At 40.4% G+C, this 72089-nt stretch overlaps 1 protein-coding gene and 1 long non-coding RNA gene across 3 annotated transcripts; one reads left to right on the forward strand and one right to left on the reverse strand.

Annotated features, from left to right (window-relative positions):
- Window positions 1-16329: 16329 nt before the first annotated feature.
- Window positions 16330-45711, reverse strand: LOC118143601 (uncharacterized). Of its 2 annotated transcripts, none has more exons than XR_004727786.3 (3): window positions 45577-45711; window positions 31255-31352; window positions 16330-17795 (listed from the first exon to the last, which is right to left on the reverse strand). It is a non-coding gene; the product is annotated as an uncharacterized LOC118143601 (long non-coding RNA). The 2 variants fall into 2 exon arrangements; XR_013523825.1 differs by lacking the exon at window positions 16330-17795 and adding an exon at window positions 24902-27887.
- Window positions 40143-42787, forward strand: GPR141 (G protein-coupled receptor 141). The gene has a single exon (XM_035253189.3). The coding sequence runs from the start codon at window positions 40174-40176 to the stop codon at window positions 41212-41214; it is 1041 nt and encodes a 346-aa protein (XP_035109080.2). The 5' UTR covers window positions 40143-40173; the 3' UTR covers window positions 41215-42787.
- Window positions 45712-72089: the final 26378 nt, after the last annotated feature.

A 72089-nucleotide genomic window follows, 5' to 3' on the forward strand; every position in this document is an offset into this window, starting at 1 on the left:
TGGCATTTGGATAAACAAGAAGGAAGTTGGCACTCAGGCACATTGAGGCAGTGATTCTCAAAGGGGATTTGCGTCAGAATCACCCGAACCACGTATCAGCACCAGTTAAATGTCTCTCCACAAATTCTAATCCAGGGGTCTGAGATGAAGCTCTGGGAAGCAGGGATTGGATCAGTCTCTTTAGTGATTATGAGGGCTAGTAGTTAGGAGTCTGGTTCTCTCTCATCTCGTACCCTAATCTTGTGCAGTAAGTGCCAGTACCAAGGGCATAACTAACAGCTGCCCTGAGGGCTTAAGTTTAAGAGAAGGAAGAATAGATAAGTTTCGAAGATATTCAGAGACAACCTGTGTATCCTGGCCCCAGTGCCCAGCAGCATGGGATACATACAGTGGGCATATGTCACAGGGCAAAATACAGGCTGGTAATTGTGTTCCTTATTGCCTAGACTTTCTTTATAAAAACAGTGATGAGTCTCTCTGCTATTCAGTACTTTAAAGAAAGAAGCACATCTGCCATATTCCAGATGCATGGCCTTGGTCTGCTTCATCAAGCCTCAGCTTCTCGTGTAAGTAAAAGGAAGAGAGTGATACCTAACCGAAATGAAAATTGTGAGGATCAAAAGTAACAACGTGTGAAAAGTGCCTAGGACAGAGGATTATTCAAAATTACTACCTTTCTTCCCTTCTACCACCATTGTGCAGTTTTTAGTTTTTATAACATCTATAAATGAAAACAAACTATCCTGTCTCACTATTCCATCAGCCAATGACACTCAGCCCAAGGTCGCTGAAACGTGTGTAGGGCTTATGACTCACTGTAGGGAGGGAAAACACATGCCACGGGGAATCGTGGGGCCACTCACTAAGAGGGTGTTAGGGTGTTAGAAACAATCTGTGGAAGGATTTGGGTTTGGTTGGGTGACCAGGAAATATGGGGGTCTGCTATGTACTAGATGCTGTCAGAAAGCAGGGACAACTTTATGATTAGGTAAATAAATGTCAGTCACTAAGTTTAATCAGGAAAGGGGGTATCTGGTGTTTTATGGGTGGCCCAATGACCTTGTTTTTGTCTGTGCTTAGACAAAATTGTGCAATATACTTGTTTTGTACCACTTTATCATGGCCTTAGAGAGGCCTGACTTGAGCTGCTCTCTTTTTTTTTCTTTCTCATGTCTGAAATAAAACAAAATGAAGGAGCAAAGCTGATATATATTTGAATTTTGAAAGGTGGAGAAGTGTGGAGACACTGAACATTTGTTGAGCACTTTCTGTGTCCTAGGTCAAGATAAACTTTGATCCTTCTGAGGATCTCACAAGTACATTACCTACATAAGGTGGGATTTGAAGCCAGATCTGGCTGACTTTTAATCATGAAAACTCCCAGTCTAGTGTGTTGTCACCTTATTGAGCCGTGCTTTGGGCACCACTGGGGCATGAGAATGAATTCCTGCCCATCTGTTGAAATGGACTGCCTTTGACTTTACTCACAGTAGAAAATAGACTTGGATTTAGAATCAGGTATTGGCAATTTTTTTTTCTATGAAGAATCAAATAGTAAATGTTTTTGGTTCTGTGGGCCATAAAGTTTCTGCTAGGACTACCCAACTGGCAATGTAGTGACAGAGTGGCCATAGATCATATGTAAACAAATGGGTGTAATTATGGTTCAATAAAACTTTATTTATAAAATCAGGTGGCCTGTGGAATTGAGCCCTTTGGCTACAGTTTGCAAACTTTTTATCTAGATAAGTAAGCAAAGATTCCAAATGAGCTTGGATTTTTAAAAATGTATTGAACACATTTAAAATTGCTTTCAATCAGCAAATATGTGTAAAGAGTAAATGTCTGCAATAAATGTAAAATAAACATGAGCAATATAAATGTGAGGTTTTGTTTTTTTCAGGTGTTTATTAATTTATTTATTTTTAAAAACCACTTATTTCCAAACATGGCAGAGAATCAGTATGGTGCCTCACACCATTTGCTTTTTCTATCTATATAATGACAACTGGATTGGATCTCGTGAGGCCAAAGTGCTTATTTAATAGTTTTTCTGTGCTTCAGTCTATCAGGCACCAGGCTTGGCCCTTCCTTTCATTATTCCTTAAAGGACAACTCTTGTTTGCTAAAGTGAAGCTCAGAGAGACTAAACAACTGGTCTCACTCATCCAGATGCTGTGGTAGAGCTGGTACCGAAACCCACACTTTTTCCACTACACCCTATCCCTCAGTTTTTACCGATTATTCAATTGATGCTCTGGGGTATAAGAAGGTGTTTAATCATCTTCCAAATTATCAAACTAAAGTGATGTGATCAGATCAGATTTAGCGCCCTGTGTTTTGTTACATTGTAATTTTGTGAAAAATTGGGATTAGAGACTAAATGTGGAAATTAGAATTCGGTATGACCATAGTGTGGAGAGCCTTGCATATTGAGCCTCAGAGTACAAATTCCCTTTTTATAGATTCCGCTTTCAGTAAAGCATAACCTAATAACCCCACCTGAAAACCAAGATCCTCTACCACCACCATGTCTGGTTGTCTCCACTGCAGCTTTATGGTAGAAAGACGAGGTAAGGCATATCATGAGGTCACTCTGAACCTCTCCTACCACATGCTATGCCACTGATATCAGTCAAAAGGAATTTTTAACTACAATCTCCTATTCCCTAAATGTGGAAATACATAGAAAAATGTATAGGTAACTGGTACAGGTACATTATGATTTTATGTTTATAGTCAAACATCACACAATGATATTTTTCATGCAAATTAATTAAAACAACCTTAGTTATATAACGTATACATTCATTTATACCATATACCCAGCTCCTATATATTTCTATGGCTGGTGGGAGATATTCCAAAAATATCCCAAGTATATTACATATGTAAGATGGAATTTGAAGCCAGATCTTCAAAACTTTAATATTTCCACTACACAATATTCTTTTTTAGATGAGTCTAACCTGTATTTTCCTCCTGCTGCCAGCTTAGTAAACTCACTGGCCCCAGAATATTGTATCTGATTGACCTGAGTGTGGATGCTTTATTCTTCCAATCTAGACAGGATTTGCATCCTGAGCTTATGCTGAAAAGAGAACATATACCCCATTGTGCATGGAACTATGCCATTGTGGCAGGACATTATCATAGTAAATATACTACTAGGAGTTCCATTTACAAGCTTGGGAACAATAAATCTTATGATTCATTGTGATTTGGCAAAGAAAAACAAGTCTTCCAAGTGCTTCAGCTGGAATATAGAAGAAAACGCATTAATGTTTTTCCTGTCTCTTTCCTTCTCCAGTACCTTATTGTTTATTCACTTATGACAATAGTAATAACTATTATTAATAGGAAAAATAAATCATAATAAGAAAATGGTCATCCATGTATATTTCTCACTTTAATGTTTGAGTGTGTTGTTGGGAGAGGAATGGAGGGAGACTTGCCTCATGACCCAAGGAAAGACGAGGCGGGTGGATCACGAGGTCAGGAGATCGAGACCATCCTGGTCGACATGGTGAAACCCCGTCTCTACTAAAAATACAAAAAGTTAGCTGGGCACGGTGGCGCGGGCCTGTAATCCCAGCTACTCAGGAGGCTGAGGAAGGAGAATTGCCTGAACCCAGGAGGCGGAGGTTGCGGTGAGCCAAGATCATGCCATTGCACTCCAGCCTGGGTAACAAGAGCGAAACTCTGTCTCAAAAAAGAAAAGAAAAGCACCACTAGAGCTCAGCTCAGTTCTGTTCCCCATTCCATTTCTCTTTGTATGCAGACTTGCCTGATATAGAAAATGAAAACACAGGACTCCCGGTAAAATCTGAATTTCAGGTAAATGGTAAATCATTTTTTGGTATGACTATGTTCTAAATATTTCATGGGATACTTATACAAAACCGTCATTTGTTGTTTGCCTGAATTTCAAATTTAACTGGGTGTCCTGCATTTTATCTGTCAACCCTACACAAAAATTCTTAAGGCTCTGAGTTTTCATGCGGAGACTTTTCTCGTTCAGCAGAATTGGATTCGATATTTTGCACAATCACACATAAGCCTTTAGAAAACTTGCTTAACTGGGAGCTAATCATTTATATTGTAGAGTTGTCATGAGGATTAAATGGAGAGAATGCAAATAAAACTCCCAGGTTCAGGCCAGAATTTAGCAGCTGCTTAAGAAACATTAGGCAAATGTTTATTTTCTTTTTTCCTCTCAAACTTCTTTTAATTATTTCCTAACTTCTCCGGGAAGCAGAAGGAGCGTCTCCCTTTTTCCTTGCAACAGGCTGTACTTATCTCTGTTGCAGAAACATACACGGGTTAAGGCTTGTTTTGTGATAATGACATACAGACACGCCAATTTCTTTCTTTTTGGGTTCATGTTTGTCAGACAGAACGTTTTAATTTTTTTCTTTCAAAACTTTGTAAGTCATCTTATTTGAAACATGTCTAAATAATGGCCTTCTGATCAATTTTTAGACATAAAGTCTGATTTGAAAAATCTTTTTTTTAACTGTAGAGTTTGGTACATAAATTATCTATCGATAAAATGTGCATCTATTTCTGCCTTTTAATTTTTGTTTACTATTTGTCTATATTTTTCGAGGTTTTTGTTTTTCTCCTTTTCTTTCTTTTTCTTTTCTTTTCTTTTCTTTTTTTTTTGTTTTGAGACAGAGTTTCGCTCTTGTTACCCAGGCTGGAGTGCAATGGCGCGATCTCGGCTCACCGCAACCTCCGCCTCCTGGGTTCAGGCAATTCTCCTGCCTCAGCCTCCTGAGTAGCTGGGATTATAGGCACGTGCCACCATGCCCAGCTAATTTTTTGTATTTTTAGTAGAGACGGGGTTTCACCAAGTTGACCAGGATGGTCTCGATCTCTCGACCTCGTGATCCACCCGCCTCGGCCTCCCAAAGTGCTGGCTTTTCCCTCTCTTTCTCCCTTCATCCCTTCTCTCCTTTTTTCCTTCCTTCCTCTTCTCCTTTCATTTCTTTTTTCATAATTAAGCTTGTTTCTTTTCCACTTCATTTTTTACCTTTACTAGCTTAGAAGATATACACTCGATTTTCACTTTTAGTTGTGTCAAATACAAATTTTCACATTTCTTTGAGAAGAAAGTAAATAATGTCTTACTTTCTTCCCAAACAGTACACATACCTCAGAACACACAGACAAAAGATCCACCCAAAGTCATATAATGTTGTTGCCTAGTATTTTAGTATTGCCTTACATTTTAAACCGATCGATTAGAATTATTGATTCATACAAAATGTTTACCCATATATTTACAGCATTTTTGAGCAACATTTCTTCCTTTACTTGATTTTTGTTCTTGTATAACTTTCATTCTTTTTCAAATGCATCCTTCTCATATACCTTTAGTAAGGGTAAACTGGTAGTATAATCTTTCAATTTTTATTTGTATTAAACGTCTTTATTTTACTCACATTCTTGAAAGAATAGTCTTCTGCCTTCCTGCTTCTGCTGCCACTTTTTTTTCTGATGGAGTTTTGCTCTTGTTGCCCAGGCTAAAGTGCAATGGTCTGATCTTGGCTCACTGCAACCTACGCCGCTTGGGTTCAAGCGATTCTCCTGCCCCAGCCTCCTGAGTAGCGGGAATTACAGGCACCCACCACCACACCCAGCGAATTTTTGTATTTTTAGTAGGGACGAGGTTTCGCCATGTTAGCCAGGCTGGTGTCAAACTCCTGACCTCAGGCAATCCACCTGTCTCAGCCTCCCAAAGTGCTGGGATTACAGGCATGAGTCACAGCGCCTGGCCCCACTGCCAGTTTTAAGAAGCCACTTGTCTGTGTTGAGGTTTTTTTTTTTAAGTGTTCTCTCTTCTCTAATTGGCTGCCTTTAATATGAGTTTCTTTTTCCTTAGTATTCTGCTGTTTCACTATTCTGTGTCTAGGTATGATTTCTTTTTATTAACCTGGTTTAAGAACTTTTGACCTTACTGAATCTGATGATTGATATTTTTCATCAATTCTGAAAATTTCTCAGCCATTATCCTCAAAAAAATTGCCTTTACTTTGCTCACTTCATCGTCTACTCTGGAACAAATTTAACCATATGACTCCCTTTTGGTAACTTTCATTTTTCTTACAGGCACATAGCATAGTTGCTAAGAAACAGAACTGAATCCAAACTCTGGATTGAAATGATGCCTTTAACTCTTAGTAGGTATACAAATTTGAGCAAGTTTCTTAACTTTCTGTGCCTCAGTTTCCTCAGCTCTACAATGGAGGAAGAAATAGTATCTACTTCATGGGATTGTTGTGAGGATTGCAAGATGAGACTGTGCTAAGAAGCTTGTACAGCATGTTTGCGCTTGTTGGCTCTTATTTTCTTTATGTATTGCATTTTCAGCAATTTTTTCGTCTCTGTTGTATGGTTTACCAGTTTTTATTTTCTCTTTCCGGTTCTAATAGTATATTTTTCACTTTAAAAATACAATTTTCCAAAAGTAATTTTTATGCCTATTTATTTTTTAAAAATCAATCATTTTTAATATATTATGTTATTTTACATATGTACGTTGGCATGGGCATTTGCTTTTGCCAGTTACCTTCTCCCAGATACTCATAAACCTTGGGCCATTTCAAAATAAATTTTCAACATGGGATTTTTCAAGGCCCACTGATGGTACAGATTCCTTTGTCCAAACTCTGACAAGGCTGTCTTATGGTTACAAATTTTTGTGGGGAGAATATATTTTTGCTTTTCCACTCAAAACTAAAACTAGGATGAGTAAGTAGACTGTGTCTTTCTCTGGAGTGGATTTTTTTTTCCAAGTTGTGGCTCTGTTTATCAGTCTGTTCTCATGCTACTATGAAGAAACACCTGAATGGTTAATTTATAAAGGAAAGAGATTTGACTCACAGTTCTGCATGGCTGGGGAGGCCTCAGGAGACTTACAATCATGGCAGAGGGCACCTCTTCACAGGGTGGCAGAAGAGAGACTGAGACCCAGTAGGGGAAACACCAGATGCTTATAAAACCATCAGATCTTGTGAGAACTCACTCACTATCAGGAGAACAGCATGGGGGGAACCATCCCCATGATTCAGTTACCTCCCACTAGGTCCCACCCATGACACGTGGGGATTATGGGGATTACAGTTCAAGATGAGATTTGAATGGGGAGACAGCCAAACCATATCAGTGTGGTTGAGTCCAATGTGATTTTCCGCCTTCTATGGGCCCTGGCTTTGTCCCCAGTGTCCTGTGTATATGGGTTAACAAGAAAGATCTAAGTCTCCAGCATTGACGAAAACTTCAAAGCTGCCTCTGCTTTTAGTACTCACTTACTAGCTTACCTCTCTTGATTTATGTATTATAAAATTATTCTTTTCTATTAAAACTTTCTACTTATTTTTAACTCATCCATGAATTTTTAAAAGATGTTTAAAAAATGATTTTGGCATTTTAAGTTACCTTCCACTGTGAACTGAGGTCAACATTTACTGTACTCTGCCTCAAATTCCACATCAGAGTTATTGCCATATTCTCAGTGACAAGCCCGAACCTTGTCACTGAGCCACTCTAATAGTATTAAATGAATAAGTATATGTATAATTGAATGTAACCCTGGTATTATTTAGATATTTCTCTAAAACCCAAGGAAAGCTGACTTTGACATGGAAGATAATTAAAATTTGTTAAATTTAACACATTCTACTAAAGTTCTCAACAGAATGCAGGTCTCAATCTGAAACTTTAGGAATTTTTACTGACTTCAGAAGGCCAGTCCAGAATTCAGGTGTTTGCTCTTTGGGAGAATATTTTTCCATAGAAAATAATATTCTAAATGTTGGTTTAATCACCAGACTAAACAATAAAGCCTATATCACTGATAAATTATTTATATCATAGCATAAATGCATCTAAAGAATGTATTCTCCATTTATAATATTATTTCTATGACCTCGGTAGAGAAAATAAATTCTGGGGACTGTGATACATCAGTTGGATTCTAGCTTAGGCTACTTGTCTGAAGGAAAGTACATCGACAAAACTAGGGTTTTTACATTGGAAATTGCTTGCTGGACTCTTCTCACTATGTTGAGAAAACATACTGAGGGCAGGAAATAAAGTGAATTCTCTGACTTGGTAAACTTGATTTGAAGTGACAATGAGATGGGGTCTGAGGGAAAAGATACCAAAGTCTGAAGTTGAAAATTCAAATTTGCAATTAAGAAATTATTCTTCATCCTGGGAGGCCCATTGAAAATATTTGGAGAGCAGCAGAAAATACAGACCCCTATACCCTATTCCCAGAAATGAGAACCACATGTCACTATTTTGCAAGAACTTCCCAGGCAATTCCACAGTGCAGCCAGCATTGATGCATCCATCCAGATCTCATGAGAAAACTGAAACCACTCCAGGTGTTTCGAACAGGAAGGGATCTCATGTAGGGAATCAAAGGCTGCAACCACACTGAAAGGGCTGAGAGAGCAAAGATCAGAAAAATCTGCTGTTCCTGTTCCAGAACTCAGGAAACTTGGGAATCTCTGGAAAGTACCACTAAAGAGGGGAGTTGCTTTGCTCCAATGAGAGTGGTTTAGAAAAAGCCCAAGACCCACTGGCGAACTACAAATCTCCTTTCTCCAGAGGTTCTCTGGCCTGCATGCTGTTTACACACACATGAAAATAATGGCTTCTCTTCAGTCCTACCTGCAGGTGTCACAGCATCCGTTCTTACTATTCATGGCATCTAACACTAACCTTGTGGCCAGGGACTCTAGGGATGCACAGAAGGGACAAGATGGTGCAAATCTATCAATAAATTGAGAAATACTTGGGGAGCATTTAAAAAACAGATTGAGAACCACTGCTTTGGGATAGACGAACTTCCAGAATTCAAAGCACTGATGTACTTTGTTGTATTAGTGAATTTTACACAGCAAAATACTGAAAAACAATTTATTCAGATTCAAGAAGAAAGCTTGAGGTTTAAAACCCTTAGTGAAGAGAACTGTTTTCAACCTTCCAGATTTCTGTGAATACCAGGAGGAAGTGGGAATATCTCCCCTGACCCCCTACCATAGTCCTTTCATACTCTTCTGCCAGCGATGAAGAATTCACAAATCAATGACAAAACAAAATTTTTAAGAGGATTCTAGCCAAACAAAGGCCACACTTGGTAGAGGCTCGGCCGAACCCACTATTCAAATGGTGAGGTTTAATGATGCCTGTCATGAAACTGTGACTGTACAGAAGGAAAATGTGTTGATACCAAAGCTCACGTCCTTTGTTCTCCACACCATTGCCTCTCTATATGCAAGTGATGGTGTGAATTTTGTAGAACATTGTTTCACATACATTTTCTTTTCATATAAATCATAATGACTGACCAGAGACCCTTGCAAAGAGCCCGGACGTGGACAAAGGACAACAAGAGCTGCCCCTTTTTATGTCAGAGGCTTTCCCTCTTCTCCCTCCTGGGAGCAACCACCCACCCACTTGTATATTTTCTTCCCATTCACTCTCACTGCCTCTTCCTCTTTCCCTTTCCCTCCAGTGCTTCCCTGGTTCTCTTCTCCTTACCTTTACCTCCTTCTTATTAAAAAGTGTCCGGTGGTGGAGCCAGACAGAGCTGTGGTCACAGCCCTGTGTGATTCCTCAGGGGCAGGGTAACCTCGGGCACTGTGCCCATGAGAAAACTGTCACCCTAGGGGCAGCCAGCTGTATCCTGAACCTCCCAGAACTTCTGCATAATAATAGAATGTTTACTGCTTGCCAAGACGATTCTGAGTGTTTTTAAATGTAGTGCTGGGAACGGTGACTCGCACGTAGTTTGTAACTTACTAGGTAGATACCGCTATTATCATTATCCCATTTTATCGATGTAGGCTTAGAGAGGTCAAATAACTTGCCCAATTTCAGATAGCTAATATTCAAATTAAGTGGTACATATCCCACTGTACTCTGAGGTTCCCTGATTATAACATTTTTATGACTCTAGTTGTAGCATTATAATTTATGAAGGTGATTGATGAACTGCAGTGTCCAAATATTCTGGCCCTCTGAGAAAGGTACTGAAAACCATGCTATTCTTATCACTCTCATCAACGACAAGCATTTATCAAATGCAATCTCTATGCCAAGTCTTATGATGTGTTTTATATAGATTATGCACATGCTTGTAAAACACTTAGCACAAAAAATTTACTAAACAGGTAACATTATAATCATCCCAATTTACAGATAAGGAAAATTAAATTTTGGAGGAGATATTAAGTAAATTGCCCAAGATGGCCCAGTTAGTAAATAACAAAGGCAAGATTTTAGAACTGACGCTTATAGTCATATATGTCACTGGAAACCTTCGTTACTTGCCTGAATAGAAAGGACGACAGGACACAGAAAAAGATGAAGGTTGGGAGCAAAGAGAGAACCTAGGACTCTTCAGTTGACAAGGAAATACCAGCTAGAGAGGAAAAGCAATTACATTGCAATGCTAGACAGGCTTTGTCTAGGGAGGCAGATTTCTCCACAGTATAATCAAGGACTTTCCAGCAATTATTTTTAACACCACCACAGACTGCATCTCAAAACAGAGTGTGAAAATTTTGGGCTTGGAAATTTTCAGATGCTAAATAAATTTCCTAAATTGAAGAGAGCATTGGAGTGTATATGATCTCTAAGCTAACATGTGACCTCCTAGATGTTTTGGGTGTAGAAGTCAGCTTGTTGAAATCATCACAGCGGCCCAGCAGGTATATGTAATGGTAAAATTTTATAAGTGGCCATACGGAAGCCTGATGGGGTCAAGTGGTTGAACCTAAATGACTGATCATCTAGTCATTAAACTGAGCTCTGAATCTCGTCTCTGGTTTTCCCAGCTTTTCTTTCAAAGCGTCTCCTAACAAATTGCTGACAAAAAACAAAAAAAAAGAAAGAAAAGAAAAAAAAAGATGACCACAAGCAGCCTGCATTTGAATTAAGCAGGGAGTTGTTCTTGAATTTATTTATTTTTACTAGGAAGACACATTTCTTCCTGCAGGCTTTAGTAGAAATACTGGAATGGTGGTGGCCAAATATGGTGCCATGTTCAGAGAGTGGTGAAAGCAAAAGCTGACTTTATAAGACCTGGAAAAAATGAGTACTTGGGCCGGGCGCGGTGGCCCAAGCCTGTAATCCCAGCACTGTGGGAGGCCAAGGCGGGTGGATCACGAGGTCAAGAGATCGAGACCATCCTGGTCAAAATGGTGAAACCCCGTCTCTACTGAAAATCCAAAAAGTAGCTGGGCATGGTGGCACGTGCCTGTAATCCCAGCTACTCAGGAGGCTGAGGCAGGAGAATTGCCTGAACCCAGGAGGCGGAGGTTGCGGTGAGCCGAGATCGCACCATTGCACTCCAGCCTGGGTAACAAGAGCGAAACTCCATCTCAAAAAAAAAAAAAATGAGTACTTATCCTGTCTGAGAGCAATAATATCATATTATGCATACAGCAAAGTCAGAGATTCCCTCTGTGTGTGGCATTTGTAGGGTACTGTGTGTGTGGCATTTGTAGGGTACTGTGTGTGGCATTTGTAGGGTACTGTCCTCATACAGACAGGGACCTTCTCTTGCATAACTATTAGCTTCATTGTGGAAGCGTCACCTAGGGTGTAGAAGAGCAATAAGGTATCAAAGCTTCAATGTTTTCCTTAAAGTACCCATTTAACTAAGTCATCAGAGTGGCTACCATTTTTACATTTCATAGATTACAATGCCTGTTCAGGTTTGACATCTCACCCAAGCCTTCCAGCATTTTACAAAGGAAACTGCGAATACAGAGGGTTGTGAAGGTTGTTTTATTTGTAATATTTCATTTATGTTCTAAATAACCCTGAGATGGAGGCATTATTAAACTATATATTTAATGAAGTTAAGGAAAATTATATATCGATCCAGAAGCTACAGCACATATTTTGAGTACATCTAAAACTGTTGTTTCCTTTCTGTCATTAGACAACTATGAAATACAGCACACTTTTGCATGGTGAAGATATATTAGAAGAACACATGAAAACAGTGTTCTTATTATTGCGGAAAAATGGCAAATTGTTGCATACAGAAAGAAATAAAAATTATTCATCATCCACCTGCCCAAAGCAACTATACTTAAATATTTGGTACAGTTACTTTCAATAAATAAGTATATTTAGATTATAGAGTAAAGATTATAGTGTGTATACAGGGTTTTCTCCTTTATCACAGACATTTTCTGTGTTATTTGATATTCTTAGTAAGCATCATGTTAATGGCATAGATCATATGAGTGGAGCATAATTTACTTATCGTTAACAAACCTCTTGCATATAGTATATGTATTTTGTACCTATTGCTGGTATTGCTCTTCAGACTTCCTAGAAGAGGGATTCCTACTCTGAAGAGCATAATTGCTATTAGTGGTCTTGCCACACATGGCCAAACTGAAGATTGTCACAATATTTTAATTCACTAATTTTATAGAGTGAAAAATATTGTTTTAATTTTCACTTCGCATGGTCGCTTTACCTTGTCCACACAACCTATTAAAGACAGGGATAAAAGAAATCTCTGTAAAAGACAGCTTAACTGGATGTTTCCCTCCAAGGGCAAATAACTTTCAATGCCCCAAGATAAGTATTGAAGGGTGAGGGAGGCTTGGGTGTTGCATGCAAGAGCTGGAAGCACAGCAGCAGGGACTAAAGGATGTCTGCTGGTTGTCAACTTGCCTCTCTTTCTTCCACTTGGAGTGTTTTTCATTACATGAACAGTTGCTGAATGTCTGCCATGTCCCTGCATGCCCACACTAAGCCTTCTCCTACAGCATGGATTCTGTGTTGACGAAGCTCTCTCTGCAAAGAATAAAAGAAGAATGGGTTCCAAGCAGAGAAACTGAGAGTGTGTGGTGACCTGGAGGATGCCCCACAGGTGACATTTCCTTTTGAGGCGTTGAGTTTAGTCCTACTCTACTCTTCATAATAGAAAATGAAAGTAGAACTCTCTTGCATTATTGTTTGGATTTTTCTTTGTTTAATCTTTCCTACCCTTACTCTTTTGTTCTTAGATTACTAATTTAAAATTTTTATTATAGAAAATTTGAAATCTGTAGCACAATAGAGAGCAATAAACCCATGTACACATTACTCAGCTACACTCAGCTACATAGACTCCATGCAAAGTTGCTCTGAGTGATTTATTCTATCTACCCTCCACCCTGTAGCTAGATCATTTTGAACAAAATCCCAGAAATTCCAGATGTAGTATCATTTATCCATAAATTATTTTGGTGTGTATCTCTAAAAGATGATTTTTTTGAAAAACCCATTATCTTGCCCCAAATAATTCTTTAAAATTGCCAAATAGCCAATCACTCTTCAAATTTTCTTGATTGCCTGATATTTTTTCAGTTGATTTATTGAATTGGGGTCCACACAAGATCTGTATCTTGCATTTGTTGATTTGCTCTTGTACTTACTTTAATAAGCACAAATAAATGATACTTTTAGTGGGAAAAGGTATTCAAATAAATGCTGACAGTCTGAAACACTTATTGCTACTCTGATGGTTATTATTTCTGGACTGAGCTGGTAAGTAATAGGAGGGTATTTTTGTTTTACATGCAGAATTTGAATTGCTATTTACTTATTTATATAACAGAATGTTTTCTGTCTCCTGAGTATCAGAGTTCTATATGTGCTTAAATACTCAGTTTGATTATTGTAACTAATAGTGTTTTAAGTTATTTTGGGTGGGAATGGGGATGGCTTACCATGTGGCCTGGCTTTTAAAATCTTCCGATCTTCCTTTATACTCTGAAACATCAATGACTCAGAAAGAAAATCAAACAAAACAAGGGGAGAGACTGACATCACTCAAAGCAAAATCACAGACTAACAGAGCGACAGGGGTCTGCTGAAATCATTCCAGTTGATCTCTTCATTTGTAGAGAGATGCACGAGGGCTGGCAAGGTGACTTGCTCAAGGAGATCTAAATCAATGGTTCTCAGCATTTAATATGGCCAGAAATCACCTGGAAGACTTCTTAAAACCCAGGTGCTGAGCCTCACCCCAGAGACTCTGATTCAATAGGTCTGGGTGGGGCCCTGGTGATGCTGATACCGCCAATCAGATTCCCACCTGTGATTTAGTGGCACTAATCCATTTACATGTTGCCTAATAAACAGCCAGTGGGAACATCTTCTTGGCTACAACCCTGCTAAAGTACAGATGAACTCACTTTGAGCTACAGGGGGTGAGTGCTGGAAAAATCAAGCCCTGGGGCAGGAGCAGGTGAATTGTGGGCTGACCAGCTGGCTCCCTACCTGATGTGACAGAGAAGACTCAAATGCCTCACCAAATCTACTGGGAGTCGTCAATTTTTCATCATAGGTTCACTCCTTTGGGATAACTCCTCATTTTAAAAATCAAGTCCTTAAGAAAATTCCGCCTCTCCAGACAAATATAAGCCATTGATCTCAATGCAAGCCTGTTGCAAACACCACCAGGCATCTTTATGGGAGTCCCCTAACTGGAGGCAACCTTTCTCTGAACTCCCACAATCTCTGTCTGTATCCCTCTCTTGTCCCTAAGTACTTCCTACTGGATCTGTTTAGACATTCTTGAGCAGGCAGTGATCTAGCTACCTAGGTTATCCCAGAGATGCAAGTGTTAAACCCCAGACAAAAGAGTACACTCAAAAAGAGAAGAGAAGCTCGAATAATGGCTTCCAGGTTTAATTTCTTGCAGCCAGAAGTGTCAAAGGTTTAGAAAATTCAGTCTTCTCTTTATGGTAAAAATAGATGACAGATACCTCAAAGTCAGGGGAGACACATTCTTTCATAACAATTCAGGAATCTAATCCAAGAAGCACCTTTAGGATTTTAAAGTTTCTAGAAGCTTTGTAACTTTCCCAGGAGACCTGAGTTTCTCATCTCTTTCTTAACAGGAAAATCTGAAAATCCAAAAGGCATATCCTAAGGAGACAGAACCTGCCCTAGAGAGAAGTCCCAAGGGGGAGAGGGAGTGGGGGTATCACTGGGGAACTGGGGAACTGGCTGGCCTTTGGTACCCAGCAAGAGAGCAGCAATCAGATTCCCACCTGCGATCCCCTTAATAACAGTGATGTAGTCACCTCTGTATCTCCTGGGCTCACCTGAGTCAGTGGTATATGTATATGAGGAGAAGGATCCAAGGACTAAGGGACTCGGAGTGTGTATGTCTGAGGGCTGGGAGGGTCAGGTGGTAAAGAGGATGAAGAAACAAAGACAAGGCGGCTAATACAGTGATCAATCTTGCCTACTTAATATTGCTTTTGTTTGGACCATTGATGCTAGACTGCTATTTACTGCTTACACCACCTGCCTCTGTTTCTCCAGGTAATACCTCAGGTCAGGAGCACCAGGTCATGAATCAAAGGCCTTTTGTTTTTAAGCAAACCTGATACCTGAAAGATGGAAGAGGGTTTGCACCTCTGGTGGCAATGCATGAGCAGATGGGGACAATAATTTTAAAAACAAGATAAATAAGATGCCTCTGAAGAACATTATATTTAGTTAGCTACTGCCAGCAAAATGCCACCTAATGAGCTTATCAAGACTCGATAGCCCAAAAGAGCCATCGTTTATCCTTAAGGACCTGTGATTGGCTGAGGGTCAGCTAGTTGGTCTAGGCTGCATTCAATAGCTCTGCAGAGCTCAGTTGGGCCTGCTTCCATGTTTGGTGTCTGCTGACTCTAGTTGGGTTGTCCTGGATGGTTTCACTTTGCTCCATGTGTCTTCATCTTCCTCCTAAAACCAGGGACTAACCCAGCATGTTTTTCTCATGGTAATGATAGAGGCACAGGAGAATGTGCAGGAACACTGTCTCTTAAGGCCAGAGCTTGGAACTAGCACATTGTGACTTCCATTTTAGTCTATGGGCCAAAGCAAGTCACCTGGCCAAACGCAGGATCAAGGGGGCCAGAAATACATTCTTCTCCTACAGTGGGAGAAACTGCAAAGTTATATGTCAGGGAATGTGCATATAGGCAGTGCATGAAGAATTGGGCAAATGGTGTCCCTAACACAAATATATACCATGTGTTATCGGTTAAGTTACATACATAGAAGAAAACTTAGATAAAATACCATTAGGTCCTGATGCTAATTTTTTATTTTCTTAGAGATGGAGATATCACTATGTTACCCAGTCTTGTCTCAATCACCTGGGCTCAAGCAATCCTTCTACCTTGGCCTCTCAAAGTGCTGTACTTATAGATGTGAGCCACTGTGCCTGACCTGATGTTAATTTATAATGCTTTCCTATAAATAAATTGTTAAAATACTTTAGTCAATGTATCTAAATCTGATAGGTGTTGTTCAGAATTCTTTTGCTCTTCTGCTGTATAGATTCTTTTAATTCTTTTCTGTGTTCCTCATGCTTCCGAAGCTGTACTTGCCTGCCCTGACTGCTATTACTCAATGAAAATTCTCAGACTCTATATCTGCAATTGTTCCGTCACTTTAAATATACCTTTTCTTTAAAGTTGCTGAGAAAGAGCCTCCAGTTCATTCTGCAAAATACCCATCAGTTGTATGTTTACGTGATTGAGACATTATTTCTTTCCTCGAATATTCTGTGTAATTTTAGTTGCCACATATTGAGAACCTTCTAATGGAAGAATCGACACTAAATCTTTTATATCTCTTTGGCATCTCCTTTAACCCCTACGATAATCCTACAGAATTGATTGTGTGATCCCCATTATATAAACTCAGGAAGTCTAAACACATTTCTTAAGAATAAAATGGCAATAACGTCAGAATTTATACAGTTTGGTTTGGGTCTGAAGCCAGTGGTTTTTCTACTATTTTCCACTTTTTTTTTTTTTTTAAATCTCTCCTCTTTGTACCATGTACTTGAGATTTTAGATTTCTCTCTGAGATGGAGTGAAGAATGTTTGGCTTGCAAGTGCTAGTACCATCTCTTTTTATTCTCTTGAGAGTCTGTGAGTGTGGCAAAGCATGTGTTACTATTATGCTGTATAAGACTGCAGGGACTAGTACTTTGAAGTAGAGAGATTTACAGGGACTGGGCTGCAGATTCAATATACTTTTCTCCTCTGTTATTTAAATTACTGTGTTTAATCATAGTAATTGAGGATGTGGTAGTCTACGATTTTGTTACCGGAACTGGCCACTGAACTTGAACTCCAAAGGATTATATTTCTTTATACAGTTCTGGAAGAGTTTGGGAATAATAATAGCATGGGTGTTCTTCACATTGCAATAGCACAAAAATAAGGTGGCCGTGGATAGTTACTATTCAGTCATACAACCCACTGGGCTCTAGAGAGTTCGGTTTACAAAAGGATCTTTGAATAACTTGGGACTCATGTTACTAGTGGTTGGCTACCTAACTTCTTGGACAATTTAAATTAAAGAATAGCCCATAAAGAAGTCAAACTAATTTCAATTTATCTAAATAACTTGAAGAAAGAAAATAGAAATTTCTTCCCTTCTGTTGACCCCACTTTCCATTGAAAATGTTTTACTGTAAAGATATGGCCCAAAACATTATGTTCATTTCTCTTCATGCTGTTTTCACATGCCCTTCGCGTAGCAAGCACTGTTATGCCATGGCGATTACTCTGAGGTGTGGAAACAGGATGTAAGCCGTTGTGTCTTTGCAATGGCTTCCCATTCATCTGTGTCTCAAGCATTAGGAGTTTCACAGGACCCAGTGAGTCCTGATTTAGGTTAGTTTTATCTTCATGAAAGGTAGAAAATGCCGTTTCTTTTCTGGGTATTATTTTTCTTTATCCTTCATTCTGCAAAATATGTTACAACAAGAATTGTTGGCTATTGATATATGTTAGTGGTTTTAAAGTTTTTTATTTATGATTTATCTTATTTTATTGTTTTTTGGAGACACGATCTCACTCTATTGCCAGGCTGGAGTGCAGTGGCATGATCATGGCACACTGCAGCCCTGAGCTCCTTAGGCTCAAGCACTTCTCCTGCCTCAGCCTCCTGAGTATGTGGGACTGAAAGTGTGAGCCTCCACACGTGTCTAATTCTTGTTTAAAATTTATTTCTGTAGAGACAGGATCTCACTGTGGTGCCCAGGCCGGTCTGGAACTGCTGGCCTTTGGCAATCCTCCCACCTCAGCCTCCCAAAGTGCTGAGATTACAGATGTGAGCCACTGTGCCCAGTCTATTTTAGTGTTTTTTTTTTCTCCTTTAAGAAAAAAATCCCCTTAGACAGAGGAAGAGGAAAAGTAAAGGAAATAACTGATATTTGTGGAGTGGTTGTCCAGTGTCCAGTCTTATGCTGGGTGCTTACATAGTTTATTGCAATGTGAATTCCATATTAGAGATGAAGAAACAATTGCATTTTGATGATACAGACTGCATAGATCTCTAATTCAGCTTTTTTGTTGTCAGGCTTTGATGGGTTCAAAATTTGATAGGGCATTTTGTTTATTTCCTTTCATATTAAAACACAGTTCTTCTACCAGATCCCTAAAAATCTGTGGCCCGCAGGTATTGGCGTAGAGATGAGTATTAGTTTAAATATTGATTTCTGTTACGTTAATAAAATGGTGGCGGCATTTGTAGGCCTCCAATGCACACATTTCATTACCTAAAACAAGAGAATTTGCCTCTGGCCACCCTTCCTGGAACGAGTCCTGAAATTCATTCTGATTAAACCATCTTTGGTTTTACGTGCAGCCTGAACGAGTAATTGTGATTAGGGGTGAGGGAGAGGTGAAATGTACTGCTCTGTTTAACATAGCCCAAGTCAAGAATCCCATCCTTGGAGTCGAGACAGAGGCAACTTTTCAAAACGACATGGATCTTGAAATGCAAGTGGCAGGCTTTGAGGAAGGTAGGTAGATATGGGAGTCTGGGAGCCGGGCAAACCCAGCCGTCCACAATATCATTCATTCTTTCAAAGACGCATCTAGAGAGCACTCTTGCTAAGAATGGTTGGGAAAACTGACAAGAATTAGACATAGCTCCTATCCTGGCTGCCTATAACTTATTATGGAGAAGGAGGAGGCTAAATTAATAACTATAATCAAAACTTGAAATGCTGTGATGTAAAGGTGGCAACTACCTATTAGAGGGAGAAGGAGAATTACTTTTTGGTAGAAATAATGGAAAATTTTTGAAGAAGGTGAAAGATTTCTTAGAGCTAAAAGGGGTACTTAGGAATTTTTTGGCTGTGTGTGATATGATGCTGAGAGAAACTGGGACATGGGGAGAGTAAGACTTGTTAGCGCACAGGATAGACAGAAGGATGAGAAGAAGAGGTAATGTGCAGGACTTTAGCAGAAGATATAGGGCTCCAAAGAACAAAAATTACCCAATTTCACTGTTTTATTTGGGATCAGTTTTTCCAATAAGGGTGGTCAAAAAAATCAGAAGTATGTGGACAAAAGTATCATTTTTTGTTGGCTGAAATGGTAACTTCTATATTCTTTGGTGAGTTAGCTGTTTGTTCAGAAAACCAGTGTATTGCAAAGTATATTTTCTGTCAGTTTATATGATTCCTTCTTAAGAATTTCTATCTCTGAAAAAAGTGTCAACTATACTTGTTTACTTATATCTCTTTTGCTCTCAAAGAAGATACAAAGTACCTGAGCTTTCAGCTAAGTTTTCAACTCAAGTTCTTTGTTTCTAAATATTAAGGGAAGGGTTTTTCTTTACAGACTGGAGTTGGATAAAGTGCCTTCCATGGGGCTGAGGGTTTTGTGAGCATTTAAAAGGGCTCAGCTTTATGCAACTTTCCGAGGAAGATAGGTGAGAGGTTCTCTATCTAAGAGCCTCAAATTTCCATGATGGCTCTGATCAAAAGAGGGAAAAGCCATGTCCAAACCATGGGTGCATCTGAGGACGGATAGGCCTTGCTAATTATGTGTGTATTCTACTAAGCTGAAAATCTGCTTCACATCCTAAACACATGATAGACACTACGAGGGAACGTGGTTCAGAAAACATGCATGAAGCCTGCGAGAAGTCAACGAAAAGCTGTTTTCAAATCTACAAGAAGGAAAGCTAAGCTTCTTTCTTCTACATTTAAAGTAGGTGATCTAAAACTGAACCAATAAAAGAGAATTCGAAGTATATTTCTTACTGAAATCTCCCTTCCCTGCATAGATTAAGAGGATTGAGGACATCTCTGAAAAAGAAGGACTAGACAGTCAAAGTCTATATGAAGGTTGTGTATTTGCTGATTGATGTGTTTCAGACCATCATGGAGAAGACTACCGTATTCATTAACAAACACTTCAGCATGAATGCCTGCCTTTTGTGGCTCCTGCTGCTCCATGTCTCACATTTTCTGCCCCGTCTTTCTTTCCCTCACCCTCTCTCTGCATGCCAAATCCTTTCTACTTTTAAGTGTCACTTCAAAAGTAGCTTCCTGCATGAAGCCTTTCCAGATTCTTTCTTCTCCCAGTTTGGCTCCTTCTCTCACCACAATGCCCTGATGCACTATCTTATTTTACCTTCATGAGTTTCTGCAACATGGATATCTGTCTCCTTCATTAAATTGTAAGCTGCTTGAGGGAAGGACCACTCTTCTCTTACTTTGTGTCCCTCCTTGATTACTAAACAATCTTTATATATCGCTTGGGCAAACATGTGTATCTTAAATATGATTGTTTATATTTCTCATAAATATAATAGTTAAGTAGAATTGTGTGATAAATGCACCAGGAAATGGATTCCCAGGTCTCACAGCCTTGCAAAGTATTCCATCTTCTCTCTGGGCTGAAATAAGTCAATGACATTGAAAGTTAGAATTGTTATAAAGTTTATAACTAGTAAGGGTGATTAGAAGCCCTAAATCCAGCAAATGTTCAGCAAAGTATTTAGTGTTTACTAGGTACCTGGTATCATGCTAATGATGAACTGAATAGTCCCCCTCATCACCCTCATGGAGACTATTGTCTAGTGAGGAAATGGTCAATTCATATGCAAATTGACAAGTAGATTTACAGTTAGACATTACATAAGTGCTATAAAGAAATTAAACAATTCCAGTGCTTTGGGAGGAAGATGTGAGAGGATCACTTGAGGCCAGGCATTCAAGGCCACCAGGGCAACATAGCAAGACACCATCTGTACAAGAAATACAAAAATTAACAGGCATGGCAGCATGTGCCTTTAGCCCTAGCTACTCTTGGTACTTGAGAGGCTATGACATGAGGATTGCTTGATCCCAGGAGTTTGAGGCTGCATTGAGCTATGACTGAACCACTCCATTCCAGCCTGGGCAACAAAATGAGACTGTCTCAAGGAAGGAAGGAAGGAAGGAAGGAAGGAAGGAAGGAAGGAAGGAAGGAAGGAAGGAAGGAAGGATTCATTCAAGAAAAAAAGTTTAGAGAAAATGTGGGTTAGAAAGTCATTTCTGCTGACTTTCACAAAAGTCCCTTTCTGTGAAAAAAGAAAAAATCATTGATAGGCATTTGGGTTGGTTCCAAGTCTTTGCTATTGTGAACCGTGCTACAATAAACATTTGTGTGCATGTGTGTTTATGATAGAATGATTTATAATCCTTTGGTTATATACCGAGTAATGGGATTGCTGGGTCAGATGGAATTTCTATTTCTAGGTCCTTGAGGAATCACCACACTGTCTTCCACAATGGTTGTACTAATTTACACTCCCACCAACAGTGTAAAAGTGTTCCTATTTCTCCACATTCTCTCCAGCATCTGTCATCTCCTGATTTTTTATTGATCACCATTCCATGCAGCCATTAAAAAGGATGAGTTTATGTCCTTTGTAGGGACATGGATTATCCTAGAGTTATTTATAACATCAATAGGTTAGAAACATAACATCATTGAAAATCTGGTCAAATCACTTTGGAGGCATCCACTTGATGAGAGTGCACGGAAATGGGTCGGGCATGGGGGCTGGCATCTGCAATCCCAGTTACTCGGGAGGTTGTGGCAGGAAGATGACTTGAGGCCAGGAGACTGAGACCAGCCTCAACATTATAGTGAGGTTCCCGCTCTTAAAAAAAAATGTCCAGGCGCAGTGGCTCACACCAGTAATCTCAGCACTTTGGGAGACCAAAGCAGACGGATCACTTGAGGTCAAGGATTCGAGACCAGCCTGGCCAACATGGTGAAGCCCCATCTCTACTAATAATACAAAAATTAGCCAGGCATGGCAGCAGGTGCCTGTAATCCCAGCTACTTGGGAAGCTGAGGTGGGAGAATTGCTTGAACCTGGGAGGCAGAGGTTACAGTGAGCCAAGATCGCGCCACTGCACTCCAGCCTGGCACCTGGTGACAGAACAAGACTCTGTAAAAAGAAAAAAAAGAAGAAAAAAAAGTTCCAGGAACACAGTCCCCCAGATTTGACATTTTCTGAGAATAGAGCAGTTCCTGGCCAATGAAAGATTTCTTTGAAACAAAGTTTCCGGCGAGGAGATGGACATTCACAAAGATCAGAATTCACAGCACATTTTAGTATCTGTATCTGCAGACCTGTGGATCTGTGCAAAGCTCTCTCTGGGAATGGAAAGAACTCACTGACAGTTCTTTATTCTGGAGAATGCAGGTGGCAGCAGGGGCGCCCTGGGTGCCTTGCAGAGCAATGTGGCTCATTCTGTACAGACACAAAGCCTCTGCGCTTCAGCTCCCACTTCCCTTGTAGGTAACCAGAACTTGAATCCTTACCTGCTGGAGAGTCAGCGGCAACGGTGAACTTCTCAAGTGAAGAGAGAAGAGATAGCTCAAATCCAAAAGCCTGCTCTTTGGTTGAAACTGATGTCTCTGATGGGTGAGGTTGCAGATTTAAATTTACTTGAAACTGTCTAAAAAATGCGTTTTGTTCTTTTCTTTTCTTTTTTTTTTGAGACGGAGTTTCGCTCTTGTTACCCAGGCTGGAGTGCAATGGCGCGATCTCGGCTCACCACAACCTCCGCCTCCTGGGTTCAGGCAATTCTCCTGCCTCAGCCTCCTGAGTAGCTGGGATTACAGGCATGTGCCACCATGCCCAGCTAATTTTTTTGTATTTTTAGTAGAGACGGGGTTTCACTAAAGATTGACCAGGATGGTCTCGATCTCTTGACCCTGTGATCCACCCGCCTCAGCCTCCCAAAGTGCTGGGATTACAGGCTGGAGCCACCGCAGAAAAAAACCATAGAAAACCAGAGGGATGCCTTTCAAACTTCAGAAATAGGATGTACAGAGGAAGAGGACTCTGAGAGTTTGAATATGAACACAGCAGGGGGCAATTTTTATATGTTTCTTAGGCATATAATCCTCTCCAATGGATTTCTTTAGAGTTGATATTTCTTTTTTGTTGTTTCTCACACTGCTTCAGATATTTTCAGACAGACTCTTTGTTTTTCATTTTTTAGGTAAACTGAGCTGGTCCTTAATACAGGAGCTGCCTTCCCAGAGTCTTTTCTCAGTATATTTTGAATGAACTGCTGCTCGAGTTTCCCTGGGTGAGTAATTAAAGAGACTGTTCCTATTTGTTTTCTGCAAACACAACAAACTATAATTCCTTCTAAGGAGAGCTCAAAGGCAGGGAAACCATTTGTCTGCTGACAACCTTTTCTCAGAACAACCTGTGCTGCCTGTTTTAGCTGGGGCTGGACGTCCATCCTGGCTCCCAACTGGTACCCTTGGGGTGAGGCCTGTGGGGCTGGGCTTAAAGCATAGTTCTGTTGATTAGAAGCTGCCCTCTGTCTCACTGGGCCTGTGGAGTTCGCCTGTAGCAGTGCTGTTTCATAGGAATAGTCCCGGACTAAGACATAGGACCTGGAATTTAGCCAGTGATGAGCCCTGCTAGCTTTCAAAGGTCCCTGTGTGGGCCTTGGTGTCTTCCTCAGTTTAATGAGTGCACTGGATGCTGTAATCTCTAGGTTTCACTCTGACACTAATAATTTGTGATTTTGTCTTCCAATTACTGGTCCAAGGGTTCCTCCTGTCCTGGAAAGGGAGATACCATGGCAATTCTCATGGATCTTTCCTTCTTTGAAGCAGGGGTGAATATAGAGAATGACAAAGAAGGAATATGACCACAGTGATCGGTGCTATGGAGAACATGGCTGGGGTAGGGCTGGTTCCTTGTACTGAGTGGTCAAGAAGATGAATCTGCAGTCCCATCTGTTCAAAGTACAGCAGAAAGAAGTGAAGCCAGGGATGGAGTGGGGAGCAAGGAGGAATGAGCGGCCACATCAGAGGGACCAGGCCTGTGATCTTGAGCAGAGTGAGGCACCCAGGGCTCCTGGTTCCTGGCACAACCTCCACCGACCCCTCTAATCAGGGGAGCTTCCTGCTCCACCCCTCACATGAATGAATGAAGGTAGTCATCATCAGCATTGATTCTCTGTCACGATTTCTCCCGTTCCTCCCTCATCACCAAGGCTCAGTTCAGACACAATTTCTTTTTCTCATTTTTTGCACAATGGCTTTACTGAGATAAATTCACCAACCATAAAAGTCATTTTTTTTCAAATGATGACTTCATGGTTGGTGAACCACCATTCAGTAGTTTTAAGTATAGTCACAGAGTGATAGGCAAAATTTCTCCTTTTTGTAGGAGGAGGAAGAAACAAATTATAAATTGTGTGATTTGAGATATCTGTACTTTTAATTATTTTATTTTAAAATGTAGCTATTAACCATGTTTGCTTGTTTGTTTTGTTTTTTTTCTCTTCCTGCCCCTGATTGTTACTGCCATTATTGTGTTCCGTTTTTCCTTCTCATAATTTGTAAGCCACATATGCAACTTTTGTTCACGAATTGATTGCTCTTAAATTTTCATCAGTAATTTATACTCATTTTTTTGTTTCTCTACATTAAAAAGTCCCTTTAACCGCCTCACCACCAGAAAAAAAAAAGAAAAGAAAAAAAACCCTAAAATCTTCACATACAGTTTCTATTTTATTTCCCTCACTCGCACCATGTGGAAACCAATGGGCATTTTAATTCTGTGTTGTCATTAGCATATTAGATTTAAACTGTGTTTCACTGCATTTTGGCTTGCTACTAAATTTTTGGTGTTCTGTATTTTATCCTTTTAGGCTCCTTTTTCATTTTGGTAGAATATACGTTAATAATTCAGAGATGGTCAGAGAGGGATCAAGTTTCTGAGTGTTTGTGTCTAAGAAAATGCCTTTCTTCTTCTCTCTCTTGAATGCTAGTTTGGTTGGAAGCAGAATTCTAAATACAGAATAATCTTTCAAAACCATTCAGATGTTTTTAGAGCATTCAAGATGTCAAAAGTCTGATGTCAATTTGTTTGTAATTCCTTTAGAGATCATCTGGCACCTTTTTTCCCCTATTATAACTTTTAGAATGTCTGGTTTCATTCATTCAACAATTATTCAATGAGAAGTTATTATTTCCAGGACTCTATTCCAGAAGCTGGAGGTAAAAATGTAAGACAGAATTCCTATGATCTCCAGTTGCTTGCCTTGTAGTTGAGGGAACAAGTCTGTCATGGACATAGGGTGTGGAGAACCATGGCATTGGCAATGGGGAGTGGCTGAGAGTCAACATTTTAGATACAAAGGCAGGAAGGGAATCACTGAAGTGACTTGTGGCCAGAGACATGAAGGGGATGTGGGCACAAGTGGTGCAGATATCAGAGGAAAGAATTTCATGTGCAAAGGCCCGAAGATGGGGGCATGGCAGAGGTGTTTGAGGAAAAGCAAGGAGTCAAGATATTTAGTCGGAAAATATCAATGAGGGGGGAAACTGTAGGAGGTAAGATCAAAACACAGAGTGGGAGGAGGGCTCACACCCCGTAAGGCCTTCCAGACCATTTCCAACTCTTGATTTGACCCTGAGGAGGGTGAGAAGCCGTTGGAGGATTGGGATAAGATGAATGACATCTTGCCATGTACATTCTGAAAGATTACTCTGGTTGCTGAGTTGGGAATAGGGGACATAGGAATAAAAGACAGGAGAATGTGCGGGCTTGTTGCAATAATCTCACTGAGAGATAATGTGGCTGAATTCCAGTTGTAGGCAATGAAGAGTTGACCAACTCTATGTTTATTTTATGTAAATTTTATAATTTTTAAATTTGGAGATACTTTTACAGGAAACATTTACAATGTTATAAGAGTGATATAAAGTGCTCCAATATAACCTTCACCCAGATTTCCAGATTGTAATCTTTTCCACACTGGCTTCTCCCTTTTTGTAGATACATACTGTAATTTTTTGGGATCTATTTGAGAACAAACTGAAAGCATGCTACCTTTAGCTATATAGTATGCAGTGTATATTTTATAAGAACACATACAACCACATACAAAGGTCAAAATCAACCACATACAATGGTTAAGAACAGGAAAATAACACGGATGGAATTCTATTATTAAATCTGCAGATTGTGTTAATATTCGGTTAAGTGCACCAGTAATATCCTTTATTTTACAAAAGCCTTTATAGAATAAATCTGGTCCAGGGACTGTATGTGGACTAATATGAGAGACAGGGGATAGAATTTGCTGAAAGAATGGAGGTGAATTAGGGGAGAAAAAGGAATTAGGGATAACTGTAAGGTTTTTTACTTATGCAAGTAGAAAATAGAGTTAGGATTACTAGTGAAACTGCAAGGACTTTGCAAGGAAGAAGTTTATGTGTATATCTGGGTCACAGGAGTTCAGCCTGTAATATACTAAGTTTGACACGTTTATTACACCACCAGTGGATGTGTGAATTTGTTCTTTGTGATTTGAAATTCCATCTTTATGTGTTTAAATGTGAGTCTTTTCTAGTAGTTTGACTCGGCACTGGGTGGGACCTTTCAACATGAATCGTTTATCTTTTGTGTGTGTAGAAAACGTCCTTTAATTATTTATCTGAGCATTTCATTTTCTTTTGCCGTCTCCAGATGATGTTGGAACTTCTATTAATAGTTTTGTTCCAGGTTTTTCTTAGCTTTTCCTTTAAATCTTCCATCTCTTGGCCTTTTTTGGTTCTATCTGTGGGAGTCTTCTCAACCTTCCTACAAGCTCACTGATTGTGTGGTTTGGTACATTTTAATTAAAATAACAACTCTGAGTTTTATTTCACACCATTCTCTTCTCTCTGAGCACATGTAAAGATCCTTTTCTCCACTTTGCCCTCTTGGCAAAGCAACGCGTCTGTTAGTTCTTTTGTCTGGGAAATTTGGTATCCATCTAATGTGGCATTAGCTTTCTTAAAATGTCCAGTGACTATTCCTTGTCTTCTTACCTTTGAATGTGATATGAAGATGTCACCCGTTGTGGATGGAGGTACCTGAAGCATGTAGTTTCCTTTTCCAAGCCCAGACTCTTCAATTTCTGTTTGATTTGGGGACACACTCTCCTAGGTGAGTGCCAACTTCTCCAACCCTTATAACATTTAAACTTGAATAATCCTTCTCCAACTCTTCATTCTGTTGCCAAAACAAGCTTTCAAAACTAAAATATTGAGATGTCATTTAGTATTCTAAAGTTCTCTGCATCCCTCATAATTTTCAGAATAAAATGGAAAATCCTTAGAATGGCAACATGCCTCATCTACAGATTCTCACCCACGTTCTCGTGTGTCGAATGTTTCAAGCACAGCAAACTATTAGTAATTCTCCAAATGCACATCCAGGCCTTTTCCCAGAATCTTCTCTTTCCCTGGAGTGCTTTACTTCCTCCTCTCTGCATCCAGAACTTCAATGCATCCTTCAAGATCCAGTAATTGCTACATATCTGTACTCAAGCATCTTTTATTTATTTTGATGCCATCCTCCTCCAGTACATCTTAAATAACTACTGCTCGTTCTGAATTCTTGCAGCATTTTTCACTTACCTGTAGGTGTTTCTGTAAATAATTGATGTGCCTCTTTCTCTCCTTCCAAACAGAAGATTTAAATGCGGGAATGTGTTTTATTCACTTCGGAATCTTAGCTACCTATTGGAAAATAGACACTTAGAGTGATATCATTTGTTTAATGAATGAAGTAAGACATCCCAAAGTAGGTTATACTAGTTTGTTTTAAAATGATGAGGGCAGGGGCTCTGGTGGCTAAGGTCTACATGCTAATGAGAGTTTGGATTATTTAATGTTATTTTGTAGGGTTCTACAAATTGTGTAGGATTCTCACTTTCTAGGCTGGTCTCCGATGTTGGCTTTACCATAGGGTATTTACAAAACAGCCACAGAAACCACTTCCATATCACACTTCTGACATTGACGTCGTCCTTAGGCCATGGAAAATAACCACCGAGGCCCAAGCAAGGCTGTGAGCAAGGTTTTCGGAAAGGAATTGGTAAAATACAAGGGAATAGCCAATAGGCAAGCTTCAGGCAGATCTGAGGAGCTCTCTTGTGTGTGGGATGAGATCAGACTGGAATCATGCAGGCAGGATGGGAGAATCCCGGTGCACCAGGATAGGGGAGAGGCTTGTTTAGAGCTGCGAAGACCAGCAAGACCCGGTCTCGTATGTCAGGCTAGCTAATATATCAGTGTCCACAGCTCCCATCGACAATGCGAGGCCAGGGAAAGTTTTTAAAAAGAGAATTGAAATCATTGATGATGCCATTTGGACTGTAGTCTAGTTGTTTAGCTGTGCATTTGGGGCCTAGACAAATAAGAAACAAGCTGGTGGTATAATAGAGAACATTCCAGGAATGGCAGGTAAGTCTGAGTCATAGGATGAGGCTGAAGGAAGTGGGTTAGAGAGGAGGTGTGCCTTGAAATAGAAGCTGAGGCCAGCTCACAAAGGGCTCACATGTCATGGTAGGCACTTAGAGTTTATTCTTTTCTCTAACAGGAGCCAAAGAAGGATTTTAAGCACAGACGTGATAGGAGGGCAGGGGAAAATGAGAGTTCGAGGCAAGGCTTCATGATGACCTTCCAAGGTCAACTGCAGTGGTAAAGAGGGCATCCGCATGTGGGCAAGGAGATCCCACAGCCAGCCAGAGAGGCAGCCTTGCCCCCCTGAGAGGGCTGGCTCTGGGTCTGCAGTTCATTTCTGGGATTCTGACACCAGTTATCAGTCAAGATCCAAATGTGGCTGTATCCAAAACACGGTTAATCCAGTCAAGGCACTTTTTCACCATTATTTCACCATTCAGTTAACAACTCATGCCCACTATTTTAAAAAAAATTATGCTAGGTTTGCAAGAAGTTCAAAGTTAAAAACAAGTCCACAAACGACTAAAATAAAGAATTGAAACAGAGAAATTAATACGACAACAAAGGAAGGACTGAGAGGCACCTGTAAAGCATTTTGAGAAAGAACTGAGAATGTCCCGGTGGGGCTGAAGGGCCTGGAACAAAGTTCAGTCTGAGCTGACACCTCAAAGATGTGCAAGAGTGTGTGAATGGGGGAGTATTTTGGGAAGAGAAAGTGCAGCAAAGATACATAGGTGAAATATCTAAATAGCATCAACAAATAACTTGTTAACGTTGTTTTTAAAAATTCCCTGGCTTCTTGTATTTGGAGTGGATTGTCTCCATGGAAGCAGAAACTACTTTCAGGTTTTCCTGGGATCAGCTGCATTCCTTGGCAAAGTGCATTGGACAATCAGCTGGGAGAATAACTGAGACATTTGAACCAGGAAAATATTAGGGTCAGTTCAATGCCTGATTATGACACCAGCATCGCTGGCTGGGACCCTCAGAGCCTACTCTCCTATTTTCCCTTCCTCTTCTTCTGTTCTTTCTTTTTCTTATTCCTTTTCTTCGTTTTTCTCCACCTTTCTCCTCTCTCTTTTTCTCCCCCACTTTCTTGATGTCCCTCTCTCCTTCTTTCTTTCATGAATATACTGAATCATTACAGAAGTACTTGACACCTACTGTGTCCCAAATTCTGAGCTAGGGTATATGCTGTTTTTTTCTATAAAATTCAGTGTGAGGTGGATCTTCACACTTAATAATAATGAGTGTGTCTCAAACAGTCTATCCTGGGCACTTCGTAAGCTTCAGTTGTTTTCTCTTCAAAGTGTCTGTGTCCCAGAGCTCAGGATAAATTTCAAAACCTGAACCTGAATATTAAGAAATCAAAGCATACATCATCTAAAGTTGGCATCCAGGAAAACAGAGCTTTTCATTTGATCAGAGCCTGCACATTTCTTACCTGCAAGAGTTGGTTTTGACCACACGTGGCAGGTTCTGTATATAACACATGTCAAAGCCATCAGTTACACTTACACTTGCTGTTGTGACTGTGAGTGCTGGCTGCCTTGTTCCATGGCCCCAGGGCACGGCCATGGCCATGGTGTTTGCCTCTCAGGCCTGTCTGTCTCATACCTGGCAGGCTTACTGCTCGACAGCTCACTGTGTCTCTCAGACATTCTCTTGGCTTTCCCACAGTCTCAGGGACTGTTCAAAACAGCAAGCTATTATTCTGAAGTGAGGCATTGGAAGTATTTCTGAGCAGCATTTATCATTTTTGTATGTGCTCAATTTTTTAGCGTTGAAGACATTTCCTTTCAAGGTTGTTAAGCTTTGAACTTTCCATTTTGCGAAAAGGCTCGAAATTTCCTTCATTCTTTGTGGGCATCCAACTCTAACAGACACATAAATTAATAGACTAGGAAATATTTAACAGTCTAAGTTCAAACAGATATGTTTACTTTGGTTGAATTGATGTTGCTATTAATTGCCATTGAAATAAACCACTGTACAAAGGAATATTCCCTGGAGGATAAATATGACAGTGCTAAAATTAAAATTTGAATGAGAATTACCTGCAGATTTATTTATTTATTTATTATTGTATTTGGGCTCTGGGGTACATGTGCATGTCCTGCATCCTGCAGAATTGTTGCATAAGTACATACATGCCATGGTGGTTTGCTGTCTCCATCCCCCCCACCATTGTCTACATCAAGCATTTCTCCCTGTGTTATCCCTCCCCCTCCTCCCTGTCCGCCACCACTGTCTCCTCCCTCTCCTCCCCTTCCCCCCACAGCTAGCCCTGTGAGTGTTGCTCCCTTCCCTGTGTCCACGTGTTCTCATTGTTCATCACCCGCCTAAGAGTGAAAACATTTGGTGTTTAGTTTTCGGTTCTTGTGTTCGTTTGCTGATAATGATGGTTTCTAGGTTCCTCCATGTCTCTACAGAGCACACGAACTCATCATTTTTTATGGCTACATAGTATTCCATGGTGTACATGTGCCACATTTTTTTTGTCCAGTCTATCATCTTCAATTTGGAGAATACATTTCTTTAATGTGATATTGATAAAATCAGGATATTGATCCTGCGAACCCATCTCTTCTCAGGGATTCGAGAACAGGCTGTTATGAATATGCACCCATCCCCCTTGTACCTGCACAGGTAGGGAGGTGATTGTCCCGCTCTGCTGGTGGGGCACTGGATATAGTCATGGGGGCAAGCAAGTCATGTACATGAGAGAGCTAGGCATCTCTGAAAGAAAAGGAGAGAGCAAATTTAGGTCAAATGATTAAAAATTCCCATCAATCCCTAGAATAGTATCTCATATGCAAAGGACTATTTCTTATACAAAATATATAATCTTTTTGTCTCACTAGGAAACAATTATTCTTTCCGGCCTTACTTATTAGCTGTGAATCTTGAAAGCCTTTACTTCTTCGTTGTCTTCCTCCTTTTGGCCCCATCCTAGCTCTGGCTTGGCTTTGAGATGCTGGGAAGCCATCTTGGAAGTAGGGTGCTCATTGCATGAGATGAAGGGGTCTCCACGGGGCAGTAAAGGAGCAAGTGCCTTGTAGAGAGAAGCAAACTAAAGAGGAAGGTGGTTTTATTTTATTTATTTATTTATTTTTTTTTTGAGACGGAGTTTCGCTCTTGTTACCCAGGCTGGAGTGCAATGGCGCGATCTGGGCTCACCGCAACCTCCGCCTCCTGGGTTCAGGCAATTCTCCTGCCTCAACCTCCTGAGTACCTGGGATTACAGGCACGCGCCACCATGCCCAGCTAATTTTTTGTATTTTTAGTAGAGACGGGGTTTCACCATGTTGACCAGGATGGTCTCGATCTCTCGACCTCGTGATCCACCTGCCTCGGCCTCCCAATGTGCTGGGATTACAGGCTTGAGCCACCGCGCCCGGCCGGTAGTTTTATTTTAAAAGATGCAAACTCGAGGAAGAAAGAAGTTTCTAACCTCTTCTTTGTTTTCTCTCTCTCTCTCTTTTTTTTGAAATGGTGTCTCTGTCACCCAGGCTGGAGTGCAGTGGTATGATCTCGACTTGTTGCAACATTTTTCTCTTTTTGTTGTTAGGTTCAAAGTAATGGCAAAAACGGCAATTACTTTTGCAACAATCTATTACCTAGGTTGAAGTCAGAGCCCTTCCCCTTGAGAGTGGTGAGTTTCGAGGGTGTGCCCCCAGCAGGCCGATTGAGAGAGTTCATGGTTTAGCAGAAGGATTATTTTAGCGGTAGTTCGTGGGGCAGAATGGAGAAGTTGCAATTTGAGGCAGGTCAACTGAAAATCTTGCACAGTATTCTGATTAAGTGTGGCAGACCACAATAAAAAAGAAATTTAGAAGTTGGCAACATGCTGGGTTCAGGCCGAAATGAAAGGCAGCTTCTGGAAAACCTATCAGGACTCAGTCTCAGGACAAGTGATCAGAGGCAGGTGGGATCATGGAAGTTGACCCTCAAGGTTACAGTATAGGGACAATAAATAGGTTATGAAGATAATAAGCAGGTAAACGGCACCACCAAGGAGTCTCAGTAATAGAGCTGTCACAGAGGAGCAGAGCAGAACTCTTTACAAGAGCTAGATGGGCATAAGGAGAGGGTTGGCACAGCAATGGTTCAGGCAGAATCTCCTGAGATATGGATAAACCCTTCCTGATTGGGAGAAGGTTACTCCAAAACTTGAGGTGGAGATGTGGTCACAGGAAAGGAGCAAGAATAAATGGGGGAGCTGAAACATGAAGGGGCATTTCCTAGAAGGGAAAACCAGGCTTTAAACTCAGAAAGATGGGTTTGCCTGAGGAACAATCAAGACAGCTGAGTCTGATCCAGAGAGCTGGTGGGAAGTAAGCCAGTGTGTCAGGTAAGGCCAAAACCAGATATCGGGTGACAAGTCAAGAACAAGTAACACAGAGTACTTGGATGGGTCGGGGCAGGGAGGACATGGACTTGGCTCTATGTGCTTTGCTGCTTTTCTATAGCTAAAGGTGCTTTTATTCTCACACAGCCTTGCAAGGAATGTTCCTATAAATAGCTTGGGTCCTCGGTTTTGGTACAGGAAGAAGCCTCAGATCCTGGGAATAACTGTGATGTCACCATAACACATGGTGACTTGTCCCAGCAAATGGAACAGGGACGTGGATGAGGAAAGCCATGGAAAAGAATTGTAGGATTAGCATTCCTCACAGTTATCATTCCAGTTATTGCCAACTTGCTAGTCCTCTTAGAAAAGCAGACATTTGCAGAAATCTTGCAGCCAAAAGATGATGTTCAAAATACCCCTAGAAGATGTTTTCTACTTCCTACGTTGGGTACTTACCTCATGCATTAATCAATACTGGCTGAGCATGGTGGCTCATGTCTGTAATCCCAACATTTTGGGGGGTCAAGGCGGGTGGATTGCCTGAGTCTAGGAGTCTGAGACCAGCCTGCGCAACATGGTGAAACCCTCTCTATGTAAAAAATCCAAAAATTAGGCCAGCGAGATGGTGCACACCTACAGTCCTAGCAACTGGGAAGGCTAGGTGGGAAGATCACTTGAGCGTAGAAGATCGAGACCGCAGTCAGCCAGGATCACGCCACTGCACTCCAGCCTGGGCAACAAAGCAAGACTCTGCCTCAACTAATCAATCAATCCATTAATATTACTTATCATGTGGTCTCTTGTTTTAATTTGGCATAAATCGTCTAGTTTGTCCCATAACTATATGAGGTAGGTAGAGCTTATCTGCATTTTAGATGACAGAACTAAGCCTCAGAGAGGTTAAGCAGTTTGTTCACGGTAACGCTTCAAACAGTAGCAGGAGTAAGAATTGAAGGAATGCACTGTTCCCTTAGCTACATGTTATGAATATTTACTTACTCCTTCACGTTGTATTTACAGACTATCTTCTATGTTTTGGCTTTTGCTATGGATGCAAGAGTGGAAAAGAATAAAACTGTGCACAGTCCTTGTCGTCGGGGAGCTTATAACCTGGGGGAACAGGGACAATACCAGCAGCCAGCACCTATTTACCCAAGTGATTCTTCAATTGGCTTCGTAGAGGTGATGCTTTTCTCTTAAGAGAAGAAAAGAGAAGGTTAGGTAGATCTCATGTAGTGTAGGAATTCTCTGAGTTATCTTCTGAAAGAGAAGGCCAAGTATATTCTATCTATTGTGGAAGTCAGAGGAAATTCCCTAAAGTACTGATCATAGACTTGAGGCCTGAAGGATGAGTAGGTGGCTGGGGAGGGAAGAGAAGAGGTGTTGGTGCAAACAAGAGTTTGAGGTCTTGAGTGAAGGTAAGATGTTACAGACTGCGGCTGCTGTAAGCAGGGATCAGATGGTGCACTTTAAAACGTACAAATCATACTATGACAACACATTTACATCATGAAAGAAGTTTATAAAATTAGGGAACTGATCTTTGTATGTTGAGGAGGAAGTTACCTTTCTCTTGCTCATTCAATTAATTTCAAGACTATAAGAATCTGTTGCACTACTGAAGCATTGAAAATTGCATTAGCTTCTGCATCTTCATGGGATAAAGGGTTGATCATCTGATCAGAGCTCCCACCAGGAATAAGTGAAGAAATCAAATAAAGTAAAATACAGAAGTTACTTGCTCGAAGACAGTGGAGCACAGCTGAGGCAATCAGTGAAGAGGCCCTGACTCCAGAGGAGAGAAAAGCTCAAACCAACTTCTTTTACCACAGTAGCTTTTTAAATTCATAGCTGAGAATTCAATTTCTTCACCAATGCATAAGGATATTTTGGTGAATTCTGGGGCTCTGCGGGATGGGAGACTAAAATCCTAAGCCTTAAAACATCTGAAAAATAGAGCAAAGATGTCAGCAGTTTTATAAGACCAGGATTTGAAGTCAGGCCAGATTCATCAGAAAAAGAGGTCAAAGATAAGACTATTGACTAGAGTTGAAAGTACAGAGGGGACTAAGGAGACCCGGAAGTACACTAAGCCTTGCAAACAGGGCTTGACTCAAAATAACATTAGTATAACGGCAGATAGGAGGCCCTGCTCAAGGAAAAGAACATTACTTGGGACCACTACCTTTTGTAAGAAAAATATTCAGAACTTACTACTAAATTACTAGATATATCAAAGGATAAGATCACATAGTGGAAAACCGAGAGATAACAAAACATACAATAGAAATACATCTGCAAATATATAATAGAAAAATATCTACAAATGTTCTACAAAAGTCTTTTGAAGTAACTATGATTAAAGTATTCAATAAATCTAAGGAAAGATGAAGAAAATGAAATAGATGAGAATTTCCCAAAGTAGAATGTATAAGACTTACACATCCTAGAATTAAAAGTATTTCATGTCTGGTATTAAGAACTCTAGTTGGTTTAACAGCAGAATAGAAACAGCCGGAGATAAAAGTACTGATCAAGAATACATCCAGGATGGGCGTGGTGGCTCACGCCTGTATCCCTAGCACTTTGGGAGGCTGAGGTAGACGGATCACCTGAGGTCAGTAGTCTGAGACCAGACTCACCAACATGGTGAAACCCCATCTCTATAAAAATACAAAACTTAGCTGGGCATTTTGGTGGATACCTATAATCCCAGCTACTCAGAAGGCTGAGACAGGAAAATCACTTGAACTTGGGAGGCAGAGGTGCAGTGAGCTGAGATCAGGCCACTGCACTCCAGCCTGGGTAACAGAACAAGACTCTGTTTCCAAATATATCCAAATGGAAGAAGGGAAGACAAGACGGATGAAATGTATATGAAATTCAGAAAAAAGTAGAGACAGAAGGGAAACGGTTAAAATGTCTAGCATAACTGTAATTGAAGTTTAAGAGGAGATAACAGATTAGGACAAAGCAATATTTGCAGGAGTAAAACCAATTATTTCCCAAAAGTGGCAAAAGACATTAACCTATAAATTTAAGAACCCCAAACTGTATAAACAGAGGGGAAAAAAAAAAAAACAACCAGGCAAAAAAAATCTTAAAAAAAAAAAAAAAGACATGCCACCTTAATAAAAGCAATGGCAATATTGACAACTGAAGTCTCAGTGATGAAAAGCAGGAGACAATGTAATAACATCTTTAAAGTACTGAAAGGAAATGCCAACCTTAGCTTTTATGCCTTGCAAATATATCCTAAAAATAACGATGAAATGAAAACATTTCCAGATACACACATACGAGAGCTTAGAGAATTTATCCCTAAGAAATTTGTACTAAAAGAAATTTTAAGTGGAGTTCTTCAGTAGAAGGAAAGTTATATCCAAGGGAAACACAGAAATTGAAGGTATAAAAATCAGTGAATAAGAAAACTAAATGGACAAAAATAAATGACTAGTGATTGAATGTTAATGATACAGTACAATAATATTGTGTGGGTTTAATTGACAGGTAGAAATAAAATGCATGAACACTATAAGAAGGGAGTGAGTAAATAAGGAAGAGGCAAAATTTCTATTCACTAAAGACACAATTTAAATATAATAATCATAAAGATTGCAAGAAAAAAGGAAGAAGATACAAGGTACACACACTAAACAAAAAAGCTCGAGTGCATCAAGAAATTGATCTCAAGGAAAAATTATTTGAAATAAAAAGGAAATATCATAATGAATATATCACTTTCCTGTATTTCCTATATCACTTTCCTATATTTAAAATGTCTTTTGTAAGCCCTATGTAGCTGGATCCTGTTTCTTTAATTCAGTATAACAATCTTTATCTTTTAATTGGACTGCTTATTTACATTTAGTGTAAAATGTTACTGAAATTATGTGTAATATATCATGTTAGTATTTGAAATGCAGGATTCTATTACAGCAGTCCCAGAGGAACCAGATAATCCCACTACTGTGTTGCCAGATGGTCTAATCCAACAAGGTTATCCAACATGTTCCCATAGGCCGAGGACGACTTTGAATGTAGCCCAGCACAAATTTATAAACTCTCTTAAAACATTATGTGTTTTTTTAAAAAAAACTTTTCCTTCCTTCCTTCCTTCCTTCCTTCCTTCCTTCCTTCCTTCCTTCCTTCCTTCCTTCCTTTCTCTTTCTTTCTTTCTTTCTTCTTTCTCTCTCTCTCTTTCTTTCTTTCTTTTTCTTTTTTAGCTCATTAGATATCATTATTGTTAGTGTATTTCCTATATTGCCCAAGAAAATTATTTTCTTTCAATGTGGCCCAGGGAAGCGAAAAGATTAGACACCTCTGATCTAATCTCTGCATGTTGACATCCCTCATTTGGCTCACTTTTGCCTCCAAGTTTTGCAATAGGGCAACAGACTAGCAGAAACTAAGGCACATACAAGCACTCTAGATGCAAAATGTTTGTATAGAAAAGCAGTCCAGAAAGGGTTTGGATGAATATTGAGTGAACTAACTTATAAGACTGACTATAAACCAAGTGAGGGGAATGGGAAAATAAAGTGAAGGGAAATCCAAAAAGAGAGAAAAGCAAGATATATTGGCTTACAGCCATGGGAGTAGAACCAAATGTCATAGCTTCCTTTCTTTTTTGCATTAAGATTTAGAAACTTGGACTTAGGATATTCACAATGCTTCTCCATAATGTATAATAAAGAGTTTTGGGGAGTGTGTATTTTGGACACCTTGGTCAAATGACTCATTCTGCTAAGGCTCAGTTTTGTCATCTGAAATTCAGTATAAAAGTACATTACACAATTCATAGAACTGTTGTAAGCGTTAAATTAAATAAGACAAAATATAGGCAAGGATGCAGCGTAGACCTGAAACACAGAAGATGTTTCACATGTGTTTCTGAATCTGGCAATGATCATGGCAGTTTATAACAAGAACGAGGACTTGGGGCAAGTGATAACGCTGCCTACTTTACTCTCTTCAATTAGGAGTCAGTCCTACTAGGACAATAGCCAGAGGAAATGGCGAGAAGAACTTATGGTGGCACATTCATTCTTGACTCACATGTGAACACAATATAATTTCATGTGTCCTTGATAAAACTACTTTTCTACAGGGAAAAATAAAATGCAAGTAGAGAGATTGCACAGTATAACATGAGACAGCCGTGGCAGAGCCAACAAAAAAATGTCAAGTTAAGTGAGTCACAATTCCTTGAAATTGTATTCCATGCCCACAAATACAGAAGGCTCCCTGAGGTTGGGTTATTTTTATCTTTTTAAAAAATTTTTATTGTATAAGTTACAATAAAATAACCAATGCAATAAAATAACCAATTTTAAGCATACGATTCAATGAATTTTTATGAATGACTACAATAGTAACTAACATGATATAAAACGAAAACCACTCCTTTTTCCCACAGCCCAGACCTTGGGCTAAATGATTTGCTTTTTGTCTATTAGTTTTGCTTTTTCAAGAAAAAGAAATCATATAAAAAATATATAGTCTTTGTGGCTGGTATCTTTCATTTAGTAAGGTTTCTCAACTTTCTGTGTTTGTTACAGTCCTCTAATTAATCTTTTCCCTAATTGTCTCTCTCCCTTTTATGAAATGTTGATACCACAGATATATCTATATGTCTACGTGCTGTATATTCAACTGGGCTTTATACAGAGTAAGATATTTTTTCACACCTCAAAATGTTTTGCCCCTTATGAGGCGCTATTGCCCCATTGAGAATACATGATTGAGTATAATGTTTTTGAGATTCATGAGTAGTGTGTGTATCAGGAGTTGGTTCATTTTGTTGCTGGGTAATATTCCATTGTAAGTAGAGACATTCAATAAATGAATAAGAATAATTGCATATGTGTTACAAAGATTAGGGAGTGAGCGCATAATTCAATTACTGTTCTTTCTCAAATCTTAGGCTCCCTGATGTCGGTAAACATACCTCTAATAACACGATTGTTCAAGTCAGAAATCTGAGAGTATCAAGACACTTCTTTTTTCCTCATTTCCCTGTATCAAATCCATTAAAACCTGCCAATTTCTTCTCTTGATTATTGCTTGAATCTTGTGTCAAGGGATTGGATTTTGCCACTGTAACCCAGAACATTCCAGACATATAAAGCTATCAATCTTTTCTTAGAAGAGATGGGAAGCCACTGAAGAGATTTAGACAGAAAACCTGCCATGATCTTCTTTGTGAAATTAAAAGATTATGAAATCTTTTATAGCAAGTAATGAATAAGAATACGGTGAATGAAATAGAAAGGACTGAGAGTATTTGTGGAGAGGATCTCTCAGGAGTCCAGAGGAGAAATGACAATGGCTCTGCCATGAATTTGCAAGACCTTTGAGGGTAAGAGATGGGAGGCTTGGGAGACATGCTGCATTTTCAGTGGGGCCCATTGGAAAGGCTTAGCAAGGCCTCACTGCTGGATGATAACATAACTATAATGAGAAATTCAGGTAAACCTTCCTATTGCTTGCTGCTGCCTTGACTGAGATGATTTTTTTATGGTCAAATTAATCAGTATTCTAAATGAATTAAGTGTGAATATTCTTGGGTTGTTTGTTAATAAGTATGAAAGAATTAGAGAATTACAATCATGCCCACAAGAAAAACAATAGTACGCTTCATGCATCCACTGATCTTTCTATCCATCTTACAACTTTTTAAAGGGTTGCCGTGGTACTAGTATCCACGTATGAGCTCCAGGTGGTCAGCAATCCTCCCGAAGTTGTATGTAAATTGTCTTATCTGCATGCGTGTCTCTGGGGGGCAACTTGAAGATTAAGATTTGATTTTTATTTCTATTAAAGATTAAGAATCAATGGCTTACTGTGTTTTGGGTCTAGGGTATGCAAACATTCATAGGACATTTTCATTCTGAAAGCATGTAAAGTTTATATCATGTAAGCAGATAAATGACAAAGCCACAGTGTCAGTGCTATAAAGAAGACAGTTACAGGCTGGGTGCGGTGGTTCACACCTGTAATCCCAGCACTTTGGGAGGCCGAGGCGGGTGGATCGCAAGGTCAAGAGATCGAGACCATCCTGGTCAACATGGTGAAACCCTGTCTCTACTTAAAATACAAAAAAATAGCTGGGCATGGTGGCGCGTGCCTGTAATCCCAGCTACTCAGGAGGCTGAGGCAGGAGAATTGCCTGAGCCCAGGAGGCGGAGGTTGCGGTGAGCTGAGATGGCGCCATTGCATTCCAGCCTGGGCAACAAGAGTGAAACTCCGTCTCAAAAAAAAAAATGTCAGTTACAAAGCTTTGAAAGCTTGTCTGGTGCTTTGTCTCCTCCAGGTGACTTCCCAAGTATGGCTGGCCACAATACCTCGAGGAATTCCTCTTGTGATCCTATACTGACACCCCACTTAATCAGCCTCTACTTCGTAGTGCTCATTGGAGGGCTGGTGGGTGTCATCTCCATTCTGTTCCTGTTGGTGAAAATGAACACCCGGTCAGTGACCACCATGGCGGTCATTAACTTGGTGGTGATCCATAGCGTTTTTCTGCTGACAGTGCCATTTCGCTTGACCTACCTCATCAAGGAGACTTGGACGTTTGGGCTGCCCTTCTGCAAATTCGTGAGTGCTATGCTACACATCCATATGTACCTCACGTTCCTGTTCTATGTGGTGATCCTGGTCACCAGGTACCTCATCTTCTTCAAGCGCAGAGACAAAGTGGAATTCTACAGAAAACTGCATGCTGTGGCTGCCAGTGCTGGCATGTGGACCCTGGTGATTGTCATTGTGGTACCCGTGGTCATCTCCCGGTATGGAAGTCATGAGGAATACAATGAGAAGCACTGTTTCAAATTCCACAAAGAGCTTGCTCACGTGCATGTGAAAGTCATCAACTATATGATAGTCACTTTTGTCATAGCCATTGCTGTGACTCTCTTGGTCTTCCAGATTGTCATCATTATGTTTATGGTGCAGAAGCTACGCCACTCCTTACTATCCCACCAGGAGTTCTGGGCTCAACTGAAAAACCTGTTTTTTATAGGGATCATCCTTGTTTGTTTCCTTCCCTACCAGTTCTTTAGGATCTATTACTTGAATGTGGTGACACACTCCAATGCCTGTAACAGCAATGTTGCATTTTATAATGAAATCTTCTTGAGTGTAACTGCAATTAGTTGCTATGATTTGCTTCTCTTTGTCTTTGGGGGAAGCCATTGGTTTAAGCAAAAGATAATTGACTTATGGAACTGTGTTTTGTGCCGTTAGCCACAAACTATGTTATTCATATTTGCTTCCTTTATAAAAATGGGTAAATGGGTATAGAGACGGTAAGAATGGTATTTCATTACTTGATAAAAAAACCAGGCCTTGATCTACCCAAAACAAAAGGACTATAAAATGTCAGAGCCCTCATGTAGTCATTATGAGTGATGCCCAGACAAAGACCAGTGAGGCTGAATCTACCTGGAGTTGAATATTACATTATTTTCCAATACAGAATGCCTGTGTGGCCCATCCATCCAGGCGACATAGGTCTTAAGAGTTTTAGAGTTTCATTAGTTCATTCTAATTGCCTCTGTTTGAAGCATGGTTTCTTCTTAGATTTCAGACTGGACTCAGACCTTTAGTTCTTTTCATCCCACTTCACCTTAGGTAAGTAAATCCTGGCCACGACCCAGCTCCAAAGACACAAACTCTCCTTGGCTATCCAGATTCTATATCCCATTCATCTCACATCCTGATAAAAACCGATAAGGGGGGGAAATGGTAAAAAAATATTAGTAGGGTATCATAACTCTGGTGGGAAGTCATCTATTTAGAAATGAAGTGAAAAAGAACTCACGGCCTTCTGTTATAACAAGGTTTTTTATATTTGTCCTGTAAAAGATCATTTAAGGACATGCGATCAACTCCCTCAATCTCACCAATTGCATGTTGCTCCAAAAACCATTTGAAGGCTTACTGGACGTGTCTACGTAATGGTGAAACTGTAATTTAGAGAATATTCCTGACCAATGTGCTGGTATGCATTAAAATGAGTTCCCAAGGGAAGTGATTAAAGTTTTTTTCTCTTCTGTTTTTTGAGAGGATTTCTAGATGTCCTGGGCCACAGTTAATTAAGACTTTTAGTGGGGCCTGAAAGTTATACTGAAATCTTTAGCGTTCCCTTCCACCCTTAAAATTACATGTTTTTAAACAAATGAAAACTGTGTTTTTAAAAGAGGACTTTTGAGAAGTATACAGAAAGCCATTACTTTAGACTCTGTGAGATTAGACTGCATGAAGAAGGTTTTCTGAATATTTAAAGAATGGATAAATAAAATATACTTGAAAGTAATAAAATAATAATCCTTTAAAATATAGGGAAAATAACAAATGGTTTAATACTTGGGTACTAGGTTTAATACTTGGGTACTGGGTTTAATACTTGGGTACTGGGTTTAATACTTGGGTACTAATGAAATAATCTGTACAACAAATCCCCATGACACATGTTTACCGATGTAACAAACCTGCACAGGTACCCCTGAACTTAAAAGTTTAAAATCATCATAATAAAATAATTTGGATTTTTTCCAAATTCTGAGTTACTTTCTGTAAAATCTTATTAATAACTTGTGACATGTGGCATGTTAAACTGATTTTATTTTAAGGACATCTATGACTGTTGATACACAGGCTTGTGGGTTTTTGCTTGTTTTTTTTTCCTCCTGCCCATCCTTCTATTGCCCTCAATGTTTTATCCTCTAAAAATTTTCCCAGCATCTGATCCAGTTTCGTATTTAATGCTTCACAAAGCCTGAAGTAATTAGTAATATGAATAAAATAACTGAATGAATTAAGGGAACTTTTTTTTATTAAGGTGTATCTTTAGAATTTAAAAGTTTTTCTTAATTTATTATCACTCTGTGGATTCACAAATTTCTCAGATGAATAAGAAATATCCCTGTGAATTTCTGTGGTCGCTAAAATTACTGAACCATATAAATTAATTCTGAGGAAGCAAAAGTAGCAATATAGTTCAAATATGACTTGTTTTTGTATATTTTCTGTTTTACACATTCTTTCATCTGTCCTTTTTTAAAAAAGTAATATTTCCTTTTTCTTGTCTTTTTACTCATTTATTTTCTACATTTTTTTTTTCTCATTTTGAACCATAAAATTTACAGGACAATTACTAAGACCTCTGATAGTTTTTTCAAGAAAATTTATAATACCTATAAATATGCTTTAAAAAAAGAAATTAAAAGTATTTGTGAGAATTTCGTTATCTTGTAGATTATATCATACTCTCTTCCAGATTTTAGATATCTTGAGGTCAGGCAATTCAAAAGAATTAATGTCTGTATTAGTCTGTTATAATATTAATATAACACTAGGTTATTTTCACACATCATAACAAAGGGCTTATTAGAAATGTTACTCAAAATATAAAAATACAATATTCCATAATAATAAAATATCTTTTTCATCAGTATTTACGGAGCAATTAGAAAAATTTCAGTTTTCCTGTTCTTTGTCTCTAATCAATACAGAAATGAATCTCATGTGGGACTGGGGGTGACATTGGCCTCTAGGGCCATTTTTGGATATCACCATTATAGGAGAGCGCTAGGGTTCATATTTAGGAGCCAAGAAATAGACATCTTGCCTTGCACATAATTGTCTATACAATAAAGAACTACCAGGCCTTGCTCTGTATTTGAATGCTCTATTGGATATTAATGCCGTGAAACATATGATCATAATAGAGCAGTTATCAGGTTTTATCCAGTTTTCATAAACACACAGTATTTTTTTTTTTTGTAAAACTTTAATTCTCTGAATTTTCTGGAAATGCAATGATCATGGATTGAAGAAAGATTTTACTTTGGTTTCCTCTGAATTTTACCAGGTTCAGTCCTTTGGAAATGACTTGATAAGTAGCAAGACCATTTATGACATTAACATAAGACACGACACACCTGTAAGCAATTTGCATTCAAGCGCTATTACGTACAGGTGTATGTAATCAGACTGACTCGTTTTGTCTCTTTATGTGATTATGCCTGAGCATTTATGCACTGAATTAATACTGTTTTATTATTGATAACTTTTCTTTTCATTACACGTTTATATTACGGTGAAAACGTGATGCATAAAAATAACGTGTATGTTTAAATTATTAGTGTAGAAAGCACATACACTTCATTTTGAGACGGTAAAATTATCTGTAAGTTTTATTTTATTTTAGAATGGTAGAAGTATTACCAAATATTGTGATAAAAAGCAAGGTATTGGGTCTGAGAAAGTTGAGAACCACTGAACTACCATGAAGGGATAGTGTAAGAGGGAAATTTATAAATGTTAACACTATAAACAGGAAAAGTATTTCTCTTTTTGAAATATCTCATCTTCATTCAATTCTAAATTATTTCCTTTGCTTCTACAGCAATTAAATGCAACTTTTAGAAAAATGTGAAGAAAATACTCATATATATTTTCTTTTTTAATAAGACAAATGCATTTTTCTGAGGCACACCACTCTCAGACTGGCTCTTGGTCAATATCTACCAGATTTTTAACTCAGGCATAATAATTTTTGAGGCCCAGTTAGAAAGATCTCTTCAGGCACCCATTAAAAGGGACATTACTTGGCTTTTGTTTATTTCTTAATTTTCCTGTGAAAGGATCATTGAGTCCCCTGCCTTCCTCCTCAACTTCATACAAATTAGGTAGAAAAAGATTATTTCACTTGCAGGTGAAGTGAACTTTGTGTAAAGTGATTCAAGAGGTGCTGATAAATCCCTCCTGCTTCCCCAAATCATCCTCAGTGAAGCTGACATTAAAACTTCATTGTTGGGTTGAAATTCCGTTTTTCTGAAGGAGGGTATTGGGCCAATCCATTCTTAGTCATTGGCTTTTGGTGTGATGTTAGAATTTGTGACGCTGTCATAGCTTTGATCGGATAGACTTTGCCCACTTCCCTCTATGAGACATAGGCCAAAGACTCTCACAACTATTGGGACTGGTAGGAACAAGGAAGCTCTTCTTGTTGTAGAGGCCACTACAGCATTTTGCAAATAGTTGATATTGAGAGCTCCTTGGTAAAGGGGCACGGGGATGGCAGAACTGCTGGGATAACGCCCAGGGATTCCAATACGCCAAGGGACACCCATGGGTATTGGAAACCACGGGATTTTGAAGACCTAGCAGCAGCTGCTGGGGAAATGAGACCCGCGTAAGAGAACTACTAGCTGAGAGCAGGGGGGACTTGAGTGAGCCTTGCTCCGGAGTCCTGAGCTAACACGACTGCTCTTGGAAGACAGGACAGTTGAGGCAGAAAACAAAGGAGACAGCTTTGAACAGGAGGTAAGAAGGTGCTAGAGAGTATGGTTTGTTTCATTTGCAGTTTGTCCTACTGGTTTATGTCATTAGCGACAGATGATTCCTGCCCTTTGTTGCTGATCTGGGCCTCGGACTTCATGGAGAACAAGGTGTGGTTACAAAGATATAACCACTGGCAACCTGATCAAAGAGTTTGGATAAATATCCCCAGCTTATTGCTAAGTCAAATAAGAAAAGAATCCCTCGGAATTTAGAGAAAAGTCGGAAGAGTCAGGAGTGGACACTTGCCGAAGTCAGCACCTGCCTGCTGGCACTCTTAGGGTCTGGAAAGACATCTAGGCCTCCTCTCCAATGACGTTCAATTCGATATAACACAGCAGACTTCTTACCGCAGCCCAGTGGGTACCCCATTTTCTGAGCTGTCCTTTGCCTCTCAGAATTCCATTCTTTTCATAGCATTGTGATTAACAATGGGATACACTGCTGACCTGTACACTTAAGAATGGCTAAGATGGTTGATTTCATGTCATGTGTATTTTCCACAATAAATGATTTTTCAAGTTAGATTATATATATATATATATATATATAAAATCATGTTGGAAACTTTAACAGGCAAGAACTGAGCTGATGGAGAATGTTAAAATATTAGAAAGCAAAATGCTAGTCTGAGACATAGAAAGACTTCAGTTCTCCTATCAAGGATACCTACTGAGTAGCGGGAAAGCAAATGGAAAACACTTCACCTCTGGACATATCCTTGGAGAACGCTTTGAATTTTAAGAGCAAAGAATTTGTCCAACAAAAGCCAGCAAGAGAAATGTTTACCTCTAATAGAAAGAAAAACAATTGGAAAGGTATTAAGTATTTTCCTTCACAGCCTAAATATCAGAAAATGGGAGGCAACGCCTATTGGATTTTGGTTTTAAGGATCATGGCTAAGAACCCTATAAGCAGGCCAATTACTCTGCATGCCCCTGGGTAGACAAAGAGACTTGAGATGAATTTTCTTCTTCATCTCGAGGTTTATCATCCCAAAGCCATTGCTTCTCCAACTCCAGGGTCTTCCCTAGGTAGGAGAGGAATGCTACTTGATTACCTTGAGGCCAAATTCTCTTTTAAGGAGGCGAGTTGCTGACGAATCCTACATTTTCTTTTAGAGTATAATCCATTCAGCACTGAATCTAGAAAAACGTTTCTTCCATGATTCTTACAACAGGAAGAGGGCCTCTTGTTCTAGGTTCAATACCCATGTCACTATTTCCTTAGTCAGACTAGAAAGAGAGCCAAGTTTCTGTTCTGAAATCATTGTCTCTCTCCTCCTGTCACAACCATCTTCAAAATTTTGCTTGGCATTTACATTTTTATTGCATATTTAGTTTTACAACCTTATTTCCTAAACTTTCCTAAAATTAAATTTCTGCCTCATCTCCGTTTTTATCACGACCCATTAACATAGATCACATTTAACCTCTAGTTCTACAGAAAACATCTATTTTGCATTTTATGAGTGGTTTAATATTGACCAGTACTGTTTACAATGTCTTTCTGTCTCATTCAGAAAATTCTTTTCAACAATGCTCTTTCTACCATCTGAGTAGTTCAGATTATTGGCCATATGTAGATTTTTCCCCTTATTCCTGTATTTCTAAATGATTAGAGATTGCCAAGCCTTAATTTTCCCTATCAACTGTGTCAGTGGCTTCTTCTCAGCATCTACTTATCACGAGGTGCTCTTAGAGGCTTCCACTTAAATGTAAAAATTGAAGATGGATTACCAGTTCCCAGTGGTAAGTGCCCAAGGGTAGGAGAGAGGCTGTAAGGATTATGAAAGGCTCTACCAGAGCTGCAGTTTCTTTTGTATAGTTATGAATTTCCTGTGTAAAGTGGTCAGCCCTGTGTACCCAGAAGGATTCTGGGGTGAAGAAACTGCCCTTTCTTTGTGTACAAACCTCCCCCACCCAATATCAGTAGATCCCCAAGTAAGCTGCAATCCACAAATGAGAGGTGCTGGTCCATAATAAAATTTAGTTTTTCCGGGGAAATAAGAGATGCAATGATGATGCACTGAGTTTTTCTTAAAGTAAAATATATTTAATGACATATTCAGAGAGATATTTTTATAACTCACCTTATTTTCATTATATCATAATGTACTAGAAATATTATAAACACCATTTATAGGAATATAATAATGTAACCTGCATGAGGGTAGTTGTGCTAAGAACCACACAGACAATTTTCCTGATAATATTGGTCAGTTTCCAGTATTTGGCCTTAGATGCCCTTTGGTCAGTCTTGGTATACCACGGACACAAAACAAGTACTGTATCTGCTGTTGTTATCAGTAAACAACAGAAGACACATTGTTCCAGAAAGATCTGTCAAAGTTTTTTAAAAAATAAAGTTTTATTAAAGATTGAAATTACTTATAAACAATAAATAAGTAGACACACATCGAATTTCTCTCAAAGTCCTGACTTTTGATATATTTGATGATTAAAATTAATTCTGTCTTTTATGGATATTAAAAGATCAGTTGGTTAGTGTGTTTGAATGTTCTTTTTCTTTTTTTGAGATGGAGTCTTACTCTGTCACCCAGGCTAGAGTGCAAATGGCATGATCTCCGTTCACTGCAAACTCTGCCTCCTAGGTTCAAGCGATTCTCGTGCCTCAGCCTCCCAAGTAGCTGGGATTACAGGCACGTGCCACCATGCCCAGCTAATTTTTCTGTTTTTAGTAAAGGCGGGGTTTCACCATGTTGGCCAAGCTGGTCTTAAACTCCTGACCTCAGGTGATCCACCCGTCTCGGTCTCCCAAAATGCTGGGATTACAGGTGTGAGCCATCACACTTGGTCTTGAATGGTTTTAAAAAGACCTGACAGAGTAAAAATGTGTATGCTATCAATTTTGTTGTGAAGACATTCACATAAGGGCATGATGAGAATAACATCAAGCCTGCCAAGGAGAGTCATGCAGAATTACCAGAAAATATGAGCGTTCACATATTTACTTCAGATTTATTGAGCTAAATGAAAATGATGAAAGCAACTCTAGTGCATGATATTAATAAGTTTTGTATGCCGTGATGTTTTAAAGCCACAAAACCTTTAAAGACATTTAAATATAAGACACTACCCTAAACAATCAATGCAAATATTTTTTTGAAATAAAAATGCTCCAAAATTATGAAATAACCAAATCTTGAGTGTTGGTACATAAATATCTACTTATTCCACAAAGCTCATCCTCTCTCATCCACTCAGGACTTTGTCCCTGCTACTGTTGCCTCAGACTCCCGCACCATCATTTCCTCTCTTTCTACTGAACTATCCACATCTGCATAAATGATACTGTAGTAATTAAACAAAACCACTCCCATCATCTCCAGTAAATGCCATGCTATTGCTTTGCCTCCCTGTATAAGTTTTCTACAAGAAAACTTCTTAAAACTAACACCTGCATTTTTTTTTTTTTTTTGAGACGGAGTTTTGCTGCTGTTGTCTAGGCTGTAAAATGACAGAATCTCGGCTCACTGCAACTTCCGCCTTCTGGGTTCAAGCAATTCTGCCTCAGCCTCCTGAGTAGCTGGAATTACATGTGCCCACCACCACACCTGGTTAATTTTTGTATTTTTTAGTAGAGGAGGGGTTTCACCGAGTTGGCCAGGCTGGTCTCGAACTCCTGACCTTAGGCGATTTGCCCAAAGCTGCATTCTGTTTCCAGTTTCTCACCTTCCATTATTCCCTTGGCCCAGTTCCATAGTTTCCTTTATGCCTGACTCCACCATACCAATTTTGTCAAGGTCATAAATGGTACCAATTATAAAATTCAATGGTTAAGTTTGAGTCTTCAGCTTATTCAATCTCAAAGTAAGGTAGGATGCAGTTGAGCAATCTCTTTTTATGGAAAATTCCTCATTTAATTACTAAAATGTCTCCTGCTCTTGGGTTTTCTCTTACCTCATTAAGTATTTCATTTCTATGTAGTTGCTATTCATCCTCTTCTCCCCAGTTTCTAATGGTTGGAGTGCACAGGGCTTCCTCCTCAGCAACCTTCCTGCCTTTCTCTTTACACTTTCTTAAAAATCCCAGCCAGTTTTGTGGCTTTGAATGTGATCTGTATGCTAATCTTCACCAATTTGTATCTCTCACTCTGTCCTCCCTCCTAGGTTCCAGCTACATATATAAAACTGCCCACTTGAAACCTCTACTTAGAATAAGCAGCTTCAATTTAACTTTGCTAGAGCAGAACACTGGTTTCCTTCCCTCGGTAGCCTTCCCCATCTCAGAAAACCGCATCACTTTTTACCCATTTCCTCGAACCAAATACCAAGAAGTTATTCTCAATGCTCTTTGTGTCCATCAAGTTCCAATTATGAGACAGAAATTGCTTGGTGATTTAAACAGGAAAAGTTTAATCATTAACTGTAACAGGAGATTGAAGTGTTGAGAGATTAGCTACTGAGAGGTAAAGAGATGTGTAAAGAATACAGGAATAGGATATACAGCGAGTGGACATTGTCTGCATCAGAGGCAAAGCATGCAAAGAAGAAACAAACCTGGGTAAGGAATCCTTCCTGTCACTCCCACCAGCCCACCTCACATACACACACACCCAGCACCGAAATGCAGACCTTGAGGGAAAGAGTGCGGTAGGGTCCCGTGGGTAATGAAGAAGCTCACAGAGGTTCTTTGCTGATGGAACTTGCTGAAAAGCCACTCATAGGGGTATTAGGAAAAGCTGTCCAAGGGAAGAAACTGCATCTCAGGCCATGCTGGGAATCTGCCCAAGGAACTGAATACCACTGGAAGCTGCCCTCTAAGGGGCAGGGGTGGTTGTCCACGATGAGGTCTCATGCATTGCACGCATTAGGCAGGAGCCTGCTACGAGAGAGCAGGTACCAGAGCCAGGGAGAAAAGCCTGTTCCTCCCCAAGTGCTGCTTCAGCGCCTCGTAATGACGAAGCCTGGTTTAGCATCCTGCCCATCAGTAAGGGAGAAGCGTGCTAGTTTCGTAGCAGGGCAACGGAGAGATTTGGCGCTAAAGACAATATATGGATGGATAGCCTCTGTTTTGTTCACACCCACATACTCTCTATCTTCTAACACCAGTGACTATGCTTTAAAGCACGTCCCTCATCTGACCATTTATCATCACTTCTACTGCTACTACTCTCCTGGGTTAGCACAACATCCTCCCTCTCCCCGTTTTCACTATCGCTGCACTGTGGTCAATTCTCCGCCTATCAGCCATATATCACATCAAATTATAAGTTCAACATTATACTAATTTATAGTACTGATGTCAAATCATGATCGTCTCCACTGAAAATTTTCCTGTGGCTTTCGATCCCACTCAGAAGAAAATGTAAACCTCATGATCAGACCCCTGCCTGCCCCTCATTCAACTTCTTTCTGTTCCTTTGTTTTTGCCTCATAAGCTTTGAATTTTCTGTTACTTCTGATGGGATTGTTTCCTCAGATGGCTGGTTCCTCCTCATCATTTACGCTTGCTTCATTGCCATCTCCGCAAAGATAGTCTTGATTTCTCTATCTAAAATTGTAGCTCTTCATTCCCTACCTTTTATTTTATTTTATTATTATTTTTTTTTCGTTTGAGATAGAGTCTTGGCTGGAGTATAGTGGCAGGATCTCGGCTCACTGCAACTTCTGCCTCCCAGGTTCAAGGGATTCCCCTGCCTCGGCTTCCCGAGTAGCGGGGATTACAAGGGCACCACCATACCTGGCTAATTTTTGTATTTTTAGTGGAGATGGGATTTCACCATGTTAGCCAAGCTGGTCTTGAACTCCTGACCTCAAGTGATCTACCACGCCTTGGCCTCCCAAGGTGCTGGGATTACATGCATGAGCCACCACACCTGGCTACTTTCTTTATGGCATTTATCACTACCAAAAATTATGTTATGTATTCTTAATTAACAAGAATTAATTAAATTCTTGTTCACTATGATTTAAGTGTCATAAAGAAGGACGTAATTTTTGCCTTGCTATTATAAGCTAAGGTTTAACGGTATTCAATAAATCTATGTTGAAAGAATGAATGAAAGGGTAAAGGAATGAATTCCTGCTTTTCCACAGACTGATTTGAAGCCACGACCTGCCAATTTTTAGCATATAAAATTTGAGTCAGTTTCTCAATTTATAAAAACCTCAAATTCTTCTTCTGTGAAATCATAGTTCAAAATCTTTACCTCTCTGAAGATTACTGTGAAAATTCACTGGGTTGGATGATAACTCCTCTAAAAACCATCAGGAAGACTTCTTGATGAAGCAGAGCCAGCTCTTGATGGTGTGTAAGTAGTTTCTTAAAAACAGCAATTAAGGGGCCGGGCACGGTGGATCACGAGGTCAAGAGATCGAGACCATCCTGGTCAACACGGTGAAACCCCGTCTCTACTAAAAATACAAAAAATTAGCTGGGCGTGGTGGCGCGTGCCTGTAATCCCAGCTACTCAGGAGGCTGAGGCAGGAGAATTGCCTGAACCCAGGAGGCGGAGGTTGCGGTGAGCCGAGATCGCGCCATTGCACTCCAGCCTGGGTAACAAGAGCGAAACTCCATCTCAAAACAAAAACAAACAAAGAAACAAAAAACAGCAATTAGGGCAGAATGTTTATAGTGCCACAGCCCAACCTGGGAGATTTTAAAGAGAGTCTTTTAGGGTTCGGATTGGAAGGAGTTTGTAAAATAACTGTGCTTTGATGGACACATTAGGGTGAAGGCGTGAAAGTGAATTAGGTAGGCAAGCCCTTAGCCCTGAGCAATCCTGATTGGGTTGAGTCGGTCTTCTATCCCTCGAGCAAGTGTTGCTATTCACTCAGGGTGGTGGCAAAATGTTACGAAAAGTCTTTAGGGGAAGTTATAGATTATAGTCTCGAACCTTTCGAAAGGCCAAAAGGTTTTATTGGGGCGGGCTGACAGCGGCTGGCTGGTCCATTAAGTTAGAAAGACATAGAGACCATCCAAGGGCTTACCCCACACTCATTTATCTCTGTTTATTCATGTTAACTTCGTGCTGGATGGCTCTCTCAGAGGGAGATCAAAGAGGAATTACCTGTTAATAGTGTTTACTCTGGGCCCTAAAGCTTTTTATCATCCGGAAAACCACTCTTTTAACCATGTTAATTATCCACAATGTGTTAACTTAGAACCTCTGTTGTAAAATCTTGCTGGAATAAATATTCCGTCAAGATGGACAGAGGGTCTTGGTCGATTGGTTGCATTTAGCACTCCCAAAGCAGCCAACAGCTATCCCTATCGCACTTGAAACACTGCAATGGCACGAGAGTGCGTTCACTCATCCGTGTCTGTGTCAGGGTCTGCAGGTCAGACTTCCGCAGGTGGTGACCGACGCCTCAGGTGGTGACGCCAACATGATCGAGGCCGCAGGCAAGTGGCTGAGTTTGTTTTGCTTCTTCTCGATATTGATTAATAAAGAATCAGGAAGAGTATTTTGTTTCAGAGTTGGCTGCACTGGGGCAGGAAAGTATGTTCTATGGCGTTGTTGATATGGGACAGAGGTATTTTGGTTCCAGATCTCAAGTGAGATGGTGTTTGTGAGGTGTGGAAAGAGTGCCAGCCCTTATGCACAATATCATGCAGCAGGGTAGATATCTAAGTGAATTGCCCTTCACCGAGCAACTTAGCATGCATAGCATGTATTCAGATAAAAGCATCATGTTTTGTTTTCTTTGAAAAGTTCTTTTCATTAATAAAATGGTTTTTGTCTCTTTTGATTTAAAAATGTTTCTTTCAGAGATGATAAAGTATGTGCTTGGGGAAATTCTGTAATTCCGATGGGTTTGCATTAGCTCTTTTTGACTTTGTGAGTTGGTACGGTAGAGCATAAACCTCAGGAATGCTTTAGGACTTAATTAGGCAATGTTCTTGTTTTAATAATTTTGACAAAATTGTTGTGGGAATTAAAATTAGAGTCTGTCAGTGAATTTGATTAATTTTAAAAATTAATAACATCTCTACATAAACAAAAGGTACTAGGGTGGTGCAAAAGTATTTGTGGGTTTTGTTATTAAAAGTAATTACTCACCACATTTACTCTTTCAACAATCTACATGTAATAAGGAAGAGAGGAGAGCATATCCCTGAGCAGGTGTGCATTTATGGGAAGGAGTTGATGCTTATCCTGTGTTGTGAGGCTTTGTGATTGAATCAGCTGCTCAGAATATCAAAGAATCTTCATCCTGAGGACCAGTTACACCAGAATGATATTGTCTTCCTGGATCCCTCTTTTGAGAAGAATTGTAATGCTTTTGCATTTTCCTAGTGATTAGTGATGTTGAGCTTCTTTTTATATACTTGTTGGTCATTTGTATGTCTTCTTTCAAAAAATGTCTATTCAGGTCCTTTGTCCATTTTTAATCCAGTTGGATTTTTTTGTTTGTTATTGAGCCGTGTGCATTTACTATATATTTGTGATATTAACCCCTAATCAGATATATGGCTTAGAAATATATTCCCCCAATCTTTAGGTAGAAATAAATGGAAATATATCCTGTGTCTACAGTTTAGAAGAATTAATATTATTAAAATGTTCATCATACCCAAAGCAATATGTAGATTCAATGTGCTCCTATTCAAAATCACAATGACATTTTTAACAATTCTAAAATTCAAGTGGAACACAAAAGACCCCAAATAGCCCAAGCAATCTTGTGCAAGAAGAACAAAGTTGGAGGCATCCCACTTCTGGATTTCAAATTATACTGAGAAGTTTTAGTCATCAAAAGAGTATGGAGCTGGCGTATAAACAAACACATAGACCAATGGAACAAAATAGTGAGTTCAGAAATAAGTCCAAACATGTAAGGACTTCTAACTTTCAATAAGGGAACCAGTGATACTCCACAGAGAAAGGATAGTCTCTTTAATAAATGCTGTTGGGAGAACTGAATACATACATGCAAAAACAAGGAAACAACTCTTATCTTACATCACACAAATATCAACTCAAAATGGATTAAAGACTTCAGTGTAAGACTTACTGTAAAATTCCCGGACAAAAAGATGGGGGATGAGCTCCTTCGTGCGGGCTTTGGCAGTGATTTTTGGGTTACGACACCAAAAGTTCAGGCGACAAAAACAAAAATAAACAAGTGGGGCTACATCAAACTAAAAAACCTTACTTAGTTTTCTAGAAAGAGAGTCATCACTGTGACTTTCTTGTGTGTGATTCAGCATGCTGAAGTTTCTTTAAAACTCCCAAAGCACATCACATGTTTTCTTGCCTCAGTCACTCTGCACACTCCATTGTCGTCTTCTCTGCTGCCAACAGTGCCCTCTATTGTTCGCCCAGTGAATTGCTGACTGCCCTTTAAAACCCAGAACAGAATTCATTCCTTCAAGAAGAGCTCATCATTCCTCCATATGTGCACTCCTGCATACTATCCATAGGTGTTTTATTTTATTATGTCATCCTAAAAGTGGTACTGCTGAACTTTTCTTTCCATGGGAAAATGTTCTTTATATATTATTAAGGGAACGAAGCAAAAACAGTGTGTGTATCTTTGCATGTAGAGTTATCGAGAAAAATATAAATTGAGATTTTACTGTACTCATATAATGTTTTAAGGTTTAAGAGAGTCATCTATTCACTCTTGGAAAAGGTGAGTTTAATGGTGCAATGGCCACCTTTGGTGAACAATTAAAAGCAGAGTTGAAAGAATGTTGATCATGAGGTAATTGATTCGATCTGCCAAGGGATACTTTTGCTGTGAAGGCTGAGTATCTAACCACAGTAAACCATAGTCACAGATAAGGAGAGAAGGTGGTTTTCAGTTGGAAGGAGGTGGTGTCACATGACTACTCTGTTGGAATGAGGAGAGAGAACCAAGCCTCACAGGAAGGCTGAGTTATAAAGTGGAACTAGATTCAATACAATTTATTCATTCTTGCATTTTTTTTCTTTTCAATGAAATATTTCCTAGATGCTTAAGTGAGTATTTTCAGAAAAAGATCAAATCACCAAAGTTTTAAAATTAGGATATTAAGATAAAAATGAGGTAAAAGAGTATAAACTATGCCCCTTGTGGAAAAATCCCCTGGCAATTGCCATGCATAATGGGGGCACTCTGAGGGAAGCCCCACAACCAAAGCTCGTCTTCTCTTGCCATGCACTAGTGCAGCATTTGACATGATTTTTTTATTGCATTTTAGGTTTTGGGGTACATGTGCAGAACATGCCAGACAGTTGCATAGGTACACACGTGGCAATGTGTTTTGCTGCCTTCCTCCCCTTCACCCACATTTGGCATTTCTCCCCATGCTATCCCTCCCCAGCTCCCCCCGCCACTGTCCTTCCCCTCTTCCCCCCAATAGATCCCAGTGTGTAGTGCTCCCTTCCCTGTGTCCATGTGTTCTCTCTGTTCATCACCCGCCTATGAGTGAGAATATGCGGTGTTTCATTTTCTGTTCTTGTGTCAGTTTGCTGTGAATGATGTTCTCCAGATTCATCCATGTCCCTACAAAGGACACGAACTCATCATTTTTGATTGCTGAATAATATTCCATGGTGTATATGTGCCACATTTTCCCAGTCCAGTCTATCATCGATGGGCATTGACGTGATTTTTAACCAGTGCTGTCAGAGGTGGCCGATTAGCTGTCACCACAGCGATGTCATCACTTTTGTCAAAACCAAGACAGTTGGTAGGGACTGCAGTACTTCCACAGTGTGTTAGTAGCACACAAACCTGGCTGGCTGCATCCTCCCGCGGTTCTAGTCATCACTCCCTAACGTGCACTTGTTGGGAGGTACTTGGTATACTCTGCTCTTTTGTATTTGCTTATATGTCTACTGGATCATGAGCTCCTTGAAGACAGGGACTGTTGCTGAAACAATCTTTATTTCAAGGTCTGCCATGTGGTCACAGCAGTTAAATATTTAATCTAGTATAGATTAATAATTTAACTTAATTTAGTGGTGCCATAAACCAGACATCAGCTACAGTAAGCATTCCCTGATTAAAAACAGAGTTTTAGAAGAAATCAAATTTGTGTAACTCTATGTCTTGATGATTTGCTTTTCTCCAAGGTAACGAGATTCTTATTGTATGTCTGCAAATATGGCCTGGAGAGTGGGAAGCCCTCAGATTCTCATTCTTTTCCTTTTGCATTCTTTTGTGTTTTTGGGAAGAGCAGCACTTGGCCAGGCCAGACATTTTTCTTTCAGTGTGAAGAAACTAATCCTCGCTGGCGGATGACTTTGACAGGAAATCAGTACAAGTGCCTGAAACCTGGGTTCTGAGTAGGAATCCGTGAGGGCTAGTTTCTGAGGAAGAAACAGTGGAGAGAAGCAGGTGTCGAGATTGGGAGGGCAGAGGTTGAGATGGGCCTGCTTTCCTAGTTCAACCGCGTTTAGCGATGTCCAAGAACGTTTGGACAGTCACCTCAGACAGGAGCCCAGTTATATTCTCCGAATTAGATTAAATTTGGGGAAAACAAAATATTTGACAAGGTACCTGTTAGAGATATCTTCTGTGCCCTTGTAGGCAAGGGCGACAGGTGCAGCATGAAGGGAGTGAACTGAAAGGTACATGTAGTTCTGCACAGCCATTGTCAACTGTTCCTCCCACTCCTGTCATGGGATGGCTTGTGCTCACACACATGGTACACTGTGTATCCCAGGAGAGCTCTCAGCAGCTGGAGGCTGGTGTATATTCCCCCCAGGGAGAGCTGTAATTCTACACTGTCCTCTCCTCTTCAAGGGAATATGTCAGAACACATAGAAAAGATGTCATAACAGAGGGAACTTAAATGCATGCTGAAAAGCTCATGTTTCCTTTGAAAGCAGTTTTCTCCTTAGGGCTGGAGAGAACCAGACTTCATATTTTTATACCCGAAGTTTTGTACCTACTGAAATAGACCCTTTGCTCTCAATGGTCCCTCTTAGTGGTGTTGCTGTAGATCGAGTACCCACTCGCTGTTCTGAAAGAAGAATGTGTCATCCACGTGCAGCTTCACATAAAATTTCTGGGACACAGAAATCTTGTGTGTAAAGTTAGGCAAAGTGCACTTTTATGTATCGATTTGATTCTGCTTTATTTATTTATTTTTTTCCTGGAAGTGAAGGATCTTTCTGGAAGAAAGGGAAATAGAACACACATTTCATCTCTGAAGTTTAAAATAATTAACTAGAACATGTTTGATAGATTAGAAGAGTGGCACATAAAACCAGCTACCAAGAAAGGTCAATAGGGTACCCTAAGAGGTAACTCACCATCAGGGAGGGATCTAAATGAGTGATTTGGATGTAGCCCCAGGGTATAGATAGTCTCAGAAAGAGGTTGGATCAAGACACAATTTGTGGCTGTACTGTACCCTTTTCTGATGCAGTCCCCATCATTTTACTGTTTCTTCCTATCTTCTACTGGGAAGATGGCTGCACGTGTGCACACTCAGAGAGGTGGTGTCTCAGAGCCCAGAGCGATTGGGTGTTGCCTTCTGTGGCTGCAGCTGGGGGACATCCCTGATCGAATGTTCTGTTAGAGAGTCAAACACTTTACTCCACTACAGAGAAACGCTGAATGATCAGAGGCTGTACACGGCATATTACACAGGGTTGCTGGAGTGCCAGCTGTGCAGGGATGGCTGGGCCTTGGCTACCATGGTGATTCCTTGAACAAGCAGAGCCCAGATCCAGGGCTGTGGGATCGCGCTGGCTTACTGCTCGGTGGGTCCCAGCAGAGCACGAGGCCTGAACCACCTGCCCAGAAGTGAGCAGATTTGAGATCAGCTGTCATGGGCACAGCTGGTTCTGTGCTTTCCAGACAGATGGCAGCAACAGGGAAACACCAAGGAGAACTGACTATACAGGAGTATAAACTACACTAGAGATGCTTAGCATGGCCTGGATAGAATTCCAGAATAAAATGTCACTTTCCAACCATGTGCTTGGGGATGTTGTCATCACAGTTTGAATACTGAAGAAAATATGACTATGGTTTCATGAGTGAACTGATTAGTTGATTTATTTTTTTATTGTGTATATGTACAGTGCACAACATGATGTGTTCATACACATAGTGAGGTTATTATTACAGGTCAGTAAAGTATAGATACTTCACTGGCTTTGTGGTACCTTCACTTTTATACCATGGAATACGACACATTCTTTAAAAAGAATAAAATCACGTCCTTTGCAGGAACATGAATGTAGCTGGAGGCCATCATCCAAAGTAAATTAATGTAGAAACAGAAAACAAACACTGCATGTTCTCACTTATAAGTGGGATCTGAACATTGGGCACTTGGGGGAGTAAAGACGGGAAAAATAGACACTGGGGATTACTAGAAACAGGAAGGGAGGGCAGGAAGGACTGGAAAGCTACCTATTGGGTACCACACTCACTATCTGGGTGATGGTGCCATTCGTACTCCTAACCCTGGCATCATACTATATACCCATGCAACAAGCCTGCACATGTACCCCCAACGCTAAAATAAAAGTTGAAGTTATTCAAAAAGTGTTGAATAAAAGGGTGAGAGAGATATATCATTAATTGTATGTATAGATGAGGTAAGCTATACTTGGAATAATTTGTCCAATATCACACAGCAAAAACAAAACACTGTCTTTCCAATTATATTTTTGTATAGTATACATTATCTAGAGAAATGCCTCTTTCAAGTAGGTAATGTATTACGTGTTATAATTTAAGTAGAATTATGTATTACTTTCATGTGACAACTTTTTTCAGTTAAGACAAATCCAGTAAACATAAAACTAAATGTGATTTAATGATATGTAAGCATTTTTATTTTAAATGCTTAACATAAATTTCACCCTTACCAAATTTTCAAATACAATATTAACCAGTCTCCCTGCTGTGCGTTAGACCTCTAGGCTTGTATAGCATACATCATAGCATTTGACCTACACCCCACATCTCTCCTCCCTTCCGGTCCCTGATAACCACCGTTCTAACTCTCCTTTTCTATGTATTTGACTCTTACTTGGATTCTACATATAGGTGAGATCATGCAGTAGTTTTCTTTCTGTGATCTGGTTTATTTCACTTAGCCGTGTCCTTCAGGTTCATCCTTGGGGTAGCAAGTAAAAGTATCTCCCCCTTTTTTAAAGCCCAGTTAATATTCCACCGTAGATGTATACCACAATGTCTTTATCTATTCATCCACTGATGGCCACTTAGATTGTTTCCATAGCTTGGCTATTGTGAATGATGCTACAATGAATGTGAGAGTGCAGATATCTCTACCAGGTGCTGATTTCATTTCCTTTGTGGCAAAACCAGACTCATAAAAACTTCAAGCTCAGAATAGTTCTACGTTGAGATAGAAACAGAATGAGAAAGGCAACTTACATAGCCTATTAATTCCTGGCCAGGAAAGACTTCAGGGAGCCAGCTAAGTTCACTCACAGAGGAACAAGGAAATATCACTTTCAGCTTCTGGGGAAACAGTGGCTTCTGTATTATTTCAGCTCTTAAGTTAGTTGATTTTTGAATTTCTCTCATCTGGCTCTGATACTTAGGGTTTGTTAGGTCAGAGGACAAGTTGCAGAAGAAACACTTTTGTTCTCCAACTTTTGTCTCTCTATGTGTGTGTGTGCGTGTGTGCGTGTGTGTGTGTGTGTGTGTGTGTGTGTGTGATCTTATGATTAAGATGATCAGGCCGGGAGTGGTGGCTCACGCCTGTAATCCCAGCACTTTAGGAGGCTGAGGCGGGTGGATCACGAGGTCAAGAGATCGAGACCATCCTGATCAACATGGTGAAACCTCGTCTCTACTAAAAATACAAAAATTAGCTGGGCATTGTGGTGCGTGCCTGTAATCCCAGCTACTCAGGAGGCTGAGGCAGGAGAATTGCCTGAACCCAGGAGGCGGAGGTTGTGGTGAGCCGAGATCGCGCCATTGCACTCCAGCCTGGGTAACAAGAGTGAAACTCTGTCTCAAAAAAAAAAAAAAAAGATGATCAAAGGGAAGAAAGTTGTAGGTTCTTTAAGAGCCCAGGGAGGGCAAAAAGTACACAGTTTTGAAGACCATATGACCATATGATGGGGCTAACAGGAAAAATGAGAAGGAAATAAGAAACTAACTTTTACTGAGAGCAGCCTGCTGTGTTCGAAACTCTACATGTTATTTTCAAAAAATTCATATGACAAGAAATCGTCGTTTCTTTGAAGACAGTGACCACGTCTTGTTCAATGTACTCTGTGCTGTGTGAGGTACCTGGCAGGTACTCAATAAATATTTGTTGAGATTATACACTTGTGGAATAAATGTAAATTAGTTTAGCCTAACTGTGGAAAGCAGTTTGGAGATTTCTCAAAGAAATAAAAACCAAGCTATTATTCTACCCAGCAATCCCATTACTGGGTATATACCCAGGAATATAAGTCATTCTACAAACAAGGCACATACAGTCATGTTCATTGCAGCACAAAGACATGGGATAGACACAGGAACGTATCAACAGGGAATTGGATAAAGAAACTACGGTACATATGCCATGGAATACTACACGTTCTTTAATAAGAATAAAATTATGTCCTTTGCAGGAACATGAATGTAGCTGGAGGCCATCACCCTAAGTGAATTATCGCAGAAACAGAAAACCAAATACTGCATGTTCTCACTTATAAGTGAGAGCTCATCATTGGGAACTCATAAGCGTAAAGACAGAAACAATAGCCACTTGGGACTACTAGAGAGGGAAAGGGAGGGAAGGACTGGAAAGCTACCTATTGGGTACCATACTCACTATCTGGGTGACGAGATCATTCATGCTCCTAACCTTGGCATCATGCTATTTACCCATGTAACCAACCTGCCCATGTACCCCTGAATCTAAAATAAAAGTTGAAATTATTTTGTAAGAGTTGAATAAAAGGATGAGAGAGATATCATTAATTGCATGTATAGATGAGATAACGGATACTCAGAATAATTTGCCTAATATCACACAGCAAAAGCTAAACACTAAGTCTTTCTGATTATATTTTCAAAATATAGTACATTATCACTATCATTCAAATAGGCAATGCATTAAATGTTATAATTTAGAATTGCGTGATAGTTTTTTGTGACAATTTCCTCAGTTAAGACAACCTAGTAAACAGAAAAGTAAGTGTGATTTAGTTATACGTGAGCATTTTCATGTGAAAAGCTCTACAACTCAGAAAATCAATCTGTCCGATCATGTATTTTTATTTGATTTAGAAAATAATATAATTGGGGAGCAGGGCCAAGATGGCCGACTAGAATCGGTGTCATTTGGAGGCTTCTGTGGAAAAGAACCAAACCCTCCACCAGCAACCGAGATCTCCAGATTCTGTCATCAGGTCTGACTAGGAGGCTGGCATGACCCTTGGAGAGGAAGGAAGAGCAGTGTGATGGGCAACCCACCTGAGAGCCATATGGGGCAGGGGAGCCCCCAGGAGCCAGCCTGGGAGCTGGTGAGTGAGCTGCTACCCTGCCTGGGAAACTAGCTATTACCATGGAACTGAGCAACCCACAGATCAGAAGATCCCACTGGTGAGACTAAGCCCACTTGGGCCTAGGGTGTCAACCATGGAGCCCTGCAGATTCTCAACAGCCACTCAGCTAGAATCTGCCTAAGCTTGCCCAGTTCCTGGGCAGCTGTCTGTTGCCTAAGTCCTCTGGGACTGCTAGCTACCTAACACACTAAGTTCCCAGGGCCGGGGAAGGGCAGCAGCCATCTCTATAGCTCTAGGCCATGCTTTTCCCCAGTGTGAGCCAAGAACACTGGATGGCTTGGTTCCAAGAGGCACTCCCCACAGCCCAACACTCTAGCTGTGGCAGACTACGACCAGAGTGCCTCTTCAGGCCTGACCTTGACCATGGGATGGCTCACTGGGTGTGGCCTCCCTTCAGGAACTCCAACAACTCCAGCCAGGGGCTCATGGACAGAACTCTGATCTCCTTAGGCCTGAGCCCCTAGGAGGCGTGGCCATCGTCTGTGTGGACCAGCAGACTCAGTGTTTCCTTCAGCTAGTTCTAGGAATCTGGTCAGTCCTCATAGTGTGGCACACCCCCTCCACCAAGGGACACCCAAAGTGCTTCGTTAAATGGGTCCTGCATCCTGTACCACCAACTGGGCTGTCAGGCACCCTATATGGGAGCGTTTCCACTGGCATCAGATTGGTGCCCCTCGAGGTCAGAGATCCCAGAGGAAGGAACAGGCATCCATCTTTCCTGTTCTCTAGCCTCCTCGAGTGCAATCTCCAGGCACGGAGTGAACCAGAGGAATAGGGTCTGAAGTGAGCCGCCGGCAAACCACACAGCCCTACAGAAGGGGGAGCTCACTACTGAAAACCAAACAAACAGAAAGCAGTAACAACAGCATCAACAAAAAACGTCCCCACAAATCCTCATCCAAGGACCAGCAGCCTCAAAGATCAAAATTAGACAAACTCGTGAAGATGAGAAAGAATCAACCAAAAAACGCTGAAAATCCAAAAGGCCAGAGTGCCTCTTCTCCTCCAAATGATGGCAATCCCTCTCCAGCAAGGACCCAGAACTGGATGAAGGATGAGACGGATGAACTGACGGAAAAACAACAGATGCTGGCGAGGCTGCGGAGACATAAGAAGCTTCTACACTGCTGGTGGGAGTGTAAATCAGTTCAAACATTGTGGAAGACAGTGTGGCAATTCTTCAAGGATCAAGAACCAGAAATACCATTTGACACAGCAATCCCATTACTGGGTATATACCCAAAGGAATATAAGTTATTCCACTATAAAGATACATGCACATATATGTTTATTACAGCACTCCTTACAATAGCAAAGACATGGAACCAACCCAAGTGCCCAACAATGATAGACTGGATAAAGAAAATATGGTGCATATACACTGTGGAATATTATGCAGCCATAAAAAGGAATGAGATAACGTTCTTTGCAAGGACATGGATGAAGCCGAAGGCCATCTTCCTCAGCAAACTAACACAAGAACAGAAAACCAACCGCTGCATGTTCTCACTCATATGTGGGAGTTGAACAATGAGAACATATGGACACAGGGAGGTGAACATCACACACCAGGGCCTATAAGGGGAAGAGGGGAGGGAGAGCATTAGGACAAATAGTCAGTGCCTGTGGGGCTAAAGCCTAGATGGTGGGCTGAGAGTTGCCGCAAACCACTATGGCACATGAATACCAATGTCACAAACCTGCACATTCTGCACATGTATACAGGAACTTAAAGTAAAACGAAAATTAAAAAAAAAATATGATTGTAACGATAGATCACGTATAAAGAGAGCAGATGGCTGTGGCGTACTGGTAATTTTCAAACAACTGGTTCCTATCCCCTAAAAAAACTGTGTGTGTATGTGTGTATATAAATCATGTCTACACACAATATTCTCTATTATAAATTTCATACAGTCAGTTCGTTCCCACAGAATGTTATTAATTTTTACCAAACTCTTATCTACAGTCAACCTGTGTTTGCAACTGATGAACAGCTTAGTTGACACATTTGTTTATCTCATGTAAAACAAAAGTGACAATGCAGAGCCACGTCTCAGAGCTTCACTGTTTGGTTCACGGTGTGAGCAACTTCTCTGTTGAATCGTGTAATAGTGGTGGAACACTAGAAAACTATATTCTCCATTTCTGCACCTGTCAGTGTAGTAGCTGTAGCCACACAACACACCTGTAAGTTTAATCTGCTTTATCAACATTTTCTCTACCACTTTCGTAAGTCTAGACAGGCAACAAAAAGTAAATTGAGCGCTGATTTGTAGCATTTGCCCATTTTTGAAATATATGTACTCCCACCAGACCAATTTCAAGTTATCTGAGTGATGTCACCAGACACGGATTTGGGAGGAGATGTGCAGCAACATAGTATTATGTAGAACTCCCAACTTGCAACTAAGACATAAGTAATTTCAAAAGCATAAATAAATAAAATACAGCAATTGATGAGTTCTAGTGAGTGATGAGTTCTACACATTGTTACTTGAATTTTTAATAATGGCTCGTTGGTAGAGAAAGTAAATCAGTTTAGTTTCTATAGCAGTGATATCAGATTCCAATGAAAGGGTGAGAAAAGAAAGTGAGACAAAAGTAGGAAGGGGAAAGAAACATGTGAGCATGTGACACGGGCTAGGCACTTTCCTTATATTAGCTCCTTTAGAGTCCTTTTCTCCAACTTACAAATGAACAAAATGAGTCCCAGCAAAGCACCTCCTCCTACGACCACAGGATGCTGCCTCGGGAGGAGAGCCACCAGTTTCTGTTGCTCCTGGCTGCTTTTCTTTGCGTTCTGTAGCCTGTATTTAACTTAAATTACTCAGAATTAGTCTGCTTATGTTTTAGTCATAAGCCTCTGATGGAAAGCTGGGTCAACTGCCCACTAGTGACGAAAAGTGGCCAGACCCTCTCTCTTCATCTCTCTGGCAGCTAGAACTTAGAAGGTGACCCAGCAGGGTCTAACCAGACATATGTGTCCAGCACTTGGACATGGGAGCCAGGAATGGTGGATAATTCATTCCGACTAGGGTGACCAACTGTCCTGCTTTGCTGAGGGCAGAGGGGGTTCTCCCGAGGCCGGGCTGTCAGTTTTAAAACCAGCAGAGAGTTTTGAGCACACCAGCACAAGTGGGTCACCTGCTGCTGGGGTGTGGGGGTGGCAGTTTCAGCCTCAGTGTCCAGGGTCAGCAGTGGCTGCAGGGGAAGCTGCGGCATCTGCAGTGCAGCACTGATGACCCTAAGACCAGGTTCTGAGTCTCGATTTGGGCTGTGGTTCTGGCTGCCCTGTGTTCATGCCTATTTTCAGACGCTAGTTCTGAATCTTCCCGATGATTCTGTGAGCAAACTAACAACCTTGCAAAATCTCCTTTTCTGTTTAATGTCAGCCAAGGCGAGTTTCTGCTTCTTGCAGGGAACAGCTCTGGACTGACTCCGTGCTTCCCTCAGCTTCCTTACTGTTGTTCCACCTCCCAGCAATGGCTGGCTCCGGAGTCCATTCTTCCGTGCTCTGCGTCTCCAGGGAAAAGCGCTTCTTTCTAAGGCACTGTCAGACTTATGGAAAAGATTTATTTAATATGTAAATCAACACTGATGACTTCTAACTAGTTAAAGCTGATTGTTTTTTCCAGTCGGGCTTTCTGGTAAAACCATATACCTCTATTCGTAGTGTTAGTCCCTCCTTGCCAAGCATGGGCTATAGAGTTTAAGTGGGACTAGAGACCAGTGTTCACAGCATAAACAATAGAAATAGGAAATATATCTCAAATTTCCTGGCTATTGATTGATTCATAAACATATATTATAATGATCCAAAGGACTAAGCCACAAATGAAGTCATTAAAATAGTGTACTTAAAAGTTGCACTATTGCAAAACTTTATGAAAATAGCATGTGCTCGGATGCTATTTTCATACTGCTGGTCCTGTACCAGAAACATTTTCTTTTGTTTTTACTTGCTTTTTAAACTTTACTTAGCCACTTGAAGAAAATCTGCTTATGGCACAATCTGCCTCAAATCCATTCCAATTGTATATTTGTTTTCCAATAAAAAAATTACAATTTTTCCCCCTTCTCCCAAAAAATTCCTTAAATAATAGTGAGACAAACCTTTCATGAGGCCAGGCTCTACACTTTTCATGCAATAGGGGTAGTATTCAGGACCAAAAAAGCTAACCATCTCAGTTAAAATACAGCAGAAATATAATGCCAACCATATGGGAAACCGAAACTCCCTACTAACCACATTTTTTGAAAAGCAAAAAGAAGTAAGTAAAATTTATATATTATTTGTTTAACCCAGTATATTAAAAATATGATTGCTTCAACTTGTAATCAATATAAAGATATTAACAGTATATCTCACATTTCTTTTTTTTTTTTGAGACAGAGTTTTGCTCTTGTCACCCAGGCTGGAGTGCAATGGCGCGATCTTGGCTCACCACAACCTCCGCCTCCTGGGTTCAGGCAATTCTCCTGCCTCAGCCTCCTGAGAAGCTGGGACTACACCATGCCCAGCTAATTTTTTGTATTTTTAGTAGAGACGGGGTTTCACCATGTTGACCAGGATGGTCTCGATCTCTTGACCCTGTGATCCACCCGCCTCGACCCCCCAAAGTGCTGGGATTACAGACGTGAGCCACTGCGCCCGGCTCACATTTCTTTTCTTTAATAGTAAGACTTCAAAACTCAGTGTGTAGTTTACCTTCAAGCACATCTCAGCTAGGAAGACCACATTTCACCGGTTCAGCCTCCTCTGACTTGGGGCTGCTGCCTTAAGCAGCACAGGTCCAAGCTATAAGGGATGTCTCTGCATGTGAGATGTGGCAAGGCTTGAAACCTCTCTATCTCTGAAACCTTATAGTAGGATTAGGGGCTGTGTTAGAGAATCAGTGTTTCATGTGAACACTGATGATTTTATGATCTTATGCTCTCTCTCGACAACGAGTCTGCTGGATTTTTTTCATGTATTATCCAGCTGTCAGGACTTTTACCTAAATTCTAGATACAATGGCTAATTATTCTGCAATATTTTTTCTTATTCCTAAAAAATGCTTGTTTTGAATACTGAAACATAAGTTGCTTGATACTGAGATTTTTAAAATATACCTTTGCCAAAGGAAAGGGAATGAAGGAACACAGAAGCCAACTAAGGTACTCTTACTGCTGGTATTTATTCTCTTGACACAGCTTTAAAAGTGGAAACAAGATAATAAAATTATGAAACATTAATGGAATCAAGCAGGAAGTCTATTTGTTTCCATGATGGCCAGGCTGGTCTTGAACTCCTGGCCTCCAGTGATCCACACTCCTTGGCCTTCCACAGTGCTGGGATTACAGGCGTGAGCCACTGTGCCTGGCCTATATGTTTCTAAGTTACATCATTTACAGAAATCGTTAGGCATGAACGTCCTTGTGGGCATATAGAAAAACATGATTTCGTGTCATTTCAAAAACAGAACCCGGGCTACTTTTGTACGGCATTTCCTAAGACACTTTCCCTTGAAGAAGGAAATATGTCAGAGGCACAACATCTTAAGATGAACCTTGGTAAAAATAAAATGAAAAGAAGTTAAAAGGTGGAATCTGTGGGTTTTTATTTAAAGAGAGGAAACATCCAAGTCATGAAATATCGCTAAGAAGTGCATCACAACAAGGTCTGCGATGACACAGAGAAGGTCCCCACAGTCCTGCACAGGAGGCTGTGTGCTGGGAATGTACACTGTTTTACTGCTTTTCAGAGGAGGACGAATGGAAGGAGGACTTACAGCCTTCTCCATTGTATTTGGAGTGTCATTACTGCCACAATTTGAAAATGGGCAGACCATAGGGAATTCATGCAGTAAACTCTGCACGGATGTGACGGATGTGTTCTTGGCATTTAGAATTTCTTAAGTTCCTGAGTCAGAGGGCAAAGGCACTATGTGTTGTCTCTGAAGAGATATGCCCACTCCTTCCTTGCCCATTGCACCACAGTACTTTTCTGTACTGAGAGGAGCAGGCTCAGGGAGAAGAGGCTCTTCTCTAGCCAGAGGGTGTGAACCACGATGGTTCTAAGATGGATTGAGGAATCAACAAATATTCATTCTGTCAAGTGAGATGTAAAGGCAGGTCTGCACAGGGGCTTCAGGAAATGTTTTCCTCTCTAATAAAAAGAGGCACCAGGAAGATACAGTTTCTATGTCTTCCTTTCCAGAAAGTTGTGCGATGGCCTGAAAATTCAAGCAACAGTCATCGTTTTGTGGCCATGAAAAGAAAGCCACGAGACTCACAGGGAAACCAAGCCAGAGTCCTGCCATCAGTGAATGCTCAAGAATAACAGCCTGGAGCCATCCACCCTGAATCTCCTGTAAAGTGGGATACAAAATTTCTCATTTTATCCAAGACATTCATACTGGAATTCTGTAACTTGACCACTGAGCCTCCTCTAGATGTGATGTATCCCTACCTTCTAGGCTTCTCTATGGTTGGATCTGCCTCTAAGCCCTGCCTCTAGGATTCTATTTCACAGACCCATCGCCGTGCAGGAAGTGTGGTAGGGTTTTGGCCAACATGCACGAGGTGAACATATCCGGCTAGCCCCTGAGTTAAACATTTTCTACTCGTCAGCCTGTTGCCTGGTCCATGAAACTATGACTCTGCTTCCATTCCTTCTCTAGAACACGAACTTCCTTTTTAGGTGACGCTAGGGTAAATTCTGGTCCTGTTGTGTGCTACCTTGACACCTGGAATGACAAGGCCTGCTTTCTGTGGCTTTAGAAGTTGTCATCTGATCAGTCGCGTTAGGCTGAACTAGTGGCTTTCAGAAGCGCGATGGCCTGGTCTTCCCCAACATCCCACAGTCCATCAGGAAATGTCAGGTCCACAAGCCTCCCAGATGGCTCTGAAGTGGTTAAAGTTGAAAGCTCCGGCCGGGCGCGGTGGCTCACGCCTGTAATCCCAGCACTTTGGGAGGCTGAGGCGGGTGGATCACGAGGTCAAGAGATCGAGGCCATGCTGGTCAACATGGTGAAACCCCGTCTCTACTAAAAATACAAAAAATTAGCTGGGCACGGTGGCACGTGCCTGTAATCCCAGCTACTCAGGAGGCTGAGGCAGGAGAATTGCCTGAACCCAGGAGGCGGAGGTTGTGGTGAGCCGAGATCGCGCCATTGCACTCCAGCCTGGGTAACAAGAGCGAAACTCCGTCTCAGGAAAAAAAAAAAAAAAGCTGAAAGCTCTGCCTGACCCTCTGGCTGTTCTGTCACCAGGCTGATGAGTGAAGGGACACAATACCAGGTTCATTGCCTCTATCTGCCTGGGTTTAGATTACGTCCACCACCTGGATCTCCTCTTGCTTCCTTGTCCTCACCAGGCCTAACCTGCCTGAGTCTGTCACTTCATCTGAGTCTGCCCTTGGATGGCCCAGCTGCCCCAATGGGACAAGTCCCCTGGTGGTGTCCATTTCTCCAGTCCAATCTGTCCTGTTTTAATCTTTCTCCCAGTGTCTGTAATTAAGCTAAACTTAATTCTGCCTTCTCCCAGATGTCCACTAATACTGTGTCCCCCACGAATGACCTCTGTTAGTTAATCATAGGAAATGCAGATTTTTAAAAAATTGGTTAAAATAAAAGTCTTAGCCATCAACTACTGTTCAGTGCATGAGCTGGGCCAGCACTGCTCAGCTACCTGAAGAAATCAAGATGCCTTTGATGTCCAGTTTATTTTGTTTTTTGTTCTTCTAAAATAAAAAAAAAATCTCTGGAGGGCAAAAATTACATGTCGCCTGTTTGCAAAGTAAAAGAATTAAAATATTCCATGGTTTGCCTGAAGTCACACAGTACCCATTTGAGCCAAATTTCCATGTCCTACTTGTCCTAGGAGTCCTTTTAAGTAGCATTGTCAGTTGTCCTTTGCCAGCACGTAATGCAAAGATGCAATACTCTGGTAGCAATTTGGAACAATCCAGGAAGCAGTATTCTCCGTGTCCAAAGTGTGGCACTGCCTCAGGGAAATTAAACGTTGTCTACCCCAGTCCATGATGCATGCCCTTCTCCTGGAGTGGGCTTTTCTGCTGCTGCAGCAGGAAAATGAAATCGGCTTTGCCCGTCACCAAGTTCTACAGTCTTTTGTGTTTTTTACTTACTCATAAACATAAATTTTAAGACGTTTTATTTTCCTTTAAAAAGAGGCTGGCCTGTGCTCCTAATTAAAACTGCTTTTCACATTCTGAACAAGATGTCAGATTTCGACTGGCAAAATCCCATAAGACTTGGCCTCTCCTAGCAAAGAGGATTTATTTTTAAGGGTCTGGTGAGATTTTGAGTAAAAAGTGATTCGTGAAATTGCTCCTCATCCTAACTAGAGCCTGCAAAAGAGCGAAGAGTTCTGTAGTCACTGGTGTATTCATGACAAAGTATTTATTTTTCTACGTAGCCAGAAGGAAATGGAAGGTTTCTTTCAAGGTTTGAGATTTGCTTCTTATAATGGGAGACTGAAATCTTTAATAGCTAATGGTATTTGTTTGAGTTCTTTGAACTGTCAGAGCATAAGCTAGGTCACCACAGAGCCCATTTTGACGTGAGCATTCAAAACCAGCATATCCCCATGGCCATTTTGAGAGTTACCATGTAAACAAGCAAAAATCTTCCATCTTCACAAACCCTTGTTTGATGCTGTATTCTACCAACTCCTGCCCTCTTACGCTGTCCTTCTTTTCAAGGTCAATGAGCCATTTTCAAGCCTTCGCTTCTTTTTCCTCCAAGCAGCATTTAAGCCTGTTGGCCACACCTTTCTTGAAATCCCCTTGTTCTTCTGATTCCTTAACAATTATTCTCCCTGGTTCTCTTCAGCCCCATTGCCCCCAATTTCAAACCCAAGTGCTTACGGCCGATTTTTGCTCTTCTCCAAATATAAGCTGTCAGCCCGTAGCTAGAAAAGAGATGAGGTGAGATCACAGGAATTAGGAGTTGTTTGATAAAATTCTGTTTTCCTTAGTAAATCTATTTGATAGAACTCTCTCTGATTCTCCTCACATTCAAGGCTGATCCCAGAGAACTTTTGAAAATGAAATTAAGAATGATGAAATAGCTATCCACAAAAGAAGGACTATTCCACAGCTACTCTCAGAAGATCATGTGTAGTAATACCAGGATTGAAAATACTGAATTAATTGAACAAACATGTGCAAGGAATCAATCACTCTGGGCCCTGGGAAATAACAATAAACAACACTGCTAGGGCCATGTGGTATATCGTCAGAAAAGTGTTAGCTGAATCAGTCATTACTAATTCTCAAACCTGTTTAACCTCCCTGTTTATACTGACCAAGGCTATAAAATGCCAGGTGGGGGTATCCTGTTTGATTTAAAAGTCCAGTGGCTAAGTGCCCTGAGATAATGGAGGCAGAACATCTCAGCAGAAGGCAGGCAAGCAACCCATGCCATGTAACAGGGCAATAAAAATAGCCAGTGCAAAGTCATATGCAAAGAATTCAAACAGAACAATGTGAGAGCGCTTGAGCAGTTTCCTAACACTGTGGCCGTCAAAACAGGCTTCCCCAAGTAGGCGCCATTGATACTGAGAACGGAATGACAAGGGAAGGCCCCGCATGTGGAAGTGAGAAAAGCACTCCCGGCAGAGAAACCCACAGGTACAAAGCACACAGTGCACAAAGAGCTGGGTGGGCTCCAGGAGCAAAATAAAATCCAAGGGATCAAGCATGGCGTGGTATGAATTATGGTCAAGCATATAAAAGGGGGACGTTGTAGGCCAGCGTAAATCTCTCTCTGTATTCATTAGAGACCCCTCCTTAGTGTCTAATCTCACACTCTCTTGTTGCACTTAAAATCATTTATCAGTTTGTTAGATATAGAGAGCACTCTTACAGGTCAGGGTATGCATTTATAAATATCTGAAGACCAATAGCCACAGCTTTCCACCATCCAAGACTTTTGTGTGCCAGCTATGATTTCATTATTTGAGAGTACATATAGACTAGAAAAAAATGCCAGATAATATGTTTTTTTAAATATGCTGATTTTCTTGGTCCTATGGATACTCAGAAATGCTGCCTTGGATCACCTTCCTTTGCAGGGAGGAGCAAGAGAGACAGAATGGCCTTTGTGGGCCTCCATCTCTCATCTGCAAAGTGGAAGAGAGGGATGAGATAACCTATCTGGACTCTTCGCATTTGGAATCTCATTTCTCAATGGAAGAAAGGTCTGTTGTACCATTGCTGGGCAATCTCTGTTCTATGATTTCTCCTCAGGCTACGTCTTTGGGTTTCTTCTAGCCGTGCTGCAAAGGCAATATGTGTAGATTTTAATACTTTG

The sequence above is a fragment of the Callithrix jacchus genome, chromosome 11, assembly GCF_049354715.1.
Source record: "Callithrix jacchus isolate 240 chromosome 11, calJac240_pri, whole genome shotgun sequence".
Lineage (NCBI taxonomy): Eukaryota > Metazoa > Chordata > Mammalia > Primates > Cebidae > Callithrix > Callithrix jacchus.

What these genes read in the sequence shown, in the direction of transcription:
- GPR141 (XM_035253189.3), top strand. Translation starts at nt 40,174, where the DNA reads ATGGCGCCATTGCATTCCAGCCTGGGCAACAAGAGTGAAACTCCGTCT.